Raw genomic sequence first — 72089 nt, 5'->3', positions numbered from 1 at the left:
AAGATTTCAAGCTCGATTGTAAGTCTGTTCTAGCCCGATTTTTAATCTTCTTTACGTTCTCGGAGTCTCGGTAACTTGATTTAGCTTATCCTAGCAATAATTTAACCTAAGGTTCATATTTGGAAAGATACCTGTAATAGGCCAATTTGCCCGGCCTATTTTATTAAACCAAATAAAATAAAATAATGGTCCAAAAACCATAATGTCTAGATTACAAACCAGGTCAAATTAAGTACCCAAACACTAGCCTAGCCCGATATCCCCAACCCAGTCAGCTCAATCATCTAACCCTAAGCCCACTAGCCTTAACCACAAGCAGAAACCCTAGGCATTCATTAGCAGCACCGCCATGCATGACGATCGCCCCTCTCATGCGTGCGCCACCACACCTTCGAGCCACTCCTCACACGCGTCACTGTACGGCCTCCGTACACCTGCAACACACAAAGCAACAAAAGACGGGCAAAAAGAAGAAGCAGAAATCGACAGCAAAAAAGGAAAAATAAGAAAAAAGAGCAAAATACATTTTCTTTTGTAATTTTCATTTTTTTCGGCTATATAAAGCCATTTTTCAGAATCTCTAAGGGCTACGCACACAATATCAATACAAAAAAGTTCAAAAGCAAAGAGGCCGAGTTCTTTTGAAGGTGATTCCCAAAGTTCTCTTTTTATTTTTCTTTTTGATCTGTTTTGATTTTTTTATACAAGAAGAATAAGAAAATACTTACCTTCGTGCAAGCACTGCAGAAACCTCGTTTGCTCCGTTCAAATCAGAGTCTGATGAGGTTTTTGGTTTGAAGGCGGCGGGGAGGACGAGAGATTTACCTTATCGGTGCCGTCGAATCCTCGTCGCTTAGTCACAGTCGAAGGGTGAATGGGGAGTTAGGGCTGGAGAGCGACGCAAGAGGAAAAGGGGGGGCTTTGTTTTTTTTTTTTCCTTCTTTTTTTTTCTCTCTACTAGTTTAAGGGAGGTGGTCAAATATTAGGGATTTTAGGTTTTTTGAGCCACTTACATATCATTCGAAATGGCACCGTTTAGAGCCAGATCAGTGGCTCCAAAACGGTGCTGTATTGGACCAAAACCGATGACCCGACCCAGACACCGATAGATCCGCGTGTTCTGGCATGGAAAGGGATATTTGCGCAAATGGTCCCTTGATTATTATAGCGTATTTAAATAGGTCTTTTTATTTCCTTTAAATTTTGCCCCGCATTTTAGTATTTTTTTAATTAGGTCCGTGCAAAACGCCGTGTTTTGGAAAAGAGGGAATATTTCCCACCTGGCCCCCGTATAATTCGCGCGTTGCAATATAGTTCATCACTTTGTTTTAATTCTATTAATTTCTTGTTAATTTAGATCTAATTGTGATTTAACCATTTTTATTCATTTTTTATTAATTTATTAATTATTTTATTACTATTATTAGTATATATGTATGTTATTTATATTATTATTATTTTCATATATTACTTATCTAGATTATTGTATATAACTTTATGCATTTCGATATAATACTTATTTTTAAATTTATTTAGATACTATTATTTTATGTAGTATTTATTTTAACTATATTTTGATTTATTTCAAAATTTCATATATATATATATTATTTGAAATTCATTTTAATTATAATTTCCTTCTTTCATATTACTTAAGTTATTTTAAAAATTGGTACAATTTCATGTGCGTTAATTTGTTTGGTACCTTGATTGACTTTATATTCATTAACCTTCGAATGCTAGTATAATGTGTAATATAAGATAGTTGCCCTTATGTATGCTAGTATTGTTTATTTGTATTTTATTGATTCTTTGTTGTTCATTAGTTTACACTTAGCTTACGAATTTTTCTTTCGCGATACATATTGTCATTACATTGCGTTTTATTAAAATGAATATACTCTATTTTAAGTATTAAAACCGATATATTCATAAAAGAACGCAATACTCGAAATTTGGAATCCTCGAGAGAATTGAGCCCTAACGTATTGGGTTCCAATTTTCTTCGTTGATTCTAAATAATCGAAAATTTTCTTTAATCAAAACACATAAATAAAAACTCTTTCTTGGGAATTCGGTATGTCGTGTCCTAATGTATTGAATGTGACATGTCGTTTTCTCGAAATGAGGATTTTTAAAAAAAAGGGGGATCAAGGCTATATTCAATGACTAAGAATTTTGAGAAATTGTGCCCTAACGTATTGGGTTTCAATTTTTCATCTGACTTAAGGCAATTGAATATCCCTTTTTAACTTCACCGCAAGAGTTTTGAAAATCAAAAGACAAGCTCGTTCTCGAGTACTAAAAATGTCGTGTCCTAACGTATTGGGTGTGACATTTTATTACTCTGAGACAAGAAGGTCTTTAGCATCCGCTTCGATTTATCCAAGCATCTTTTATAAAATTAACATTGTAAGAGCCCATTTTTGCCTGGGCCCATACCAGCAAAACAAACTCAAATGATAAAAACAAAAACAGTCCATTTATAGAAAATTTAAACCCAAAATTACAATGGCCCGAACGGCCCAATAAAAATTAAAACCCTAAAGCCCGAATGGCCCATAACTTAAACTAGTTTTCAGCCAAGAGCAAACCCTAGCTAGCTGCCGCTCCTGACCTAGCCTCTGTCACCTCCGCACGAGCACGCCTCTGCCCACGTACATGCCACGTCCACACATGCCGCTACATCAGCACCGTACCTGCAACAAACAGAGGCAGACAAAACAACACAAAGAATAGCAAGAAAGGACAGCAAATAATGCGAGATTTTTCTATAATTTTTCCTTTATTTTTATTCTGTTGTTTTTCGGCCATAAAAGGCCATTTTTCAGCATTTGTAAGGACACACAGATTGAATACAAAAAAAAATCAAAGAGGTGATTTCCCGATTTTCTTTTTTTCTCTCTTCGTTCTCTTTTTTCTTTCTTCTTTGCAAAACAAATAGAATAAAGGAGGGAGTATACTTACCTGCGTGGAGACGATGACAAAGCCTTATCTGCTCCGTCCAAGTCGGAGCTAGATGAGGCTTTGAATTTGTTGAGGCGGGGGATGAGAAAGAATGGGGGGCATAGGGTTGCTGATTCTTTTGAAAAGAAAAGAGAAAATGACTTGGTTTTTCTGATTTAGGGTTTAGAATGATGTTTATGGGTATTCCAAACGACACCGTTTGGGGCTAGACTTAGTGGCTCCCAAAACGGTGTCGTACATACCATTGAACCAAGATCCAACCCGATCCGGTCCCAAATCCAACCCGATCCGGTCCCAGATCCGCTCACTCTGATTCATTGGTTTATTTGCGCAGAACGTCCCTCTATATTTTGTGTAGTTTCAATCTGATTTTCTTCATTCTTTTAAATTGTATCGTATATTTGATTCTATTTTCATTTGGATCCAAACCTAAACGGCGCCATCTTCTATGAGTGGTTTTGAATGTTCAGATTTTGCGCTTAATTGCAATTTTAGTCCCTCATTTTTTAAGTCGATTACCAATTTAGTTCACCTTTATTTTTCCTTTTATTTCTATTTGTAGTGTTTTATTTTTATTTTTATTTTTTTTTGAATTTCAATATCATTTTACTCCTATTATTATTATTATTTCTCCTTTATATTTTAAACTATGACTTAACTTTAGCTTGATTTTTTTGATAGTATAATTTTAAATCAATTTAGTACTTATTTCAATATATTTATTTATAACATATTTTAATATTTAGTTTGACATGATTTTCAAACTTATTATTAATATAATTTTAAGATATAATATACTATTATTCTAAATTATTGTCAATATGTTTTAAAATTATCAAACGTTTTTTATAATTCTTTCTTTACATTTTATTCATTTTCTAGTTTTTTATTAAATTGTTTCTAATTTTCCCATTAAAATTTTTATGTATAATTTCGTGTACACATTTTGTTAATTCCACATTTCTTTGATTGTTTTTTAAGTTACATTTTATTTTGCTTCTAGGTTAATAGTCTTAAAATGTTGATATTGATGTATGCATAGTGTTATTGAAATTAGGGTTATTCAACTTGTTTATATTCATTTATTATTCGTTACTCGTTGATGTATATTCGAATTTTGTGTGATATGTTGCCGTTTAACTATACCAGATTTATTTTTTCACTTGTTTCATTAAAAGCATTAAAATCATTTTGTCTTGTAAATTGTCAAAATACTCAGTATTCACATTTCGCGAGAGGATTGTGCCCTAACTTACTGGGTTTCAATTCTTTTCGTTGAATTTAGATAACCAAGTACTTGTTTTGCTATTAAATCATACAAATTTTAAATAAAGCTTTGTCTTTCGAGATTTCAAAATGTTGGATCCTAACTCACCGGATATGACATTTTGAGACCTCGAATTAGGTTTTTTTTAAAAAAATAAAAAAATAAAAAAGGCAATATTTGGTGTTTAGGAATTTCGAGGAAATAAACCCTAACTTACTGGGTTTAATTTATCGTTTGACCCAAATAACCTGATATCCTTCTCAAAAATGCATAAATTTCAAAAGTTAAAAGATAAACTTAATTTTGAGGATTTAAAACGTTACACTCTAACTTACTGAGTGTGACAATTTATTTCTTTAAAATAAGTGAGTCACATCAATCAAATTCATTCTATTCAAATTCTCTTTTCAAAGGATCGTATTTTAAAAATCTTTTCAAATTCTCGATATTAAGACATTAAACAATCAATTCGGTACCAATTTTGGGCGTTACGAGGGTGCTAACCCTTCCTCGTGCGTAACCGACTCCCAAACCTATTTTCTCAAAATTCGTAGACCTAAAATCGTTTTCAAGGTGATCCGATCACACCTCAATAAAAGATCGGTGGTGACTCTTCATTTTCATTTTCAAAGTACATCCTCATTTTTTAAATAAAAAAAGGTGGTTTCGACAAACATTAATAAAAAAGGAAGGATCGTATTTTAAAATCTTTTCAAATTCTCGACACTAAGACATTAAACAATCAATTCAGTACCAATTTTGGGCGTTACGAGGGTACTAACCCTTCTTCGTGCGTAACCGACTCCCGAACCTATTTTCTCAAAATTTGTAGACCTAAAATCGTTTTCAAGGTGATCTGATCACACCTCTTTAAAAGATCGATGGCGACTCTAATTTTTGTCTTTTAAGTCGATAACTACATTTTTTCAAAAAATGGTTTCGACAGCTTGGCGACTCCATTGGGGATGTTTAGAGAGTCAAGCCACAAAATTGATTGTTTTTTTTATTGTCGAAAATTGAAAATTTGATTCGAAAAATTACGATCCTCTCTTTGCATTTGTTTGTATGATTACTGTAAATTGAGTTTTATACCTTGGCATCATATTGCATAAAGACTTTTAGTCTTACCCTCTTAAGTGGGAGTGAGAAGCTACTCCTTCGTGAGGTTTTCACCTTCATGCAGAATAGTGAATCACTTCCGGAATACATCCATACGTATGTCTTCGTGAGATCTTCATCTCCGTGTAGTCATAGGGAAATGTACTCCCCTGAACCGAACTTGGTCTGTATGAGCCTGTAATGGGTGAAGACTGAGGAATCTGTTGGTTCGGGTACCTTGACTTTAAAGCCAAACCGCATATAGAAGACCTAGGAACCCATTCTAGATAGAGCCACTCCAAACCCCTAATGCTTATTCGATTAGGTATTCTTTTTGTTTGCTTTTATATTGTACTAACCCGTTTTGTTGTGTTTGTATTATGATTGCATTGCATTTGTATCTTAGGAAAGAGATATTGATTCAAGTCCGATTACTAAATTAGAAAGCTTATCATGGAATACAAATTTCTTGATAAGGTGGGAAATAATGCAACTGCCTGAATATATTCCGAGAAATACAAGAAAGGTGATGGAAGAGTTCGTGACTTTACTTTACAGCCTGAGGATTCAACATGATTATCTAAGAGCCTTCGACGTTCCAATTCCCTTAAAGAAGCTGACGAGCATTATGAGGATGGGCAAATAATGGATCGTGACCAGAATCAAGAAAAATGAGCTAGTAGTGGCATCTGTTGGAAACTAGCGAGATTTAATGTATGGATGAAGGAAGGGATCGATGTTGTCTCTTGGAATATGAGGGCAAGGTCGTACACATATCCGCTTTATGTAAAGAAATTTGCCTTCTAGTAAAGTTTTCTAAATGTAATTGAATCAGAATCAACGTCTCTTTAGGCATTCATTTCATGCATTTGCATTACATAACATCATATGCATTAAAATCCATTGAAAGAGTCTAATTGAGAAAATTTATTACAGCTAATCTGGAATCCGACAAAAGCTTACCAATTAAGCATCAATACGGTACTCGCCGGAAAACTAAGGAAATGGACCAAATATTAGAGAAATTGGAGCAAATGCAAAAGGATATGCAGGAACGGTTACAAGTACAAATACAAGAGCGGCTAGATAAAATCCAAGAAGACATGATGGAAAAACTGATCAAGGCTCAAAAAGATGCGATGGCTGAATTGACTTATCTACTGACGGGAAGAGTAGATAAGGGAAAGGGCCCTATGGCCAATCCTGGAGAAGGTAATGAGGATCCGTTGTGTTCTCTGGATTTTACTCCACCAAATGTACAAACTCAAGCTGAAATATACCTAAGAAGACCGTCTGTCACAATTAGGTCGCAACAATTACAAACTGGTGTCACAATCCCCACAATTTTCCAAGGAAGATCAAGTTTAAGCCCGTGAGAAAACCCAATTAATCCTATTATTCCCGATTTTGATGAAACAATCGAAGAAGGAAATGCGAACGCGGAATTGCCAAAACAGTGGGAAGATAGGTATAAATAGTTGGAGGAAAAATTCAAAGCCTTGGAAAGTGCTGATAGTAATTAGGGAATTGACACTAAGGATATAAGCTGAGTCCCAGACTTAGTACTTCCTCCCAAATTCAAAATGCCTGAATTTTAAAAATATAATAGAACTAGCTGCCCCGAAGCTCATATCACCATGTTCTGTAGAAGGATGACTGGCTACATTAACAACGATCAGCTACTAATACACTACTTCCAAGACAGTTGGGTAGAGGCAGCGTCCAAATGGTACAATCAATTGAGCCGTACCAAGATTAGTTCATGGAGGGACCTAGCTCAAGCATTCATGAGTCAATACAGTCATGTGACAGATATGGTTCCTGATAGAATCACTTTGTAAAACATGGAAAATAAGTCAAGCGAAAGTTTTAGGCAGTATGCACAGAGGTTGAGGGAGGTTGCAGTCCAGGTTCAGCCACCCCTCTTGGAGAAAGAGACGACAATGCTCTTCATCAATACACTGAAGGCCCCGTTCATCACGCATATGTTAGGAAGTGCAACAAAAATCTTTTCTAACATAGTTATGAATGGTGAAATGATTGAGAATGCTATAAGAACCGGAAAAATTGAGGCGGAAGAGAGTAATAAGAGGTCAGCCCCAAGGAGAAGAGAAAATGAGGTGAACAACATAGGTTACTCTAAATCAGTTACTGTGAGTCAACCAGGAAATGTGGCTGATAATCAACAAAATTCATCAAGGCAAGATACTGGCATGAAGATTGAGAAGTTCCAGTTTATGCCAATCCCAATATCGTATAGGGAACTGTATCAAAATTTGTTTGATGCACATGTTGTCTCCCCTTTTCATGTGAAACCTCTACAACCTCTATACCCCAAATGGTATGATGCGAACGTACAATGTGACTACTATGCGGGAATTACGGGGCACTCAATAGAGAATTGTACTGCCTTCAAAAAGTAAGTTGAAAGACTCATCAACATGGGTATTGTCAAGCTTGATGACTCATCTAGTGCAAAAAGCCCGCTACCCAATCATGATTGATAATGGAGTGAATACAATGTATGAAGAGGTGTCGGGAAATGTTCACATGAATCCCATGCATGAAGACACAACTGAAAAGGGTCATTATTAGATATTCGCCCTTATCAACTTGAAGGTGTTTTAAATAATTGGACTGCAGAAGAACTGCCTATAGTATTTAAAGCTTACTTAGAGTAATATTCAGAACACACTTGTTGCTTTTAGCCTAGAAGCAATAAAAACTTCTTTGTGAAATAGGCTCATGTCTGAACGTTGTTATTTTAATGAAATACATCTTTGCAATCATTTTTGAGCAAATGTTCTTTCATTCCATCTGAATAATTATTTTGATTCCTTCATTCTTTCATTCATAATTATACTACACAAATAAGTATTTATAAATTCATACATTCTTTATTCTTTGGTACCTACAATAGGTCCCTAGGTATCAATGTCATGAATGACACTGCTACAGACTTAGGATTTCCTTTCGAGCAAGACATGTGTTCAGAAGGATCTCATGGCTTTGAAGATGACATAGATTATGGCCTATCTCCAGACTTGTTGAGAATGGTAGAGCAGGAAGGAAAATTTTACCTCATGAGAAGACAAGGGAGATTGTGACCTTGAAGGAGGAAAAAGAACATTCATAGCCAAAGAAACGAAGCGAGACCTTGTTCAGAGATGTCCTTCCATGATCATACCAGTATATGTCTGGGTTAAGTGCTGACATTGAAATTTGCACAACAGCACGATGTCAAATATTTACAGTATGTTCAAGATTAACGTCATGAACGATGCAGTGAGAATTTCTTGCCAAGGCAACGCTTTTCTTTGGCTTATCACGGTTTTTCCATTGAAGTTGAGATCCCTTCTCTCTGAGTGTTGTCAACACTAAATGAGGCAGAATGGATAAGGTTAAACTGGATCGAAGGAAAAAGGCTGAGAGTTATTCATCACGGTCAGATGTACTAGAAACGAATGATGTAAGCCTATTACAACAAGGTTCATCCTAGAGAATTCCACGAAGGTGACCTAATATTGGAAAAGATCCTCTCTCAACAAAAAGATTTTAGACATCAAATTGGGAAGGACCTTATGTTGTAGAGAAAGCCTTTCCAGAAGAGCTTTGACTTTGAGCAAGATGGATGGAAAACCCGCAAAAACCTATAGACTCAGATTTGGTTAAGAAATACTTCACCTGAAAAAAGAGAAGGGATCAAGGTGAAAACCCACAAAGGGCGCTTTGAGTTCGAAAAAAAAAGATCAAAGTGAAAACCCTCAAAGGGCACTTTGAGTCCAAAAAATGAAAAATGAAAAAAATAAAAAGTAAAATGGAGAGGCCAAGGTGAAAACCCGCAAAAGGGCGCCTTAAAACCAAAGGGGATTTGAGTCGAAAACCCAAAAAGGGCGGCTCAAATTTTGGATCAGAATGGGGCACAAGGTGATCAGAACAACTCGAATTTTGACCGAATTGGGGCATGTGGTGATCTTGTTATACCTGAATCAACAGGAAAGAGTAGGCAACATCTTGGGGCATCGACAAAACACTGTAGATCTCCTAAACACATGTCAAACTCATAATAGTCTTCAGAAAGTTTGTACAGAGAAGTTCAAGCTGCGATATCTGGGGCACCCAATTTTCGTACTATTTATATTGAATTTGTTGTTCTTGGAATCATTTATTCTTGTCCAAGATACACATTCCCAATCAATTTTTTTGTTATCCTTCTTTACTATTTTTGGTAATTTATTCCTTTCGAGCTATGCTCAGAACCAACTTTATTTTTATCCATTGTTATGACCTTTTTGAAAGCATGTTACATTGGAATAATGATTAATGGACTCATAAAACTTTCACAAAGGAAGTTTTTCATATTACTCTGAAAAGTTTCTAAATAATATAGGAGCCTGAAATAGGACTATTGTTTAGAACACACCAAATTTAAAGGTTGGAAATTTGAGAAGGAAGAGTCTAAATTTGGACTTTCTCTTTGGATTTTGTTGTCAAGAACATTGATTGAACAAAATGACAAGAAGGTCATGTTGATGACAAAGCTTAAATAAACAAGCAAACAATGATTATCAGGCAATAGGAAGAGGTTTTCTTCAAGAAGAAAGCCTTCATTTGAGTATAAGACTTTGGTACGTCACCCTGGGAATGGTGTAAGGGACCAGAAAGATTTAAATCTGGTATCCTTAAATTATGATAGGAAAGGATTAAGGGAAAGCCACATATTTCTACCCTTGGATTACAGTGGGAGAATGATGATACCAATTTTGCGTCCCGGTGGATTGAACTTTAAAGTTCATGGTAGGGGCAATATGATTAAGTGTTTCTTTGGAGATGCCAGCTGAGCGAAGGCGTTATAGTGCATCAGTGATAAAACCTTAATAAACTTTGAACAATGATAACTTAAACGATAAAGAAAGATCGTTGTCAAAAAATGACATTCTGCATTCACGCAAACATCATTCATACATACCTAGTTAGGAGCATTTGACTCATTCTGATCATGACGTCCTACTCACTAGGCATAATTAGGTTCTTAAAATGAATTATACAGGTCATGTTCCCCAGAGAACAGATCGGTGAAATCACAAGCCCTAGTTCCCTGACCAGCAGTGAAATAGGTGGAAGACAGTAAGCCCTAGTTCCCTGACCAGCAGTGGAATAAGTGGAAGACTGTAAGCCCTAGCTCCCTAACCAGCAGTGGAATAGGTGGAAGAATGTAAGTCTTAGTTCCCTGACCAGCAGTTGGAATAGGTGGAAGACTGTAAGCCCTAGTTCTCTGACCAGCAGTGGAATAGGTGGAAGGCTGTAAGCCCTAGTTCCCTGACCAGCAGTGGAATAAGTGGAAGATTGTAAGTCCTAACTCTCTGACCAGCAATGGAATAGGTGGAAGATTGCATGTCCTAGCTCTCTGAACAGCAGTGAATTAGGTTGAAAATTACAGATCTTATCTCCCTAAGCAGTATTGGAGCAGATCGAAGACCTCAGCCTTGTCTCCCTGAACAGCAGTGGAGTAGGTTGAAAATTACAGATCTTACCTCCCTAAGCAGTAGTGGAGCAGATCGAAGACTCTAATCCTATTTCCCCGATGACGCAGTGGAGCGGATCAAAATGATGGATCTCATCTCTCTGAAGTTGAAGTAGAGCAGATCGCATCAGACTTATCTTTAAAGTAGCAGCAGAACAAGTTAAACCTACAAGTCTTATCTCCTTGAAGTTGCAATAGAGCAGACTAAAGATAGCAAATTTTATTCTTTTGAGGAGCTACAAGGTATAAATCCTCTCCTTAATGTTGTAGTGGAGTGGATCGAAGCACCAATTCCAATACCTCTGAAGATGCAGTAGGATGGAATGAGGCTATGTAAAGAAGAAGAGCACCAAGGTCCAGCACGACCGGGCAAAATTGGCTCTCTTTTAGTCTTTGCTTCATTCCCGTTACACGACAATGAGCCAAGAGGGGCAACTGTAATAGGCCAATTTACCCGGCCTATTTTATTAAACCAAATAAAATAAAATAATGGTCCAAAAACCATAATGTCTAGATTACAAACCAGGTTAAATTAAGTACCCAAACACTAGCCTAGCCCGATATCCCCAACCCAGTCAGCCCAATCATCTAACCCTAAGCCCACTAGCCTTAACCACAAGCAGAAACCCTAGGCATTCAGCCCTAGCACCAGTGCCACAGCCAGTACGCTCCCCTCTCGTGCGTGCGCCACCACACCTTCGAGCCACTCCTCACACGCGTCACCGTACGGCCTCCGTACACCTGCAACAAACAAAGCAACAAAAGACGGACAAAAAGAAGAAGCAGAAATCGACAGTAAAAAAGGAAAAATAAGAAAAAATAGCAAAATACATTTTCTTTTATAATTTTCATTTTTTTCGGCTATATAAAGCCATTTTTCAGAATCTGTAAAGGCTACGCACACAATATCAATACAAAAAAGTTCAAAAACAAAGAGGCCGAGTTTTTTTGAAGGTGATTCCCAAAGTTCTCTTTTTATTTTTCTTTTTGATCTGTTTTGATTTTTTTATACAAGAAGAATAAGAAAATACTTACCTTCGTGCAAGCACCGCAGAAACCTCATTTGCTCCGTTCAAATCAGAGTCTGATGAGGCTTTTGGTTTGAAGGAGGCGGGGAGGATGAGAGATTTACCTTATCGGTGCCGTCGAATCCTTATCGCTTAGTCACAGTCGAAGGGTGAATGGAGATTTAGAGCTGGAGAGCGACGCAAGAGGAAAATGGGGGCTTTGTTTTTTTTTTCTTCTTTTTTTTCTCTCTACTTGTTTAAGGGAGGTGGTCAAATATTAGGGATTTTAGGTTTTTTGAGCCACTTACATATCATTAGAAACGGCACCGTTTAGAGCCATATCAGTGGCTCTAAAACGGTGCCGTGAACCAAAATCGATGACCCGACCTGCACAATCGATAGATCCGCGTGTTCTGGCATGGAGAGGGATATTTGCGCAAATGGTCCCTTGATTATTATAGCGTGTTTAAATAGGTCTTTTTATTTCCTTTAAATTTTGCCCCGCATTTTAGTATTTTGTTTTTAATTAGGTCCGTGCAAAACGCCGTGTTTTGGAAAAGAGGGAATATTTCCCACCTAGCCCCCATATAATTCGCGCGTTGCAATATAGTTCATCACTTTGTTTTAATTCTATTAATTTCTTGTTAATTTAGATCTAATTGTGATTTAACCATTTTTTATTCGTTTTTTATTAATTTATTAATTATTTTATTACTATTATTAGTATATACGTATGTTATTTATATTATTATTATTTTCATATATTACTTATCTAGATTATTGTATATAACTTTATGCATTTCGATATAATACTTATTTTTAAATTTATTTAGATACTATTATTTTATGTAGTATTTATTTTAACTATATTTTGATTTATTTCAAATTTTCATATATATATATATTATTTATTTGAAATTCATTTTAATTATAATTTCCTTCTTTCATATTACTTAAGTTATTTTACAAATTGGTATAATTTCATGTGCTTAATTTGTTTGGTACCTTGATTGACTTTATATTCATTAGCCTTCGAATGCTAGTATAATGTGTAATATAAGATAGTTGCCCTTATGTATGCTAGTATTGTTTATTTGTATTCTATTGATTCTTTGTTGTTCATTAGTTTACACTTAGCTTACGATTTTTTCTTTCGCGATACATATTGTCATTACATTGCATTTTATTAAAATGGCTATACTCTATTTTAAGTATTAAAACCAATATATCCATAAAAGAACGCAATACTCGAAATTTGGAATCCTCGAGAGAATTGAGCCCTAACGTATTGGGTTCCAATTTTCCTCGTTGATTCTAAATAATCAAAAATTTTCTTTAATCAAAACACATAAATAAAAACTCTTTCTTGGGAATTCGGTATGTCGTGTCCTAATGTATTGAATGTGACACGTTGTTTCCTCGAAATGAGGATTTAAAAAAAAAATGGATCAAGGCTATATTCAATGACTAAGAATTTTGAGAAATTGTGCCCTAACATATTGGGTTTCAATTTTTCATCTGACTTAAGGCAATTGAATATCCCTTTTTAACTTTACCGCAAGAGTTTTGAAAATCAAAAGACAAGCTCGGTCTCGAGTACTAAAAATGTCGTGTCCTAACGTATTGAGTGTGACATTTTATTACTCTGAGACAAGAAGGTCTTTAGCATCCGCTTCGATTTATCCAGGCATCTCTTATAAAATTAATATTAATAAAAAAGGAAGGATCGTATTTTTAAATCTTTTCAAATTCTCGACACTAAGACATTTAACTATCAATTCGGTACCAATTTTGGGTGTTACGGGGGTGCTAACCCTTTCTCGTGCGTAACCGACTCCTGAACTTATTTTCTCAAAATTTGTAGACCTAAAATCGTCTTCAAGGTGATCTGATCACACCTCTTTAAAAGATCGGTGGCGACTCTAATTTTCGTCTTTTAAGTCGATGACTACATTTTTGTTTTCAAAAAATGGTTTCGACAATACCCATAGGTGAAATGTGTTTATTTTGATGTTTTATGGTAGAATATGAAGCTTGAAATTATGTTAAACAACTTTTGCTAACTGATTTTAAGTGAAAACGAGTAAAACGACATAATTGGTAAAAATACCTAATGTTCACAAGTAAGTGTTAGAGTGGGAATTTGATGTTGCCATAGAAGGGAAAAATGTTCATCTTGTCATAAAACATAAGAATAAGGGATGAAGTTTAATTCCCGAGCTTTGGAACAAAAGTATAAATATGCAAAAGTTTAGGGGTAAAAATGTAATTTTGTCAAAGTTCGAGTTAAGGACTGTTTTGATGAATGTGAGTATTAAATAAGCTAAATTTTCTATTATAGATCAAGAAGAACAAAATTCGGAGTTAGACCGGGGAAAGAAAAAGGTTGAGGACTAAAGTGCTAGATTTGATCATATTTTGTACCGAAGTAAGTTTACGGTAAATAAATGCAATATTTTGATAATTATTAATGCTGTTATTTTTCAGTAATTATGTATTTATTTCATGAAAATATCTAATGTTAACTCAAGTATGAGATGACAGAGAATCAGTGTTAAAAGGCCCCGTTGAAACATGAGGAATGTATTGGATACAAATGTCATGACATTTAGGTAAAGAGATCCCATGTAAGACCATGTCTGGGACATGGCATTGGCATCATTGAGATTATGAGAGGTCCCATGTAAAACCATGTCTGGGACATGGCTTTGGCAACAAGATGAGAGGTCTCGTGTAAGACCATGTATGGGACATGGCGTTGGCACCGCGATGAGAGGTCCCATGTAAGACCATGTCTGGGACATAGCATTGGCACCAAGATGAGAGGTCCCCCGTAAGACCATGTCATGTAAGACCATATCTGGGTTATGGCATTGGCAGTACAAGAAACATCCCATGTAAGACTATGTATGGGACATAGCTTTGGCATGTTATATTCAGACAGGAGACCGGGTATCCTTAGTATTCCAAGTGATTCAACGGGCTAATAAATATACGATGTTACAAGAAAGTTCACGTAAAAGCCTAATTGACAAGTTCAGGTGAGTTAATAAGATTAAGAGTATCTCAGTTATCAGTTGAGAAAAGAAATTTCAGCAATGAAGGAGTAAGTTAAGCAAGCAAGAAAGTAAACGAGTAAGAGAGTAAGTAAAGAAGAAAGTAAAGATCTTAATGCATAATAAAAATTTATGAATATAATTGTTTATGATAAATGTTGTTATTTATTTACTTGTAAACTTACTAAGCTTTATGCTTATTTCTTTTATTTCTTTTTCTTTCACTACACCAAAACAGGCTTTTAGCGGCGTTTGGATAAAAAACGCCGCTAAAGATTGATCATTAGCGGTGCTTTATGGAAAACGCCGCTAAAAATAAGAATTAGCGGCGTTTTCCAGAAAGCGCCGCAAAAAACCTAAGCCCAACGACGCCGTTTACCCAGCTTCCAGAGATTTAGCGGTGCTTTTAAGAAAGCGCCACAAAAAAACCTAAGCCAAACGACACCGTTTTCTGAGCTTTCGGTGATTTAGCGGCGCTTTCTAAAAAACGCCGCTAACGCTCCGCTAATGCTCAGGGATTTAGCGGCGTTTTTGCTGAAATGCCGCAAAAAAACTAAGCCCAATGGCGCCGTTTTCTGAGCTTTCGTGGATTTAGCGATGTTTTTAAGAAAGCACCGCTAATGCTCAGGGCTTTAGCGGTGTTTTTGGGAAAGCGCCGCAAAAAAAACTAAGCCCAACGACGTAGTTTTCTGAGCTTTTGGGGATTTAGCGGCGTTTTTAAGGAAGCGCCGCTAATGCTCAGGGCTTTAGCGGCGTTTTTGGGAAGCGCCGCAAAAAAAAACTAAGCCCAACGGCGCCGTTTTCTTAGCTTTCGGGGATTTAGCGGCGTTTTTAAGGAAGCGCCGCTAATGCTCAGGGCTTTAGCGGCGTTTTTGGGAAAGCGCCGCAAAAAAAACTAAACACAACGACGCCGTTTTTTGAGCTTTCGGGGATTTAGCGGCGTTTTTAAGAAAGCGCCGCTAATGCTCAGGGCTTTAGCGGCGTTTTTGGGAAAGCGCCGTAAAAAAAAACTAAACTCAACGGCGCCGTTTTTTGAGATTTCGGGGATTTAGCGGCGTTTTTACAAAAGCGCCGCTAATGCTCAGGGATTTAAAATAATTTGAAATATTTGTTAAAAATGGAAAAATTAAAATACTATTATTTAAAATAATTTTAAAGTTTTTTGGATACATTACTGATTTTTTTAGCTTATATATTAAATAATTTCTTATATAATCGTAAAAGAGATAGTATTAATTTAAAAATATTGAATTAATTATCACTATAGTATATGGTTTAGAGTTTAAGGAGTAGGCCGAGTATGGATTTAGGGTTTGTGAATTAAGGTTTAGGGGTTAAGTGTTATGCTTTAGAGGTTAGGGAGATTTATGGGTTAGGGGATTTAGTGGTTAGGGTTTAGGAATTTAGGGTTTAAAGTTTCAACAGTTAGGTTAGGGATTTGGGGTTTAGGGTTTCAACACGTTCCCTAATATCACGCTGACGTGGACGCGATTTCGGAGAAAATGGCCCATTCCGGTAAATAATAAAATACCGGGCCCATTTCGATAAATTTTAAAAATATAGGGCTTTTTTGGTATTTTGCCTGAAAAAGAAAGCATTTTGAATCGTTGTGTAGAGTTGGAGGGATGTCAAATTTTGGGAGGATTAGAGGCGGGATCTGTGAAATCAATTGAAATGGTGCGCGGTGAAATCAATGGAAACGAAACGGTGAGTTTTGAAGTAATAATTCATGAACAGTTTATGTTTTTTAGCTTGGAAAACTTTGAAAGGCCATAACTTTTGGCTCGGTTGTCCAATTGAGACGATTTTTTTTATTTCGAATAACTTTTCGAGATCTACGCGCTGACAAATGGCCGAAGGCGGATTGTTGCAGTTTTCATCAAAAAAGATCCTTTTTTGCCTCTAAATTTTGATTTTTCGGTTTAAAATTGAATTTTGAAACATTCAAATCATTATTTTCCTTATTTATTTGAAGTAAACATCGAATTTTTTTTTACAGAATTGTTGTATTATTTTTCTGATTTGACATGTGTATGGAATAGGTCCGATAAATCATTAGAACGTAAGTAATATAATTAAGATAATAACAGTATTTTTATAACATATTAAGATAATATGTCAATTAAATTTCTTACTTATTATCTCACAAAAACACCTAATTATTAAATAAAATAACAAAATATTTTCTAAATTCCATTGAAATTTCGAAAGTTTAATGTTGAAACAGGATGGTGATTCATTTATATAGACTGAAATTTAACAATTTCAAAAAATATATATATATTTAAAATGTTTAGATAAGATAGATTTTTATTTGAATTTACAAGTAATTTATAATATCAACATTAAATCTACAATTCTTGATTTTCTTTTTTTTTAAATAATTTAAATTTTATTCTTATAGTATTTAAATAATTAGGGATTATGGATTATGAATTATATAATAATTAAATATAAAATTATAAAAAAATCAACCATTAGCGGCGTTTATGAGAAAAATGCCACAAAAGGTAAGCAATAGCGGCGTTTAGACAAAAAAACGCCACAAATATGTATTAAATTTTTTCAAAACGTGCTGTTTCACTACAAAAATTTAATTTTTTTAGCCGCAAAATCCATAATCTATTGTAAGGAAAAGAGGGGAAAGATATTTCAACAAAAATAATTAAAATTAAAACAACGAAAGAAATCCCTAGAAGCCTAAAGAAAAGGGGGAAGAAATCCCTAGAATCTTAGAAGCCGATGGAATTCGTGACGGACCCAGACGACCAGGGTTAAGCCATGGAAGTCGACGATGTTGACACACCGGAGATCTTCGGCGAAGGCGTCATCGTTCCTTTGACATTTAAAATCAATGCTTGGAATTCAATCTTTCTTTCCTGCTTGGAATTTGATATTATTAGTAAGGCAAATGAATAAATAAATATAAAACTTTTGCTCCTAAATCGTCTCTTTTGAATCTGTGCTTCATTTTCGTTGTTTTTCCGTCTGCTTATCCACGTCCGAGAAGTGAGCCACCTGTTCTCTTTCTACAAGATTTCAGTTCCTTTTTCTGTATATATATACATTTTTTTTTCATTTTTTCTGCCATTGAAAAATTTGGCTACCTTAAGTGTATAAATCTGTATCTGGGCTTGTCCAAGTTTCTCCTAGAACCGTTAGTTCTGTTTCAACTATTATTTGAATTTTTATTTTTTGCATTATTTTGCTCATGGGCCTTGTACCTGGATCCGACCTGACCTGGATTGTTCCTTGTGTTCTTTTTCTGCTTTCTCAGCAGGGAGATCCCATTCTGGAGACAAAGAAGAACACAAAAGATCGAAGGTAATTTTATTTCAATTTGATCCGTTTTTCTTGGTTAAATTTTCTGTGTTTTTTTATTTGTAATTTGTTATGTTTTCTGGGTTTTGCTTATAATGTCTGCATTAATATTCATTCCACATTTTTGTTTTTCCCCCTTTGTAAAGATATTTGCTTTTGTTTCTTTTTCCCATCACATTCAAAGTTCTAAACTAATTTTTCCCCTGTAATTTCATTTTTAGATTCAAAGTTTCTTTTTTTTATTTTTTATTAACAGCATTGACTTTTAATATTTATTTTGATGGTTTTTTTGGGCGAGGGGTTGGGGAGGGGGGGCGGGTAAGCACATTTGCTTTTGAACATAAGATTGATTCTGCCTGTGTTATGTATTTGCCAAATTCCAGTTTTGGATTCATAGTTTGTATGTGTTTCTTACCATTTTCTACGAAATAAAAAATATGTTATTAATATTGTCTTTGTTAAGTCTTTTTCACATAATTTTCTTTGAAGTTTGAACATTGTTTTGCTCCTTTTCATTATGGAAAAACAAATCTTTTTCCAATTTAGTCTTTGTTTTTAATTATTTTATATAATTAAATTACTCAAAGTTTATTTCCTTTTTTGATCCAAACTTTTCTTTTGTACAAAATTACTCTCTTTCTTAACTTTTTATATTATATATATGTTTTATAAGATTAGCTTTAGGTCTTAGTTTTCACTTTCACATTGAGTTATTTGAGCATTTTTCATATTTCTTTCTAATGTGGGATAGATTTCATTTTCTTAAAAAGAAAAAATTATATTGTTTTTGTTGCCTCAATCCTCTTTATTTGTCTCTTTAACCTCATTGGATATGGAGTCTATGTTGTCTTTTCTTTTCAGTTTTTCCATTTTAGATTTATAGTTAAACTTCAAAGTGGTTCTGCTTCAAGTTAAAATAGTGGGGTTTTTTACATTGATCATCTTAAGTTTTCAGAAAATATTTTTCCTGTTGATTTGGATTTTTTAAGGTTATTTTTGTTTTTCCTTCCTAAAATGCTTTTTTTTTTGGATGATATAATGAATATGCCAGGATTAAGCTTTAGAAATCCATGATTAACTGAGGACTTTATATTGGTCCTCGGTTCAGTTGTTTAAAATCTATATATTTTTTATAATATGCTATGTTATTCAGACTTGGACATGTCCTTGGAGAATCATATCCCGGTACCTTTGTTTGCATATGTGCTGGACACGGGTGCTTTAAATAAAATGAAGAGTGCTTGCTGTCAACTAGGAGTTTTGATGATTATGATCATCTGTTTCATATATATATATTCACCTATAGTAACATTAATTTTGTAAAGATATTTTCTTCAATTTTGAAACTTCTTTAATATCTCTTATTATCTTAAAAGTTCTATTTATCTTGGTAAACTTAATTTTGCAGCTGCTACTGGATTTTTTGAGCTTCTCTGCTTCTAGCTTTTCATCTATGGCCAGATTCTCAGTTGTGACTGATAAGGTCTCAATGGAGGTTGTTGAAGAATTCATTCTAGAACAGTTGAATCTGACAAAAGGCACAATATCTGAAATTATTGTACCTAATTCTTTTTTTTCCTTCTTAGCCATTAATCATTATTGAGTGTTGACATGGGGGATCTATGCTACTATATCTATGTTACTCTTAACTCATCATTTTTTCTGAAGTGCTCATGTTTGACACTTGTGTTTGATGCATATTTGGACATGGATACATGAACATGATCCTCCAAATATATTAAAATCCTTAAAAAAGTTGAGCATACCTATGTGGGATATATACCTTATCTAAAAATAAAGGTTATGCCTTTTTAAAAACTTGTTTAATACATTATATAAATGTCTTCTTAAAAGTTTGTTAGGGCTGAAGCATGCAGTAGTCTACTATAATTTGCTGCACAAATGGAAATTAGCTAGGTGTCCACTGCACAACCTTCAATTAGACTTTACATAAAAAAATTCATTATTGAAGGCAAACTACCCGGCTTGCTGCAAAATGATTAGTTACAAACTACCTTCATTTCTCCCATAAAGATCTGCCGAAATATGTTTCATCTAACAAGATTTTGATTGACAGCACATTCATTTGACAGGATAATTTGGAAACCCTGTTGCAAAATGACATTCAGGCTGATCTAGTCTGTTGCAGCATTTGCAGGTATTTTGTGTAGTTTAAGTTGTGAACATTGGGTTTTGATTTGTCATGTGAACAAATATGATGAATCTGAAATGCATTTCTATTCTTCTATTTGCAGTTAAGATTTGAAACTAAAGACAAAGCAAGGAGACTTCTAAGTAATGTGTCATTTTTGTTTAAACCAGGGGGTTATTTTTTCGGTATTACTCCTGAAAAAGTGATTGCCAAAAACTGTTGTTTCTGGATTTGTGTATTTTCCTTCTTTTTTTTTCTTGTGGTTACTGTTGCACCTGTGTCTGGGAGTTGATTGTGTAAACATTTTAGTGTGCTTTAGTTACTGTAAAAATATTTTTAACATTGTTAATTTTAATATTATTGTAAGAATATTTTGAATTATAATTCAGTTATCAATTTATATCATATATCTTTCATTGAATTTGAAGTATCATCTAAATTTGCCCTTTTTGGTTGGATTTTATGTTAAAAGGATTTGTATATGGATGAAAATCGGATGTTACAAATTTGCCACAATTAGTGGCGTTTTTTCATGAACGCCGCTAAAGAACGTACTTTTAGCGGCGTTTGCGCGTAAAGCGTCGCTAAAGGTCATGTTCTTTAGCGACGTTTGTGGGTAAAGCGCTGCTACAGATCATGTTCTTTAGCAGCGTTTATGAGTAAAGCGCCGCTAAAGATCATGTTCTTTAGCGGCGTTTGTGGGTAAAGCGCCGCTAAAGATCATGTTCTTTAGCGGCGTTTGTGGGTAAAGCGCCGTTAAAGATCATGTTCTTTAGCATAAACGCCGCAAAAGTTAGCGACGTTATCAATAGTGGCATTTTTGCGACGCTAGTGAAAGCGCCGCAAATACTTTTAACGGTGCTTAAAAGCGGCGCTAAAGGCCTAAAAAAACGCCACTAAAAGCCTGTTTTGGTGTAGTGTTCCATATAGTATTATCAAGCATAGTCGGGATCTTGAAGACATCGGAGAGCGTTTACACTATCAACCACCACAACTTGGTATTTTAAGACGATATATGTTTCGAGCTATGGCATGTATAGGGACTTGGTTATTTCGATTGTATATTCTTAAGATATGACCAAAAGATGATATGTAAATATTTGATGATGAATAGTTATTAAAATGGCTAAGTATGAAGGTGTTTGTTGTTATAAATGTCTAGGTGATAAATTATGCATAGAAATCCTGAAAAAGTAAAAATTGGTAGTGAATCAGTTTTGAGACAACAGTAGTGACGTGATTTTGAAAAATCACCAAGGATAGTAGAAAATGAATTAGAGGGTGGATGAGATATAGAATTAAATCTTATTGAGTCTATTTTCATAGAAAAATAACGGTGCAGACAAAGGAATTATGTATTCTAAGATATTTGCATTTTAGTTAGACAAGGTCAAAGTGGTTTTCGGAATCCCCTATTCTGGATTTGGAAAATCATTAAAAATTTTAAAAAAATATTTATGAGTTATAATTTATATTTCTAGATTCTTTATTGAGTATATTTTCTGTAGAAACAAGTGAGAACACCATATGAAGTCTGTACCATATGAGTATATTTTTAGTGACGAGAAGTCAGGACAGTCGATCAGTGAAACAGGGGAGACTTTAACTAATAAACTGTACTAATTTACTAAACCAAAAATTCTAAAAAATTTATGGTAAAAAGATATATGATTCTAGTTTTAGGGAAAATTTATGGATCTAAATTTTGAGTTTCTTAGCTCGAGTTATAATTGATTTAGTGACTGCTGCGCAGGTGGACAGCCTTATTATGAACAGTGAAATAACTTTTAAAAGTAAATTTTTATGCCCCGAACTTTTAAGTTAAGTCAAGTAATGCCTCATGCTCGAATCCGACAACGGTCTCTGGTAAGAGGTGTTACATCATAGTTTCCAATCATCCAATATATGAACGCAATCGGAAAAAAGAGCTAAGGCAACATTAATCTGGTCAAGGAATTAAGTCGTAATAATCACCTAAATGTATTAACTCGAAATCTTCTTTGCCTTTATACTCGCCGATTTGTAGTTCAACTCCTTGTGCTAATCCCACAGTAGAGACCTCTTTGGAAATAATCATCTTGATCCTCTTAGTCAATCTGCTAACTGAGAGACCAAGTTTGCCCACGGCTTTCTCCGATATAAACTAGCCTAACGCTCTCATATCAACAAGAGCACTCCTCCTTCGGCTTGCGATGTTAATGTCCACAAAAATCAACCCTTCTAGCTTGCAACCCCTTTTCACTTCAGCAAGATTAAGTATCATTGATCCAAGCTTCGATAACCTTTCCTCCTTAGGATCTGCTTCAACTTCTTTACTGATATCAGACAACTTGGATCGCTTTAGACAGTGCCGCATTTTATGCAAACCATTACATAAGAAGCACTCTACTAACTTTTTCTCGCTTTTTTTGCCCTTCTTAGAGTCAACGCCACGCACGATCGAACCAAGCCTCATGGGTGCTTTTTTTGGCTCATCATCCTATTTGATAGCAAAAAATACAGATTGTTTCAAACAATCACTTACTATATGTGGACCACCACATAAGAAGCATTGTATCTCTCTCTTCTTTTCCTTCAAGTTGTTGGGTTTTCCCCTCCCATTTCATGGTTTCTCATTGCCACAATTATTGTTGTACTCAACTTGTCCTTCTTTATCTTCCCCATTATTTCCCTTATCCTTGGGTTAAGAAAACTCTAACTTGTTTTTCCTTGAAACAAGTTCGACCAAGGACTCTACCATGATCATAGCTTTTAAAAGTTTTTGGACCACTCGACATTCTAATTCTTGTTTGACCCATGGCTTCAACTCATCCATGAAATGGAAGAATGCCTCCATCTCATTTAAATCCATGATTTGGAGCATCAGTTCATTGAACTCCTTCACATAGTCTCAACAAGCCTTGTTGCGAGAACCGGCACAACTTAGATCGAGCCTCTTTCTCAACATATTGGGGGTAAAACTGCTCATTGAACTCATTTTGGAACTCCTCCCAAGTTCCAATCACAGCTTGACCACGTTTTTCATTTGTGGACCTACGTTTCCACCAAAGAAGAGCAAAATTAATAAAATATCTAGCAATAGTATTTACCTTAGCATTATCATCCTTGATGTCTTCGACATGAAAGTATTGCTCCATCTTCGACAAAAAGTTGTTCACTTCCCTTGCAAACCTTGCTCTCTTTAGCATCTTCGATTTGGGGATATCTATCTCACAGTTTAGTGTTGCACCCAACACTCATTTACCCACGACGACTCGACACACAACAAGCTCTCCCTAGAGCTATTCAATTCTTGTGCTCAAACCTCTCGTCTTGGCCATTGTTTCCTCTTTCAAAGCTATCACCGTGACCTTAAGAGCATTATCTCCCATTGTCGGCTTATCTGTAATAGAATTGAGCACCCCTAGCATCTCTTCCACATTGGAACCAAGAGACTCCAACACGACTTCCTTGATTTTCTCTTCCATCGTGTCCAACTCTGCAATGCATCCCTCGACTACCTCAAGTGTCTCACTCATATCCCCCATGGATTCATCAAGATTGATCACTCGCCCTTCCAAAGCCAACAACATGTCCATCAATCAACTAGCTTTCCTAGACCTCCCGCGGGTCTCCATTGGCTTAATCTGATCGTTTACTCCTTTCGTCATCTCAATCGGTGCCTTTGAAACCTTAGCTCAGATACCAACTGTCACAGAGTTAGAACTTTAGTCTTACAGTCTGTGCGAGCTTAGGCGATTTCTTAGTTTCAAATTCACCTAAGTCAGCCTAACTCTCGTAAAGTGAGAATTCTCACAAAAATTCTCCAAGATACTGAAAATTAAAGTGGAAGCAACTCAAAATGAAAGAGCAACGAAAGAACATAAAATGCCACAAGAAAGCAATAGCACGCCAAGTGTTTGAGTAAATGCTCTAAAAGTATTCTTATTACTCAAATAAAATACAAAGAATTGGATACAATGGATGATTACAAATGAGGGAGAAGACCTCTATTTACAGTTGAGCTCCCCTAAAGCTGACGGTACAAATTGAGTTACATCAACGGTTGAGATTAAAGCCTATTATCTACAATTGAGAGTCTTAAAAGATTGACTCAATCCTTTAAGATTACAAAATCGAATCTTATCAGATTACAGATCTTCTAAAATTAGTTTCTATATTTACCAAGGTAGCCCTAATTTTTCATAAGTGTTTCACTGGGTCACTAAGGTTTCAAGTAGACGGGTTTCTCTACATGTTCCACAAATCAAGCTAGTTCAAATGAGTCGAATAAACCTCATTTAATCGATTGACCTTCATGGGATGCTCTTTGCACAATTGTTATAGGCTATGATCCGGGGCCCGTGACACTAGAACTCAGCCCAGAAAATGGTTGACAAACCAGCCTAAGCCCTAAAATGGGCCTAATTGCTTGTGCATGCTAAGATCCATTCTTATGGATGAACACAAAAATGAGATTTTGGATTCTGGATTATGCTTTATTGATTGAGGAAGGATCATTGGGGACCTATAAAACCACTTCTTAAATCCCTACAAGCTTATGCTCTTGTGCCCTGCCTGTTTAATGTTTTTTTTGGGGTTGAAATTACCTGTTTAATGTTTTATTGTTTTCTAAAAATATGATTATAGCAATGCCTTTAAATTCAGGTTTGCCAGAAATTTTTAATTTGTTTTCGTATCTCTATTGTTACATGTTGACGGCAGAGGAAATTTGCCCTAATTACCTGGAATATACATGTCAGATACAATTCTTCAAATGTTAAAATTGATGGATATCCATAAACTGACAATATGGAAGACTGTCGATATACAATTCCTAGCAACATATATAAATATATATTGTACGTAATTTATAACCATGATATGGAAAAAAGATACCTTGTCCTAATTCACGAAACTCAATTTACAATCTCGAACTCCATAAATTAAATAAGTTAAAAATCTCCATGTTTAAGAAAACAAAAATCCGGCTTCATTTGGTGAGAGTAATAGTGATTCTATCTTCCTCGCGATAAAGCTTTCTCGGCAGTGTCCATTTCTTCAAGAATCCTAGCCTTTCGCTTTGCAGGGATTGGAGCAGTTGGTCCAAAGCTAATATAATGGCCGGAAATAGCATTCAATGCGGAGTACATATCACGGAAAGAAGCTCTACCCAGCAAAGCTTTCTCTCTTCTGTACTTAGCCACCCAAGAATTGGATGCCTCTCTAAGCTCAGCTACAGCAGAAGCAATGTTGGGATCATTCTTGTCCATATTGATGGTGCTTCTCACTTTGTTGATCACTTCTGCAGTCTCCTTCACGTACTCCTCATCCGAGGCAGCAAATGCTGACTGAACCCCTCCAAGAGCAAGACTTGCTGTGGTGGTGGCGGCAGCAGCAGCAGCAAGACACAAGAATTGACGCCGTAAGGGTTGCTGGTGCGGTGGCGGTGATGGCGGTCTTTGCGTGGCTCTGGCTTTGATGGGAAGAAGGGGTTTGAGCTTGGAAGTTGGGGTTATAAGTGTTGGGGAGGCCATGGTTTTTGGTTGGCAAGGGAACTTGTGTTGGTAGCTTGAGAAATGAAAACAGGAGAGCTTTGGGTTTGTGCTACGTGGGGGCTTATCACCTTATCCAATTTTGGATGCGAATGGACCCAATGATATCTTAGATATATTTCTAAGAACCTCCAAGTGGCAATACATTTGAGGCTTAATTTCATCAATGTGCCCAAGTCTTAGACTTGATTTATATTCAACATAGTCAATATCGATGTACACAGAGTGCTGCTATATATTAATATCAATATCTTTTTAATGAATTTCATAGATATAACTTATTTTTAAACAAATTCAAAATAAACAAGTAAAATATTTCATACATTAAACAATGCTTTCATTTTCAATTAAGGTTTAGTTTAGCATTACTTTTTAAATTTTTTATTTTTTCCTTCTTTTTATGGTCCCAAAATATTTTTGAAAAACTTGAAAACATCTTATTCAGCGATGTTTTTATTTCAAAAGTATTTTTTCTCTCAAAAGTGTTTAACAATACTAAACCAACCCTAAGTATATAATAATCCAGCATTCAACTATTCAAAAATAAATAAAATTTTGTAATGGTCAGTAGGAGCAAAATTACAAAATGAAATTTACTTACACCTAAATTTTATTATTCTAGTTTATTATCGAACGAAATCGCAACCTTGTTTATAACCCAAATGATATAGGTGTTCATAATTGGGTTTTAACCAAATTAATTGATCGAACTAAATTATTTCAATTAATCAACCAACGAATCTAACTCAATCGGATATCGGTTAAGGACTTTTTAAAATTTTAATTAATGGTTAATTCGATTTAAAACCGGATAATTAACCGATCAACCAAAATTATTAAAAATAAAATATTTTAGGCCCAATATATTAGATAAATCCAATATTTTATGTAAGCCCAAATTAAAGAATACAAATTATTATATTGGGCTTAAAATCATATTTTTAAATTAAAAAATTAAAGAAAGTAGCCCTAATATTTTGTCCTCCCATTGTCAAACTCAAAACAAAGTTCGGGTGGGCACCGCTTAACACTAAACCATCTTCTATTCTTCTGGACTTCTTCCATTTTTTTTTTCATTTCATCGCTCAAGTTTCAAATTTTCTTGTTTTCAATACAATGTTTGTTATGATGATTTTAAATTAGTATTGTTTTTGTTTTCTTTTTTGAATTAACAGCAAAGAAAAATAACATTGCAACGGTATTTTTTTCATGCTTCAAATTTATTTGAACAAAAATTTCGGTTAATTTAGTTAACCGCTTGAATAACCGTTCTAACTCCGCATTTTTCTACATGGTTTGGAAACCTAATTTTATTCTCTAAAATCATTTCAAAGTTTAAGTGGGCTTTAAATAAATCCTCCATCATCATCATATCATTGTTATGACGATGATGAACTGTTAGACTTGGCAGTGGTACAGAATAACCCATGGGCCATGGCCCTTTTCCATGATTTTAAAACCGGCATTAATTCCTTGAGACTAGCTTTCTGAACTTTGAAGTCTCCCATTTTCCATTATCAAAGTCTGGTTTCCAAGCCACAAATAAGTTTCCAACATTTATTTATCGATTAAAAGTTTTATATAAAAAATAGTTAGAAAATTTTTAATATATGTCAAATTTGACATGTATAATCTATATGAATAGAATATAAAATTTGACAGTTAGATTATTAAAATATTAATCATACAAAATTATAGGAAAATGTGTAAAACAACTTTAGTTTTACAGTAGGATAAATGTAAGTGTCACGGGTCACGGATCAAAGCTCAAGACGAATGCATACAAACCATTACATGGAAGTCAATTAATTAAATGAAGCTCATTTAACTCACATGGACTAGTCCGATTTGTGGAACACATAGAGAAGTCCATTTACTTGAAACATTGGTGGCCCAGTGAAACAGTTCAGTAAAACTAGAGTTATCATGGTGAATATTGTAAATTCTAAAGGATAAGATTATATAGTGTTTAAATCATTTAGGACTCCCATCTTGTAAATAAGCTTTAATCTTGACTGCCAATGTAGTTTAGATTGTACCGTCGGATTTGAGAGAGCTCAATTATAAATGTAAACATTTCCCTTCATTTGTAATCATTCAATTGTATTTCTTCAAAGTAATATAACACTTTTAAGAGCATTTACTCAAATAATTGATGTGCTTAACTTTCTTATGGCTTTTTCGCTTTTGAGAGTTTGCTTTCGCTTTATTTTGACGTCTTTGAGAATTCTCACCTCCTAAGAGTCAGACTGACTTATACAAATTTGAAACAAAGAAATCACCTAAGACGGCGCAGTTTGCCAAACTAAAGTTCTAGTCTCGTGACATAAGGGTGAAGCCAAAAAATTGCTTTAAAGGACCAAAGATGAATAATAAATTATTGGAGGCCAGTAATTTTACCATTATACTAACATATAATTTCATAAAATTTTAAAGAGATAAATAATAAATCTACCATTTTTGGAGGGCCAAAGCCACTGCCTAGTTCTTTGTTTTTCGTATTATTGAAAACAATTTTATGTTTTTTAATTTTAAAAACGAAATTTATCTCTAAAAATAAAAATATATTTATCTTTCTAAAAAACAAAATGCAAGTTCAACCACATGCATGCATAAAATTATCAATAGACAATTTTCATTTCACTAAATATTTACGCAGGCATTCAATATAGATATAATGATTTTTTGGTTCTCCCAACTTTATAAATAGAAAGTCATTTTAATTTTCTATTAATTTTGGCCTCTTTTTCCTCTAAAATTTGTATTTTTGTCAAATTTTCCTTGATATACATGTGGATTGCCATGTGGACGACATGTCAATATTTAATTAATTTTTAAAAATTTTAAAAATATTTTTATAATTTTTTGAAATTTTAAAATTTAAAATTTTAATTAAATGTTAATGTGTCATTTAAGTGTATATCACATCAGTGAAATTAAATGATGTTAACTTTTCATCTATTTTAAGGTGATTTGACAAAACAATTTAAGGACTAAAATTAAAAACTAAAATAACTTCTTTTTAGAAGTGCCAAAAAATTATTATTCCTTTAATACAAATCCCTTATTGCTCCGTTTTATTTGGTAGCATTTAACATTTTGCAAGTCACTTTTGTGGGACACCATGTTCAAATTTAAATATATATTAAAATTTTATTTTATTTTTATTTTTAAATTTTAATTTCATTACCTTTTATATTTAAAAATACAAGTAAAATTATTAATACCGTTAAATTTTTATTTAATTTAAGTCCATTATAATATTATTTGTTTTTTTACATGACTATTAAATAAGTATTTTTTTATTTCAAAATATTTTAACAACGAATTTAATGTGAAATCTTAACCATGTTAGCAAATGAACATAAGTTTTTTCTTTAATTTGAAAAGTATATAAATTAAATTCCTAAAATATAAATAAAGGAACTAAATTTCAAATTTACAAAAGTATAAATATTTAGAGCATATTTTAACCTATAATAAATTAAGTTTTTTTCTAATGAATTAAATTTTAAAATAATTTGATTGTAATTTAATATGGTATCAAACTTCAGTATTTATTTTCTTCTGTGTTATGTATGCCTATTATTGGTTATCACATAATAAAGCTTCTATGTCAACTATTATCACTCATATGTAAAATATTTTTGCATGATTTTTTATTACATGTTTTCAATTAGCTTAAATTTTGATAAAATTTAATATTTAATCTCAGTATTTAAAAAGTTAAAATATAAGTTCTGCTTTTTATTTAAAAATTTCAGTCTAGTCTTTGAATTTGTGAGTATTTTCTATCAAAATTTTCAATTTGAAATCTTGATTAAACTTTCCTCGTATGATGTAGAATATAATTGACAAAAATAAACATGTTAAATTGACAAATGTTGACAAAAACTACCAACAACAATAATGATTGAACTAGAATTTTATAGAATTGAACAAAGTAAGAGTAATGAATATTTAACTTTTAAACTACAAAAATTAAATCTTAAATTTTATACGATTACACAATTTAACCTTTCAATTAATATTAAGTTGAATTGCTTAATTTCTAGAGCAACAAAAAAGACAATACAAGTTGTGGAGTATGATGATGGAGAAAAGGAAAGGTAAATCTTACATGGCTGCGACATATTCATCTAAATTGTTGGTAGAGTTACAGTGAAAGTGTAATCTTTCCAACTTGGTCTAGACGTTATACCCGAATTCGGAGGACTACATTAGCCACCGAAATAGCCTAGCAGAGATATCAGAGATTATAAAACAGTCATTATTAAAAAAAAAGTTATTTATTTTAGTAAAAACTTAATCTATTTTCAGAAAAGTTCACGAGTTATGAAAAACTTATTTAGATTAACTTTCCTATGTGTCAATGACTAATTTTAAGAAAACTTAGTTAGTTTTCCAATGATCTATTACCACAATTTTAATTACAATCAAACAGCGGAAAAGTGATATTTAACTTAGTTTTTCTTTACTAAAAATTCAGATCTTATGCATAAATAATTAAAAATCATATTTCAACAATCTAAACTCAAATTAAATGTCATGCAAGCTATTTAAAAACCCAAAATCTGAGTCTCATGCCACAAATCAAGAATAAAACAATACAGTCTCTGAATAACAAAAATATCAAATAATAAATCTAAAATATTTTAACAAAATCGAGTCGAGACCCTCTGAATGTTGTGTTTGCGTCTTAACCTGGTGGGTTATCTGTAGAAAATGGAAATAAGAGGGGAGTGAGGAATGAAGCTTAGTGTGAGTTCCATCACAAGAAAACCAGTGCAACCGATTAACATACAAAATCACATCACATAGTATAATTCACAGTAGTATTTTCAGAATATCGATATATCATATCAACGCAACAATGTATATACATATACATATACATATATCATCTCAGAAATATCAAAATTGTATGCACATGCTTTATGAATGCAATACAGATTTGGTTTAACAAAAAAGATTTTACCCCACCGCTACACACCATAGTAGAGTTCCCCAGAACTCATCCACCCCTACACACTGGGTTATGGATAAACGGCAAAAGTTGTAGGTTAATATGCTACCAGATGGTTGTGAATGCACAACATATTTGCATATGAGAGTTTCCAGAATGTGGGTGGATGAACCACCAGTGTTGCAGGTTAATACGCTGTCAGATGGTTCTGAATACACAACATATTTGCATATAAGAGTTACCAGAATATGGGTGGATGAACCACCAGTGTTGCAAGTTAATACGTTGTCAGATGGTTGTGAATGCACAACATATTTGCAGATTAAAGTTTCTAGATAAGTTGTGGATGAATCACCAGAGTTGCAGATTATTAATCTGCCAGAACTTCCTCTTTTCAAAGCGTCCTGCCCTATGATATGTAATATTACATGCTTATAACAAATAAAAATGACAACGAGTAATATGGTTATAACATATCAATATGGCAGCAATAGATATGCTTTTAACTAATCAGTACAGTAGCAAAGAATGTACTTTTCATGGATTTGATTTAACGGTATCATGAGGCATGTTGAACGTACAATCAGAAATATAAATGCAACATACATATATATTATTCACATATCATGCATATATATAATAATTCAGTCAATCATGTAACGACCCAAAATCCGTGGGCACCAGAAAAGTGTGTATTATCGGGCCTCCGTCTTAGTAAACTGAGTCATAAATAATTATTAGAAATACTTACGAGATTAGTTGTGTGTTTAATTAGGTTTTAGATAGGTGAACTTGGCTCAATTAAGAGTAATTAGCAAAAGGGATTAAATTACAATAGAAGTGAAAATCTAATCATAGATTAAAAGAAAGTAAAAAGGGCTAAAATGGCAATTAAGCCATTTAAAATGATTGAGGCGGCATAAAGGAATAAAATTTAAGAATTTATTTGTTTATTATATAATTAATGATATTTATTATTTATTATTAGTTATTAGTTATTATTAAATTAAAAGATATTTAGTAATTAAATAATTAGTATAAGATTTTTGGGTAATAATAAATTATGATTTTGCCAAGTGTGTGGTAAAAATAAAATATAAGTGTATTATATTTATTTATTTACTTGAAAATTTAGTAAAAGATAATTGTTAATTAAATAATAATATTATGAGATTTTTATTTGATAAGTTAGTTAGATTGAAACAAGTGTATGGTAATGATTTAATGCAAGTGTACTAATAAAATACATACATTTGTAATATTTATAATTAATTAATATAATATAAAGTAAATGAAATAAAATGAAATAAAAACAAAGCAAAAGAAAGGAAAGAAACAGAATAGAAGAGACGAAACAGGGGAGAAACAGGGGAGAAAGAAGAAAAAGAAGAAAATAGGGAAAATAGGGTTTTTGAAGCTTGAAATTTAATTTGGTAAGTCAAATTAGCCCTTTTCTCTTAATTCTAATGTTTTAAAAGCTTTAAAACAAAGTTTTGATGGGATTAAGTTGATGTTTTGTAAGTTCATAGGTTTTCAAGTATAGTTTATGTTGAACAAAAGAGATGAATTAGGGATTAAATAGCATGAATTTTAAGTTAGAATTGAAAAAGGATTAAATTGTAAAAGAAACTATAAGTTTTATATTTTAGGGATTAAATTGAAATAAATTCGAAATTATGAAAATATGATAAAAATTAGATAGTTACATATAAGTTTGGCAAGAAATTGAGTAGCAAGAAGGTATGAATTGAGAAAGAAAAATATATAGATTTAGTTAGGATTAAATTGAAATTAAAGTAAAAGTTAGATAAAAATTTCATCAAGTAAATATTGTTGTGCTAATGATTATGAAAATTATCTTAATTTCTTTTCGTAGCTAATATCGCACCCGAGGCATCCACGAGGAAAGGAAAAGAAAAAGTGGACGAGGAATAGACACGGGAATTACGGTTTGTATCACTATAATTCAAACTTTATTATTATTAAGTGTTTAATTTGCTAATTATGTGTGGTAAGTATTTTAAGGTAAATGTTTAATAAATAATAAATTTATAATGTAGTAATGAAATTGAAACGATCTTGAACCGAATTATGGAATCTTGAATATTGTCTTGATTCTTGAGTGAATTGTGAAAATACTGAAATTGTTATGCATAATGCATTGAATTGTGAAATTACTGAAGTAAAGAATTACTGTAATACTGTGAAACCGATTGAATTAAGGAATTATAATTGATACTGAATTAAGATGGAAATTTATACTGAAAAGTGAATTAAATACCCTATTAACTAGTCGGGCTAGTCGGATATAGTTGGCATGCCATAGGATATGGAAGTGTATGGGGTATTTGCCGGCTTACTGATCAGGCACTTATGTGCCGACTCATCGTTATCACATCGATTCGGCACTTTGTGTGTCGAATCTTTATTCTTATCTTATTCAACTTCGGCACTTTGTGTGTCGAATCATTATCTTATTCTTTATTACGGTGTTCAAGACTTTGTGTGTTGAATCTTTATTTATTCGACATCGATATCTTGGTGTGTTGGTTGGAATCCGTGTATCCGCCGAGGCCGAGTCGAGTTAATAGGGGCAAATGAAATAAATTGACTGATAAAATTAAATTTAGTAACATAGTATATGTGAAGAGTGAAATTTGAAATAAAGAAATAAGAATGATAATTATATATTTAATTAATTGATAATATAAAAAGGTTGAATTGTTTATTAGTAGTGATAATTGAATTATAGTGATACCACTGAGTATATGCATACTCAGCGTACGGTTGTTTCCGTGCGCAGGTTGTAGAAGTCAAGTACCGAACCAGCATCCAAAGCCAGACCCGACTTCAGCAAACTTTTGGTGATGTATAATTTTCCTTGGTAATGTGGCATGTACATAGGACATGTATAAAGGTTACTATGTTTTTAATATAAATGGTTGAAAATGTTAGTATTATAAGTTTATGAATTATAATGAAAGAAGTTTATCTATATTTATTTAATTTAGTATATTGTTAAATTTAAATTGATATTATGTTGATTAAGTTGATTAGAAAGTATTTGGAATAGAAATTGAGAATGTGAAATGAATTGGTTGTGATTTGAAAATGAAATGGTTTTAATTGCAGGGGGTTTTATGTAAAAACAAGCAGAAATGCTGCCGAAATTTTTTAAAAAAAAGAATGAAGTCAATTACTAAAATATTTTATGATTTTATGATTTTATCTTAATGTGTTTAATATTTAATTAAGAATTATCGTAAATTACCTGATATGTCCGGTAATGCCTCGTAACTCTATTCCGGCGACGGTTTGGGGTTAGGGGGTGTTACAAATCAAATCATGGATTCTAACATTATTTATATTTTTAGGGGATCAATTGAATAAAATAAGACACTAAAAATAGTTTCAGGAGTATTCAAGGACTAAATTGCATATAACATAAATTTTTGGGCAAAACTATAAACAGAGGACACACGGCCATGTGGTCAGGCCGTGTGAGGTGCTATAAGCCGTGTGGAAGGGTTACACAACCATGTGGCCAAGCCGTGTAACAAACTATCACCATGACATTTGCAAAAAATTACCTATAGGGTAGACATGGACGTGCGGAGGGTTCTTGGCTGTGTAAGATTTGAACTATCCTAGAGTTTCAGAGGCATATGGCAGTGTGAGGGGCCGTGTGGTCCACACGCTCGTGTGACCCTAATGTTAAGCACGGTTTGACCCAATTCGCTTGTAAAAGCACACACACCTTTCACCGGGAGTCTGATCGATGTTCCTTATGCCTGATTCTGATCTGATTCACCAGAACATGATCCTTTAAATGACATTTGCACATGAATTAATGATTGATTTCAAGATTCGACAAGACTATCGAAAGGTTTGACAAGAACCGAAAAAAGATTGTTTAATCAAATGTAAGATTAGCGTTGGATACAAATACTACAAAAATTCAAGATCTAAACATCGAAAACGAGATGTACTTACCGATTCTTGGTAGGGATGCTATTGATGACAATTACAAAACCGATAGAAAGAACGATTGAATGGAAGATTATTTGATTCGGGAAAGCAAAATAATTATCAACAATTAGGATGAAAATATGATGTATAGAAAAGGAAAATAAAATAAAAAGAGCATAAATAGAAAGATGGAGAGAAAATTCTATTAGGATTTGAAAAGGGGCAATATGAAAATCTAACTAGGAAAAGAAGAAAAAGATGGTGGAATTCTAATTCTATTAGAATTTTAAGGAAGAGCAAGATATGAATTCTAATTAGGAAAGAATTGGTTAAACTCCTAGGGTTTGTGAACCCTAGGGGTTGCACTTGCAATTTTCCTAATATTTTTCTGAAATTTGAAATTAAACTGAAAGGGGAGGAGGAGGAGGCTCAAACTTGGGTTATCAAGGGGGAAACCAACTCTTTAACCATTAAGCCTCAGACCTATTTCTTACTTAATTTAGACACTTAATTGTAAGTATTGCTTTCTTTTTGGAGATTGGCCGAATTCCTAAAATAGAAGGGGAAGAAGGGGTTCAAACCTGAAATCACAAGAGAGGGAAGCTAACTCTTAACCATTAAAGCTAAAGCCTATTTCTTATTTAATCTCATATCTTAACTATATATTTATTTATTTCAAGGTGTGACTTTTTCCTAGTTTGTCTAAAATAATAAAATGGGAGGAAGGGACTCAACTTACATTTTATTTATTAGCTTACACATTTATCACATATAACACCATAACTTTAACACTTCTTCACTTAAACCCTCTTTATACTTTATACAATGTCATGACATACTTTATTAACTTTATGATTTAGTCATTTTCCCACTATTATTGTAAATTACTTAAATTTCATAACATAAAATAAAATTTGAATCATACTCATTAGTATTCACTAATAATTTCTACATATAACATTAACAGATTAGTAATTAAACAATTTCATTATCATAATTTATAACTGATTTGGAATTAAATAAGGTAAAAATTCTTGATGTACTTACTCTAGGAATATAGGATGAGGTTTAGGTTAGGAGAGGGAAGAAGACGGAAATTTCTAGTGGAAGACTAATTTCCCAAAAATTGAGCAATTTGCCCTTTTTGGTCACTCCTTGTTTCACCCATTTTCCAATTAGATCCTAACTCAATTAAAACACACTATTTTCAAATTAAACCTCGTAATCAAGTTTCGTTTTAGATTAATTAATATAATAAAACCTTATTATAATATTTTAATACTTTAACTAATTATTATAACCCTAATTTTGGTCTCCATTTCAAACCCTCTATTTATAAATGCACAAAGATAACCTTATAAATCAAGGCGTATCCACTCTCGGTTTTCACAAACCCAATTCTTCTAACCTAGTTTTTGGGGCATGATAGAAAGAATAGAATTAGTCAAAATATAGCATTAAACAAAATGTAAATGTAAATTTAAATTGAACGTTTATAGCACACATACATATAGCCTTTTAAGAGAAAAATCTCATAACTCACCGAAAAACCTCACCTACAATGGCAAACCCTAAGCCACCTAACCTACCCATGCAATTCATGCTACATTATTGCATGCTTTGGTTCTGTTTTTATGGAATGTCTCCTTCAATTGGTGCTTTCAAAATGGAATGCTCTTTTTAACTCACCGCCAATGGATCAATCAACTCACTTGGACCTTCTCTATAAGAATCGTTATTTAATCCCTTCTCTCCATCATACCAGGACCAATCCTAGCTCTCACTCTTACTTACTCTGATAATGGCTTGCAAAATTAGTTCCTTGCTTCTTGCTCATGTTTTCATCCTCAGCATTCTGTTTGCTATTGCCGGGCAAGCCATTGCAGCACGTGACATCTCGAAGAATGATATAAAATGAAACAACCTGAATATCTAAAACATGACCGTAGCGTGCTCATTCCAGGCCTTGGACGAGTGTTGTTGCCACCAGTTTTCAAACATCACAATTCACACACTATCGGAACTGGCACCCACATCGGCAGCAGTGGCGGCCACTTTGGGAGCACAATTGGTGGAAATCGCCAGATTCCAGGTAGTGATGACACATTCGTTCCAAACCCTGGTTTTGAGGTGCCAATTCCAACAGGTGGTGGTGCTGGCATTGCAAGAACAAACCCACGTCCTTGAACATGCTTGGCTATGAAACTTTCAATCAATTAGAGAATAAAGGGAATCACTTATCTACATTGAGTCTTTCGGGGTCCCATTGTAATATATCGTAGTCATTCACATAATTAAAATTATATGAATTCGAGTTTGTCATTTTAAAGTCTAGAGCCTACTCCTAGTCCTGTATGCATTTTCTAGTCGCAAACTATTTCTTGCCAAGTCATCATGCATCTGAATTTCCAAATTAGTTATCAATTGTGGTCTATTATACTTATTAATGATTTCCTATATGATCATTTTAGATCCTACTAAAAGTTCCTGCCTTAAACAGATTTGGTAATTTGAAACTAATATTAGGGAGCATTAGACTATATAAAATGGGCACTTAGCAATACCCTAGAGGAGCGTCACTGTACGTGTCTATGAATTTGAAAAAGAGAACTTGCACATTGTCCAAAAAAAAGTGTCCAAAAAAAAGTATGCTACTCTGTTCATTAACTACAATGACATGGCAAAATGGTGGTATTAACAAAAATCACAGCCTTAAAACATTCTTTTCTATGTCAATTATTGAAATGCTGGAATGCTTTCACATTTAAGATGAGGGGACCCAATTTCAGTAATGAGGGAAAATACAACAAAGTCATGCCAAAGGTGACAGCTGAAGAGAATGCAGATTGGCTAAGACCCATTTGAGGCCATTTATTTTTATCAAAAAGGTAATATATGATTAAGGAAAATACCATATTAACAGATCACTCATAATTGGCTCCTTTTACTAGTTCTGTTTGTTCTGTCTCCCCGTGAAACTGTAGAACCTCCCCGAGTTTCTTCACTTTTAGCTACCATTTCATGATGGAAACCCCTTCCCAGCTTCTTGGAGTCGGTTTTAGCTACGAATCTGTTCTCCTTTTCCCCATTCTCTGATCAATCTTCCTCCTGTCCCCATTTCCTTCTCACTCCCAATTTGGTCCTATCGTATGATTAAGCTTTGTTAACCATGTATCTGTCCCCCTTCGCCTCGGTTTTGTGCTGGTTGGACTTGGATTTTAATTGCATTGAAGGATTTTCGACTCGTGATGATAAAATATTGGACCAAACCCTGCATGACTTGAACCCCAAATAACTTCATATTGCTCGAGCAAATTGGCACCAAAGAAATAAATGTTCCATGTCCTATGTTTGGCAATTTGTGATATTAACCCTTTTTAAAACCACATTTATAAAAAAAAATTTAAAACCTCGACTTAATGGCCTTGCTGACTAATAAAATGTCTTAATAAATACATTTTTAGCAGAACTACTCATAAGATTTTCTTATTTCTCCAAAACAAGTACAAGCTTCTTCTTTTTTGTCGAAAAGCATAATATTTTTATTAGCCTTTTGAAATTTTGTATCTTGAATGATAAAAATCCATGATTTGACATTTCTTTCTTTTGCAACTTCAAACTGTTAAATACTACCAAATATCTACTACCCAACAGATTAAGCAAACACACTGCACACTGCAAAATTTGTAATGTTTTAATAAGTTTGACAGTTTTCTATGATTTTAGTATTTTTTTAAATTATTATTTTTCTCATGTTTCTATTATAGGAAATAAATATGAATCGTATTTTTATATTACTGAAAAATTTTCTTTTTACCGAAGATGTTTTTTAATTTTAAAATAAAAATACCAGTTTTAAAATAAAAAGGAGCCTTAGTTTTTTTAAATGTAAAAATGCAAGTTAAATAAGCATTGCTTTAATATCAATAGACAATTCTCATTTCACCCATATTTATACACACATTAAATATATCCATGTGAGCAAAATGGTTTACACCTCTAGGCTTTATGCATCAAATCCTTTATTGCTCCGTTTTATTTGGTAGCAATCAACATTTTGCAAGTCACTATTTGTGGGTCATCATATTCAAATTTAAATTTAAATATGTGTTATATATATTTTTCATATAATTTAATCTTTCAATTTTTTTAAAAATTTAGTATCTTTATTTTTTGAATTTAAAAATACAAGTTTAATTGTTAAATTTAATCCTATTATAATATCATTTGTTTTTGTTACATAACTATCAAGTGAGTTTTTAAAAAATATTTTATTAATGAATTTAATTAAAAATTTTAACTGGGTTAATAATTGAACTTAAATTTTTAAATTCAAAAATACGTGTAATAAATTAGTAGAAATATAAGTAGAGGAACTAAATTCCAAAGTGTAAAAAGTATAAGTGCTTAGACCATATTCTCACCAATAATAAATTATGTTTTTCTAGTCAATTTAATTTTTTTTGTTTTAAATAATTTTATATCTATTTTAATATGGTATCAAAGTTTTTTTTTACTAAAATGTTTATGTACATTTTTTCATTGTATGTTATACATGCCTATTATTCATTGAATTTACAACATAACAAAGCTTTTGTGTCAACTATTATCACTCCTATGTCAAATATTTTTGTTTACATGTTTTCAATTAATATTAAGTTGAATGGCTTAAATCCTAAACCGACAAAAGAAAAGATAATTACAAGTTGTGGATCTTCCATGACAGATACATATTCATCTGAGTTTCCAATAGAGTTGTGGTGAAAGAATGAATTAGTCAAAATTTAGTATAAAAACATAATGTAAATATAATTTAAGCGTTTTTAGTATAGATACACGTAGCCTTTGAAGAGAAAACTCTCATAACTTACCCAAAAACCTCACCCAACATGGCAAACCCTAAGCCACCTAACCTACCCATGCAATTCATGCTAATTATTGCATGCTTTACTTTTGTTTTTTATGGGACGTCTCCTTCAATGGTGCTTTTAAAATGGAATGCTCTTTCTAACTCACCGCCAATGGATCAACCAACTCACTTAGACCTTCTCTATAAGAAGCATTATTTAATCCCTTCTCCCCATCATATCAGAACCAATCCTAGCTCTCACTCTTACTTACTCTGATAATGGCTTGCACAATTAGTTCCTTGCTTACTCACGTTTTCATGCTCAGCATTCTGTTTGTTATTGCTGGGCAAGCCATTGCAGCACGTGACATCTCGAAGAATGATGATCAAATGAAACAGCCTGAATTTCTAAAACATGACCGTAGTGTGCTCATTCCAGGCCTTGGACGAGTGTTGCTGCCACCAGTTTTCAAACATCACAATCCACACACTATCGGCACTAGCACCCACACCGGCAGCAGTGGCCGCCATGTTGGCAGCACAATTGGTGGAAATCGCCAGCTTCCAGGTGGTGATGACACATTCGTTCCAAACCCTGGTTTTGAGGTGCCAATTCCAGCAGGTCGTGGTGCTGGCATTGCAGGAACAAACCCACGTCCTTGAACATGCTTGGCTATGAAACTTTCAATAAATCTAAGAATAAAGGGAATCAATTATCTGCATTGAGTCTTTAGGGGTTCCATTGTAGTCTATAGTATTCATTCACATAACTAAAGTGATATGAATTCGAGTTTGTCATTTTAGTGAAGTCTAGAGTCTACTCCTGTATGCATTTTCCAGTTGGAATCTATTTCTTGTCAAGTAATCATGTATCTCAATTTCCACATTAGTTATAAATTATGACCTATCATGCTTATCCATGCTTTCTTATATGATCATTTTAGATCCTACGTACTGAAAGTTCCTAGGTTAAGCAGATTTGGTAATTTGAAACTAATGCTGGGGAATATTAGACTATAAATTGGGCACCAGCACTACCATAGATTAGCATCATTGTATGTGTCTATAAATTTGAAAAAGCACCTTGTCCAAAAAAAAAGTATGCTACCCTGTTCATTAATCGCAATGCATGGCAAAATGGTGGTATTAACAAAAATCACAGTCCTAAAACATTCTTTTCTATGTCAATAATTGAAATGCTGGAATGCTTTCACATTTAAGATGAGGGGACCCAATTCCAGTAAGGAGGAAAAATACAACCAAGTCATGTCAAAAGAGAGAGTTGAAGCGAATGCAAAAAGACTAATCATTTAGACCCATTTGAAGCCTTTTATTTTTAACAAAAAAAACTAATATACGATTAAGAAAAATACCATATTAACAGACCGCTCATAATTGGCGCCTTTCACTTCTGTATTTGTATTGTTTTAATAATTTTTACCATTTTTTTTGTATTTTTTATATTTTTTAAATACCTTTTTTACTTTCTTTTATAATTTTAATTTAGTGATTTTGTCATGTCATCAATGACGCACGTTATCACTAGTCAATTTTTAAGTACTAAAAAGGATAACGGAGCAAAGTTCAAATGCCAAAACAGAGCAAAAACAAATTTAAATATAGAAGTGAGAATAGGGATGTAGTTTCTAAGCCAAATAATGAATAAAGCTTTTTATAATTAAATTTTTTTTTGGAGTGATGGAAGTGTTGTTAAACATACCATTTTATCTATTTCCACATTCAAAATGGTTGTATTCTCGTTTGTTAGTGGTGAAAGTAACAAAGTGCAAACAATGGTAGATCTGGAAATGATGGTAAGGACTCATACTGGGTTGAAATGAAATTTGACTTTGGTAAAAAAGGGAGACCGCAAGTGTTGAATCTTCATCACTAAGGATAGTGGCTCATGGACTCTATATTGAAAATAAAGTAAGATGAAATGGAGCCAAATTTGGTGTCACGTAATAGAACCATTTTCGTTTTTCTTGAATAAGAAATACTGAAAAATGATTAGTTAAAATTTTTTAAAATAAAAATAAATATACTTTAAATTTAATTATTAAATTGGTACTCATTCAAATACAAAAAAGAAAATGCAAATTAAATAAACATACATCAAAATACAAAATTGAGTTATTGAATAAATTGGTTTAAAACTCTTGGCTTGATTGCTCCGTTTTCTTTGGTAGCATTTAACATTTAAATATAATAAAGTTTTCCAAATATTTAGTGTGGGAAGCGAAAATGCTAATTAATCAAACGCATACCTATTGCAATAGAATGAGGAAATGGTGTAAAGCTAGATTAGTGTGTCCATTCACAGTAATCATCCAATTAATCCAAATAACCAACCTCACTTCACTTTAATTTATTGCTTTTCATCTTTATAATCCTAAAAAATAAATGATTTTGCCGAAACCTTTTTTTTGAAAAACAAAAATTTTAGGTTGTCGACTTTAAAAACAAAAAATTGGGAGTCGCCACCAATCTTTTATTGAGGTGTGATTGGATCACCTAAAAAATAGCTTTGGTCTACAAGTTTTAGAAAAATGGATCCGGGAGTCGGTTATGTACGAGGAAGGGTTAGCATCCCCGTAACGCCCAAAATTTGGTACCAAATTCATTAATTAATGTCTTGAAGTCGAGAATTAAAGAATGCGATCCTTAATTAAATTAAATTATTTATTAAGACCTTCTCATTTTGAAAAGAAAAACATCACACCCAATGCGTTAGGGCACAACATTTTATTCTCTTCACAATGAGTTAGTCAAAAATTCGTGTAATAGAATTTAAGAAAATATCTAATTGTTTAAAATTTATGAAGAAATAGTGGCCCAATACGTTAGGGCACAATTCCTTAAAATCCCAAACATTCAATATTTCTTTTATTTTTTAAAAATCTTTATCTCGAGAAATCAACGTGTCACATCCAATACGTTAGGACACAACACATTGAATTTCCAATGATAAGTTTTATTTTATTTGATTTAAAGAGCAATCCTCAATTGTTAGATTTTGAAAAAAAAAATCGGAACCCAATACGTTAGGGCTCAATTTTCTTGAGAAATCCTAAATAAGAGTATTATCTCTATTTTGAAACGTTTTATTATAAAATATTGCGAAAAATAGTGTAATGTTATGTTGAATGTGTGAATAGATGCCCTTTAAATAAATATCAATAATAAATACAACAATTTCATAGAAATGATATGAATAAATAAATAAGATAATGACATGCAAAATATCAAATAAATGGGCAAGATAATAATAAAAATATGCAAACATAAATTAATAAACAAATGATTGAAATAAACAAAAAAGATGTATACATGTACACATAAAATATATAAGTTTGAAATAATTAAAATGATATCAAAATTAATTAAATAAATAAAACATGTGTATATATATAAATATACTAAAATATTAGTTTTTTGGGTATAAATACATACATAAAATAAATATACATGTATAGATAAAATAATAATCATTACATATGAAAATTATAAAATAAAAAAACAATTACATTCTCAAAATTAATTGATTTTAAGAAAAATATAAAAAAGACTAAATTGGATTGCAAGTAAAAAAATATGGGGTAAATCCACAAATAAATAAAGTCTGGAGGACTAAATTGAACGCGTGAATTACATAGAGGGGCTGGAAGGGCAATTTTCCCTTCTCCTCTAAAACGGCGCCTTTCAAAAGGATTAAATTGAAATTTAAAATAAATTAAAGGCCAAATTTAAAAAAACAAAAAAACCTAATTGGAAATATATTAAAAGGCAGAGAGGCCAAAAGCGCAATTTGCCCCTCCGCATGAAAAACACGCGGATCCTGGGTCCGGGTCGGGTCGACGCGTGGATCCTCCCTTCAAAACGGCGCAGTTTTCAATCGGCTATTTAAGCCAAAAATATAAAAAAAATTTCATTTCTTCATTCCTTCAAAAAAAAACCGAAAATCAATTAAAAAAAAGCTCTCAACCTCCGGGCACCGGCCTCTGGTTTGGTCGTCGGCCACCATGCCGGCCGCCGATCTCTAGCACCGGCACCACCGTCTGTGATGGTCGGAAAAGGGGAAAATCCCCGGTTTGACCTTCTCGACCCCCTAAGCCTAAATCTGGGCTCAAATCTCTCAAAATATCAACAAAAGTGCCCCTAAAAGCAGAGAAACCCTTCGGCTTTCGGTCATCTGTCATCGGAGACGACACCCTCGGCCATCCACGGCAATCTGGGCACCCCTAAAGGTGACTTCTTTCCTTTTTATTATATGTTTTAGAAAAATATAAATAAAAATACAAACACACAAAAAAAAGTAAACAAAGTAAGTGAAAAAAAAATGAAATATAGACCTTTGAACTAATTTTTTCGCTTTCTCAATATTGAGCCCTCTGTTTGTGTTGTAAAAAATCATGCTTTTTTATTGATTTCTCCTTCCCCTCTTATTACAGTATTACAGTGGCTATTTTATAGCCAAATGAAATAAAACAACAAAAAAACAAGAAATCTGCTTGATTTGATTTGATTCGATTTGATTTTCTTTCCTTTTTTGTGTTTGCAGGTGAAAATTGTGAAGATCCGGAGGGCTGCGGTGCGAGACGTTGCTGTTGCTAGGGTTTCAGAAACTGTTCTCGCCTATTTGGGCTAAACTGTAATTGGGCTTTAAGTTTGGGTCGTTTATTTTAGGCCTATTTTGTTGTAATTGGGTTTGTTTTGTTTGGGCCTTTTTTTACCCGGGCCAAAATCGGGTATTACAAATTTTTTATAATTCTTTTAAAAAATCGCATCTAGGATAAACCTAAGCAAATAATTTTTTGAATAATTGTAAAAAAAATAATATATATAATTTATTTAAATATTATTAAGAATTATAAATAATAATTAATTTTCTAAAAAATTATATACATATAACATGTTTAAGGAATTAAACCATACACATATGTATCTTCTTAATTGAGTTGATATATTTAGCTAATCAAGTTGATGAGTCCTATTTTATTAATTTATTAACTTTCTTTATATTTTTATTAGTTTCTTATAATTCAAATATATACACATATAATAGTAACATTTCATAATAATTTATTATTATCATTTAAAATATTTAATAATTATTTAAGAAACCACTCCAAAATAAATCTGAAAAATCATTTGTCCAAGTTCATTATCGGCATTATTTTAAATATTTTTAATAATTTCAGTATTTTTATATTTTTAAATAATTTTCTATAAATTTTTTTGTCTAAGTTCATCTTGTACATGATTTTTAAAATAATTATAAAAAATATTTGTTTTGAGATTTTTTTAATTTTTAAATATTTACTAACATTGCAAAATGCCAAATCAACATGAGGTACATGTGGCACACCATTGTCACTATCTAATTTCTCCGTCATCCATGTTATCACTTACTCGTAGAAATTGATAATTTTTTTAGCAAAAAAGTCAATTTACTCTTTAATCTAATGTACAAAAGCTAATTTGTCCATTTTTTAGTAGAGAGGACAAAATACAATTTAACTCCTAATACAAGTGCTTCCATGATATTATTACCTAATCTTACTCATCCTTTAATACCACACCACTTGCATAAAAATTTTGAAAAACATCAAATGATTACTAATAAAATTTTAAACGGAAGAGCCAATTTGCACTTTTTTAAATATTCAGAGGTTAATTTGTCGATTTCTTAAGTATAAAGTGAAAAATGCAATTTACCTTTTAATACAAATGTCTCCATTATACTTTTGCCTACTATTTTTCTTCATTACAAATGTCTTCAATTTACACGCATATATATATATATAACTTTTTACTTTGCAGTCGGAAGTGGTCAACTGAGTTGATAGTTGAGGCTTGATTTGTTAGAAGTCAGGTTATTGAGTGAAGGTGGAAGAAGGATAGGGTTAAGCTGAGTACATCTATCGAGGGAAAGATGGGGACGAGAGGCACCTAATCTTGGTTATCATCTTCCTACGATGATGAAGAAAATGAAGGTGGAGAGTTTCCAAAAAAGAAGCTTATACTTTTTGGGTAATCATAGACAGACCACCACTGATATTAGGAATCTCTTTTATTCCTGAATTCGTCACAAAGACAAAAACCTTAGCAAGAAAGGGCACGGTGTTTCTAGCGTGTCTGTTTCACCAGCAGCAGCACAAGTTTGATCCTAGTTTAACTACTCTCCCTAATCTTGTATTTTTAACTCTGCACACCAACTGGGCTTTACTCAAAAGATAGATACCACTTTTAAGTAGTAGCAATAAACTTAGTACCGCCACAAAGAAACCAAATAGCAGAGAAGAGAAATGGGAATATGGACCAAACAACAATGCTGAGATCTAAATATAAATTAATTTGAAGTTTTTAAACCAGATAACGACACCATGAGTGCTGAACTCAGGGACTGGCAATTAATGGTAATGAAAGACAATGTCTTCAAGGAACCAGAGCTACAAAAAGGAATCCCCACCCTTAAAATAACTCAAGCTTCGGCATTCCTAATGAAGTCAATGCAAGTTTGGCAACTGCAATCAGTGAACCGACAGATTTCACACCCAAAACACACACAGGAAGTGCAACCCTTGCACGCTGGAGAACGGGAGCAACCCCTGTATACTCTGCGACTTGCTCTCTCTTCATCATCGTCACATGTTATTCTGAAACATTGAATATAAGTTAATTCTGAGCCAAAGTGTATTCTACATAACATATAGCAAATTATGAGTGTATACTACCTTCACATGCAAACAAATTCAGCATAGCATCACTTATAAACACTTGAAAGTCCTCTCTCAGCATTTGCATTCATAATATTACTAACAACAAATCAGAGGAAAAACTGCATGTTCTGGTAAATTATGTAATTTTCGTGAACTTGCCAACTAAAAGCATTTTCCAAACCCCAAAAGCAACAATCAAACAGACAGGTAAGCAAGAACAGTAGAACTTTACAATATGCAAGGAAAACGAGCTGGTTACTATAGAGCTATTTTCTAATAGCACAAGTAAATCATCTTTTGGTGCCAAAAATTTATGGAATATGATCAAGAATACCTGGCAGCTTTTCTAAGATACAACCAATGAAACATATCTGGCATATCAGGATAAGAATCGATATGTAAAATAGGACATCTAGATTCCTTCCTTGAGAAAGAGAAAGACCTAACTATCTCACAATCCCCCCTTTCATGACTTTGAAAAATAAACCCGTCACCATTTCATATTATGGACCCCAAATAGCGCTTGACTGTAAATTTCCTCCAATTTGAAGGACACTCAACAGCCAAACTCATTTCTTGTAGCCTCCTTATCAGGTAATTCTAATACGAGCATATAGGAAAGCAATTACATTGTGGTCCAATAGATGAAACGGTAAGATCTTATGCTTCTCATTATGGTTTCCAGCTTTACGCAAAGATCAAATGTAGCATGGTTGATAAATTTCTTAAAAGTGAATAATCCAGAACTGCACTAGGTCCAAAACTATGTGCTTTATGTTCAGTACTAGGTTCTTCAACCAAATTTACTTTTTACGTTTCTCAACATCCAATCTAACTGATTTTAGGTGAAGATCATGTGCAATACAGGTGCTTGTTTCATTGGCAAAGAATATTGATAACTTTTAGAAGCTATGAACCCATAGGTATTTATGAGATGTAAAAGCTGCTACCCATTTTGATAAACTAAATACACATTATGCAAAAGAATCAACTCCATATGCAAGGCCAAATTATGCAAATATGTAAGAAAAAAGGTTAGCAAAGCAAACTAAAAGAGGAATAAAAATGACTGATCATTAGTTCCTGTAGCCATCTATGAAGCAAGACACATGCAGAATACAATTTACCGCATGGCATGACATGACATGAACATAAAAACATGACATTTTTTAGAAAAACAAGACATGCCTTTTCTGGGAAAAGGACAAAACATGACAGTTGTTTTTTTTTTTTTAAATAAGACACAGCATGATAAAGATAAAACAATTAAAAACATATTTTAATTAATTCAATTCCATGTTTAAATGTTTTTATTATTATTTTCTATAAGAAAACCTTCTATCTCAAGACATAAAGGCCATAAAATTGTCATTAGGCAAAAACCAAAGTCATCTTCTTTAGTTTTTGGGCCTTAATAAGACTAAGTGAAATGTCAATTTGGGCTTGACCATCAGCTCATTGACAAGCCCAATTTATAACTAGACAAAAATCCCAAGTTTCTTTATTCTCTCTGCTTAATACGAGCAGTGCAAGGTAGATGTCTTTTTCTTCACCTTCTTCAGCCACCATTGCTTCACCAAAGCAATGGCTTTTTCTTCTTTTCTAGGCAATGTTTTGATTTTTTAATGTCTATATCAGACTCCGTTTAGAAATAATATTATTTTATATTTTTTGTATCCGACTCAGTCTGATACATATTCTGGTATGTCCAAAAACATGTCCGTGTCCATGCCTCCTAGGTAGTCATATATTGAGCTACAGCGCATGAAATGCCTTCATGATAGAGAAGCAAAAGATGAAACGGATCATGAAATAATCTTATGGATTTTGAAAAGTCGTACTCCAATATACATATTAAATTGGAGATAAATAAGTGTCTTGTTACTACAAGCATTATCTACATATTACATTTTAATTCTTACAACATTGATTTAGAAGTATGTTTAAGAATTACTAATGCCTTAATGCGCATGAGGCAACAGGCTTGAACATGATAAATGCAATTTATCATATAAGAACATAATCAATAATGGGAAGACAAACCTGTCATATAGAATATCAGAACATTTCCAGTTCACATCTGCTAAAGCATCATGGTGAATCCTACATTCCTCTTTTGTCCGCAATCGAAATCTTCTCTCCTTCTTACACCTGCTACAGCGAACAAACTCATCACGATGACAAACTCTTCCACTATGCGCTTTGTGAATACCATTGCCATTTTTCGATGCTTGATTGTAGTATTTTAGAAATGCAGTCTTTGATAGTGGAACCTTCTCCCCTTTAACTATCAGCCAAACATTATTTTTCCATTTCCTAGCTGTCTCTCTTCCAGAATGCTTCTCAAATGCAGCAGGAGTCAACTTGTCTGGTCATTTTAATGAACATTCACACGATTAGAAAAGGAAAAAAGAAGAATAAAATTAAAAAAGAAAAGAAAGCTTCAACATTTTTTACGGAAGTAAAAATTAACTAGAACTATAAGAATAAGGAGAAAGATAATGTCATATGCACCTAAATTGAAAGGCTCTATAAAGCGGTAAAGGCAGAGATAAAAGTACAGACAGCTTAAGCCAGTTTTAGTTATATTTAGTTGTAAGGACTGGTGCTGAAAAAAAATGGACAAGTTGGCCAGAACCATGACCTGTCTGATCGGTTCTTTGCAAATAGTTAGAATTGAAATTGAACCCGTGCATTTATGTTAAAACTTTCATTAGCTCAATGGTATGTTTTTCTTAACCATATACCACATTCAATACTCTTTTAATAATAATAATAATAATAATAATAATAATAAAACCAAAATTTTTAAGTTTCCATTAATCGATCCTTGAATCAAACGAATGGGATGAACCGAGGAGTTCCACAACTCCAAAATGACCAATGGTACAAAGAAAATATTTACCTAACCTGGGGCTAAAAGTTGTGGTGGATCAGCGAGATGAAGATTTATCTTTTAAGGCTTGAAGTATTTGAACCTCCAAGCCATGTTCACAATACTTTTCACATGGTAGCATCATGTAAAGAAAGACATGCAAACAGAAAGAACACATAAAAGAAGACGTTCATCCCCTGGAAACATAGCTATGCTTATCACCAAGCATGGACATGCTCAAAAGCATCCCTCACTGGCCATATACTTAACAATGGCATACCATCAGAGCAGGTAGAAGTAAAACATAAATATATAAATGATATATATTATGTATGAAGAATCCATTTTAAATGTTTCTTGCAAAAAAAAAAAAATACTCTGTCCAGCCAGAAGCAGAAGAAATGGAACTTCGCAAAACCAGATTCTGAAAAGACTGAATCGAAGACCATAGAATACCAAGAGTAAAAAAAAAACACACACAATGGGGACGATGCAAACTCAGAGCTAGCATTTTTTGAAGAAGACACCAAAGGAGAGCCCGAAAATATGCATGGACATCTTGTTGTTGTACAACCAAGGAAAACCAATTCAGTGAGACAAAACAACATACACAAACTGTGTAAAAACAGAAACCAAAACGAAAGGACTCTAAATTCTCCATCATTCATTTCTCACTATTACATAAGAGAAAGCGACACCCATCAACGTCAAATGCACCATAACTTGAACAAATTACGCATTATAGAGATCAAAACCCATTTTCCAGTAGCATCAAAGGAAAATAAAAAAAGTAAGGAGAAAAAGAAAGAAACAAAGGATGAAAAAGAGGCTTAGAGAGAGAAAAAAGAGAGACCTTCATTGCAACCAGGGGTGCATTCACATGTGATTTCAAGGTTGCCATTAGAGAAAACCCTAAGCTTGCCAACAGCGTCACCATACCTATGGCTAGTACACCCGCATGTCACTTCTACAAAATCCCCTCCTTTCTTCAATCCACTTACCTCTATCAACTCCTCTTCACTAAACAACATCGACCCACTTACTTTGTCAATCCCATTTTCCATTTTCTCGCTCTAACAAAGATTCTGACACACAGAGTCTCTTAAAGAACACAGAAACTTAAAAGAAGAGAAAAATCGAATCGACAAGATAAAAGGATCATACGAATAACGTAGAAAAGTGAAGGGTGTTGACTGAGGAGATTTTATAAGAGGTGTAAACAAAAGAGAAGGCAGGAATAACACGCCCCTTTATGGGGATTACTGGTGGAGAATAAGTAGAGAGAGAGAGAGAGAGAGAGAGAGAGAGAGTTGGCGAAGGAAACAAATACCGTGGGGGTGAAGGGGGATGTAAGGGAAGTTGAAGTGTTACTTGCATGACATGACATGGGAAAGAGAGAGACCTTGGCTTTGGCTTTGGCTTTGGCTTTGGCTTTGGCTTTGGCTTTGGGGTAAGGGCATTTTGGATTTTGGAAAAAAAATCCTATCATATCAAGACCATGGGAAGGAGCAAAGGCTTTCTGAAACTAGTATCGGGGACTTGTTGCGATGCCAAATGCAAATACGAAGCATTGTTTGACATTGAGGTAACTCCTTCAAATTCAGTTCTGCTGCTTTTTGCCCACCTCTGAATTTCAGCATTGCGTCCTACTCCTCCTAAAAGTTAACCATTTCCTTTATTATCCACTCTACTTTACTAGACCATAATTGTGCTAGGACGGTGTATCTATCTATCCTATGTTAAAAGATGATTAAATTGCTATACTGAGTAACTTTTATATTATTTCAACTTACAATAATAAAATAAAAGGTATTTAATTAACAAAATATAATTAAAGATTATTATTCATCCTGTCGAGTGAAATTTTTTTATTTAGTCAAATTAATAAATTTGATGTTTCAATTTATAAATTTTATAAATTAAGTTAAATACCAACTTTCTCAAAATTAAATTAACTATTTTTAAACAAATCGATTTAAAATTATTTTTTTACAATCTCCTTAAATTCTAAGTTATAAGACATAAATTGAGGTCACGTTTGGTTCACTATATTGGAATAGAGGCGTAATAGCAATTCAATTGTTTGGTTGAATGTAATGGAATAGAGGCGTAATAGTATTCTTGTGTTTGGTTGAATGGAATGGAAGTGTAATAACATAAGGGAAAAAACTAAAATGACTAGAATACCCTTAGCAGAAATTTGTTTAGGTAAATGATTATTATTATTATTGTTATTAAATTTTAATAAGATTATTAATATCAATAATAAATAATTTAATCATATTTTAACATAATTATTATTAAATATATTTCAATTAAAATATATAATTTAATAAAATTCTTAATATTAAATATTCTTATATGAATTTACTAAAATCATAATATATAATACTATAAAATATAATTTAAAATAATTATTATTAAATATAATTTATTAAAAATATATAATTTAATAAAATTCTTAATATTAAATATTCTTATATGAATTTACTAAAATCATAATATATAATACTATAAAATATAATTTAAAATAATTATTATTAAATATAATTTAATAAAATATATAATTCCCCACTTTATTTGAAGATGATACGAAAGCTAATTAATTGTTTGACTAATCAAGGGACTGATTTTGTTTAGCATATTTATGTAATAAGAGTTTTTCATTTACATCCGAGTAAAGTTATTTTAATTTTATATTTCAACTAACTTAACATTTTATCTCCTATATTCTTTTGGAATATTAATTTTATATCAATCTTATACCATTCTTCTATTATCATTTTGATTAAATTTAAGCTTAAATCTTATAAAAATAACATGTTTTAATAATAAATAAAACAAACTTATTTTATTAAATTCCATAAGTTCAACTTAGTAAATTGTGCTTCTTTTAAAACGAAAAAGGAAAGTAGGTTATGATATAATTTGGTAAATTAAAATTAGTTAATATCCAAACTTTACAATTTTATCATTTGTGTCCTATACTTTTAAGCAAATATTCTCTCCATTGAAGGTGTAGTAGATCACTTCATGCAAGACAACAAATCAAAAAGCAATTATATAAAGTACAAGCTTATCAACATAAGGCCAAGATAAGGAGTCAATTTCTATTTTTCCTTCATTAAGCTTATCAGTATATGGATCCATCAATCCACAAACACTTATACAACCAAAAGTCCCATATAGGAAATGACACCTTTTTCCCTTGAACTAAAAGTAGCTACTAATGCTCAAGCACACAAGAATACACAAGCTATTACTTTAGTGCATGCGCACAGTCACACCCCCTTGGGTACATTCACATTTAAGAGGATAATATATACTAATAAACCAATAACAAATAAAAATTTACAATAAATTCATGCCAATTTCCCCTTCAAGAACTTAACAACAGTAAAACACAATAGCTCTAACAAACAAGTTCCAAGAAGAACACAACAATTATCTCATCAAATATACCTCTGAATTGGAGATATACTCTCTGATAATATACCAAAGCTGAGCATTTGTATCCATCAACTGCAAATTACACAGATGAGAAGTAATTTTAGGTGACAGACAACCAGAAAAGAGGCAAAAGGGCCATGAGTTTCATGATGCACACCAAGAATTGGAAACCACTCTCAGTTAATCTTGGAGCTTCTTTATCTCTGTAGAAATAAACATAAATACATCATGACACCAATCGTGAGATATAGAACCCTCAATATCTATTGCATAAAAGAAATGAAGCTAAAGTTCATGGCATAATATAGCACCTCTGACGCAAAAGACCATGCTGAAAAATTCTCATCATGGAAGAGCTGAAGCTCGTTGATTTTTCAGCTTGTCCTGAACTTATAAGTTGCAGCAAGAAACACTGCTTAACAAAGCTGAAGTAAGAAGCAACTCAAACATAAAAACTAAACAGTTGAGCAAATTCAAAACTAATTGCATAATTCTGCATCACATACACTACCATTAAGAACATAAATTATGCCAATGACAGTTCTAACTTTTTCCCTATATGTTAGTAAACTGTGATTGAAAAAGTAATTGAAAAAGTATTCAAGTTCAGTTGTTCATTCTCACCTCCAACACATTGTAGATCATATAGAGTTTAATTGTTCCTTGACCACGAACCATGTGATATATTAGACTGATATCTGGGAAGACAAAAACTAAAATTAGAGAATAAAACCACCTATGGAAACAGTATTACTTGTTAAACTCTCTCAGTCCATTAGTGGTAGAGCACTAATTAAGCCTCAAAATCTTAATAAGCACCAATGATATGGATATTTTTAATGATCGTCTATTACAAACATACAGGCAGTGATATGTCCTGCCATACCTGTTTGGCTCAGGAGAATGACTCCACATGCTAGAACAAGAAAGCAGCCAAAATCACACAGCTCTGCTGCAGAAAGCCTCTTGAATTGCCTGCCACAAACATGGTTAGGTTATTTTGCAATCATTGCAAGACACAATAACTGTAGTATGTGCCAAAAAAGAATAATATGATGATTTCATATATGGCCTAAAAGAAACAAATGTTGTTAAAACAAAAGAAGCATAAGGAGAAATAATATTTTCTTGTGCACGAACTCTAAAAATGATGCCAGCCATTATGCCAGCCTTATTGAAACTTCCAAAAGAAAGCATGAGCCATAATTCTAATAGAATCCTTTTACTACTTCAACGAAAAACTTAAAAGAGAAAAGGCAGAATTGTTTCGACATAAATTCGCCACAAGCATGAGGATGCAAATCATATGAACCAAAGTATGTATAAATCTGAGTGTGTGAGTGTGTGTGTGTATACAATATATTATAATAGCTAACCTTGCAGTCAGGAACCTCCAAAGCTTAATCAGAATCCTTGTTAGCATGATAGTTAACAAGGATAGAAACACATCAAAGCAGACAAAGAATCCAACATCTATAAGCTAAAATAAGATTGCCGCACTTGATAATGTTTCAAAAAGAAAAACAATGTTACAACAAAACAAATCAATTTGATTAAGCAATCCACAAGAAATAGAACAATAATTCAGCATTTTAACAAAAATAGAGTAGACATAGCTACCAGATGAGGCAAAAAGAAAATTCCAAGAAACAATGAATATAGTCAGTGCACGCAAACTTGTTACTGATAATGTGATGAGGTACAGGTGGAGATTACCAACAAATCCATCTTTTCTTTTTCTTTTTGACTCTCATATTTTATCCACATCAAAGAAGGGAAAGCTAATATTACCACTTCACATCTACATGGCAAGCGGAAGATAGTATCATACACTCGCTCTCGTTCTTTCTCACTACCAAGTGTTGTGGTCCTCCGCAATGAATTTCCACTATACATTTCATCCAAAAAGTACTTCGCCAGTGATTTGTGCACTGCATAAAGATCTGTCCAAATCAAATCAAATACACAGAATCAATACTTTATCACTCTGTCCTTAACATTAACAAAATATAAACAGATAAAAGAGTGCCGAAAAAGAGAGAAAGAGGTGAAAGCAGCCATAGATTTGAGAGAAACAAAACAGCAGCCCTGAGAAGAGAAGATATGCGACGGACAAAGCTAAGGAAAATTGGAAATAAAAGATGAAGAACGGAAGAAGTAGAAGGAGGAAAGTTACCTGGATGAAGAAGGAGAAGAAGATGAAGAACGGAAGAAGGAGAATGAGGAAAAAATAAAAATTGCCTTAAATATCTAGGTCTCCTCTGCAATCAATGGAAAAAAAGGGAAACGTAGAGATGGTTGGAAAGAAAGTTACAGAAGCAGAAGATGAAGCTGAGGGCAAAAATTGAAAAAGAAAATCAGAACAGAGAAGTAATAGCTAATCTTTGCTTTTGGAAGGGATTAGAAATCGGCGCTGAAGCAAAGAAAATGTCGAATCCGTCCGCAACGTAATAGGCCCGTCTTAAGTCAATACAGCGAACCAAACGACTATTGAGTGGGGCCACGGAATATGGGTGTAATGGCTAATCCATTACACCCAACCAAACATGGTGTGAGAGAAAAGTTTGAAAACTTCGTACAAGATAAGAGAAAAACAATATTTTTCTAGAATTTTGTTAATATTAGTTTTATAACTTTCTATAAATTTTATCAATTCTGGAGATTATTTTATATTTTTTGTAATTTTACGAGACTTTAGAATTGTTTTTTTACATGAGCTTTTAAAATATTTTCTTAATTTTATTATTTTTGAAATTTAAGAAATTATTTAAAGATTAGATAAAAATTTAATGTTCAATTTTTGAACAATTCATTCTAGCATTTTAAACAATTTGTGTTAATAGTAAAATTATAAAATATTCAGAACGATGGGAAATCGGAGCAAATAATTCAACTACTCGAAAACTTATTATGAACGAAGAAGAAGAAAATTGCTTTAAAGATAAAAAAATTAGTGGAAGAAAACTCTAAATCTCTATTTGTGATTATTGATACATGTATAAATGCAAATCATTAATGTTTTGAAGATAAACATATTCCTATTTTGGAATCTAACTAAATGAATATCTCTTTTAAAAGGTAAGTATTTTGATTCAGTTATTATTAATTTAATTATTATAATAAAAATGATAATTTAAATTCATATTTGACGCAAGGTTTTAACTAAAACGACAAGATTGATTGATTTTAATTTTCCAGAAGACCTCAATGGTCATGGCATTGCATGTGCTTCGATTGCCATAGGAACTTTAACAGAATTAAAATGGCCCAAAGATGCTTATGAAATTTTCGATTATAAAATATAAGGGGGAAACCCATTTGCTAGAATAACATTCTACAAGTTTTCCGGTGATAAGGTGACAATTGATAAAATTGTTGAAGTTTTAAAAAAAATTATTTGCTTAATACTATAGGGAAAATAATTTTGAACAATGTGGATGTAATAATGGTATCTTTGAGAACAGATTTTTTGTCAAACATTTCTTTGTACCCCTGTGATCCAATTAATATGAGAGGATATTTGGCCATTAAATAAAATATAATTGTTTGTATATCTTTTGATAATCGTGCTGATTTTTTTTACACTCTATCGGGATGGCTAATACCTTTAGTTATTGAGGTCGGATCATGCAGTTCTGGTGGAAGATTCATAACACAAGTTTAGAATACAAATCAAGGTACATGATCATTCTCTAAGTAAATTATTAGCTCAATGATAAGTTACTAACTTATTAATATATTTTTAATTTAGGGGTTCAATTCATTTATGAATAAAGATGAAGATTATTGTAAACTAATTAATTAGTCCGAGTATGTAGTCAATAAATTTCTATTTAGATTATATTGTAATATTAATATTGATATATAAAATTATACTAACAAAATATTTGTTTATATGTTAAAACGAGTTGTTGAAGTTGTAGGAACAAGAAAAGGAAAATAAGTTGAATCCAAAGTCGAAACATCTCAACTACAAAAGAAAAATGTAAAGATTAAGAAAGATATGAAAGGGAAAATTGTGCAAATTATGTGAAGGTGAAAATTGTGAAAATTTTGAAGGAGAAGATTTTTTATGATGGAGAAGAAAGATGAATAATAAAAGAGCTTTTAAAAGAAAATGTTGTTGGAATATTGTGCTCATATTTGATAAATTAATTTCGATCATATAAGCTTTTAAATGCATGTTCAAATTTGAAAATTTATTATGGATGAAGAAGAAAAATTTGCTTTAAAGACAAAAAAATTCAGTGGAAGAAAAGTCGAAATCACTAATTGTGATTATCGATACATGAATAAATACTGAATCATGAATGTTTTGAAGATAAAAATATTTCTATTTTGGAATCTAACCAATTAAATATAAAGGTATGTGTTTTGATTCAGTTATTACTAATTTAATTTTTATAATAAAAATGATGATTTAAATTTATATTTAATGTAGAAAAATTGTGGAAATTGAAAATTACACCAAAGGAATGGTTTTAACTAAAGCGACAGGATTGATTAATTTTTAATTTTTTTCGAATGACCTCAATAGTCATGGCACTACATGTGCTTTGATTGCCGTCGAGACTTTAACAAATTTCAAATGGCTCAAAGATGCTTCTGAAATTTTTTATTCTAAAATATAAGGGGGAAACCCGTTTGCTAGAATAACATCTTACAAAGTTTCTGGTGATAAATGTGACAATCGATAAAAGTGTTGAAGTTTTAAAAAAATTCTTTGTTTGATGCTATGGGAAAAATAATTTTGGACAAGGTAAATGTAATATTAGTATCTTTGAGAATAGATACTTTGTCAAATTTTTCTTTGTATCTCTATGATCCAATTAATATGAGAGGAAAATTGGCAATGAAAAAAAAATTTGTTTGTACATCTTTGGGTTATTGTGTTGATTCTTTTACACTCTATCGAGATGATTAACTCATTGGGTTATTAAGGTCGGATCATGTAATTTTGTGGAAGATTCATAACACAAGTTTAGATAGGAGGTAGAAACAAATCAAGGTATATGACCATTCTCTAATTAAATTATTAGCTCAATGGTAAGGTACTAACTTATTAATATATTTTTTAATTTAGGGGTTCAATTCATTTATGGATAAAGATGGAGATTGTTGTAAACTAAATAATCGGACCAAGTATGTACTCAATAAATTTCTATTTAAATTATATTGTAATCTTAATAATGATATAAAGAAATTGTATTAATAGAATATTTATTTACATGTTAAAACGAGATGTTGAGATTGTAGGAACAAGGAAAGGAAAAGAAGTTGAATCCAAAGTTCAATCATCTCAGCAATAAAAGAAAAATAAGATGATATAGAAAGATGTGAATGGGAAAATTGTGCAAATGATCTGACGGGGAAAACTGTGAAAATTGTGAAGGGAAAGATTTTTTATGATTGTGAAGTAAGATAAATAATAAAAAAGCATTTAAATGCAAATGTTGCTGGAATATTGGGCTTATCTTTGATAAATGAATTTCGATCATATGAGCTTTTAAATGCATGTTCAAATTCCGAAAATTTATTATTGGCGAAGAAGAAAAAAATTCCTTTGAAGGCAAAAAAATTTCAAAGGAAGAAAAGTCCAAATCACTAATTGCGATTATTGATACATGTATAAATATGAATTATGAATGTTTTGAAGATAAACATATACCTATTTTAGAATCTAACCAATTGAATATCCATTTTGAAAGGTATGTGTTTTGATTCAATTATTATTAATTTAATTATTATAATAAAAATGACGATTTAAATTCATATTTAATGTAGAAAGATTGTGACCATGGAAAATTATACCAAAGGAAAGGTTTTAACTAAAGCGACAAGATTTATTGGTTTTTTATTTTCTCGGAAGACCTCAATGGTCATGGCACTGGATATGCTTTGATTGCCATCGGAACTTTAACAAAATTCAAATGGCTCAAAGATGCTTCTGGAATTTTAGATTCTAAAATATAAGGGTGAAACCCATCTGCTAGAATAACATCTTACAAAGTTTCCGGTGATAATGTGACAATTGATAAAAGTGTAGAAGTTTTAAAAAAACTATTTGCTTGATGCTATAGGAAAAATAATTTTGGATAAGGTGAATAAAATAATGGTATCTTTGAGAACAGATAAATTATCAAACCTTTCTTTGTATCTATGTGATCCAGTTAACATAGGAGGATATTTGGCAATGAAAGAAAATATAGTTGTCTGTACATCTTTGGCTAATAGTGTCGATTCTTTTTACACTATATCGGGATGGTTAGCTCATTTGGTTATTGAGGTCGTATCATGTGGTTCTAGTGGAAGATTCATAACACAAGTTGGGATATGAGATACAATACAAATTAAGGTACATGATCATTCTCTAATTAAATTTTTAGCTCAATAATAAGATACTAACTTATTAATATTTTTTAATTTAGGGATGCGATTCATTTATGGATAAAGATTGAGATTATTGTAAACTAATTAATTGGTCAGAGTATGTACTTTATAAATTTCTATTTAGATTTTATTGTAATCTTAATATTGATTTATAAAAATTATACTAATAAAATATTTGTTTATATATTAAAAGGAGTTGTTGAGGTTGTGGGGACAAGGAAAGGAAAAGAAGTTGAACAGAAATCTAAAACATCTCAACTACAAAAGGAAAATATGAAGATTCAAAAGATGTGAATGGAAAAATTGTGCAAGTGTTGTGCAAATGATGTGGAGGGAAAATTTCTGAAAATTTTGAGGGGGGAAGATTTTTTATGATGGAAAAGAAAGATAAATAATAAAAGAGCTTTTAAATGAAAATGTTGCTGGAATATTGTGCTCATCTTTAATAAATGAATTTCTATCATACGAGCTTTTAAATGCATGTTCAAATTTCAAAAAATTATTATTGACGAAGAAGAAAATAATTGGTTTGAAGACAAAAAAAATTTCAATGGAAGGAAAGTCGAAATCACTATTTGCGATTATTGATACCTGTATAAATGTGAATCATGAATGTTTTGAAGATAAACATATTCCTATTTTGGAATCTAACCACTTCAATATTTATTTTAAAATGTAAGTATTTTGATTCAGTTATAACTAATTTAATTTTATAATAAAAATGACAATTTAAATTTATATTTATTGTAGAAAGATTGCAGCCATTGAAAATTACACTAAAGGAAATGTTTTAACTATAGTGACAAGATTGATTTTAATTTTCCAAAAGACCTCAATGGTCATGGCATTGCATGTGCTTTGATTGCGTTCAGAACTTTAACAGTATTAAAATGGCTCAAAGATTATTCTGGAATTTTCGATTCTAAAATATAAGGGTGAAACCTGTTTGCTAGATTAGCACCCTACAAAGTTTCCGGTGATAGGGTGTCAATTGATAAAAGTGTTGAATTTAAAAAAAAAAATCTTTACTTGATGCTATGGGGAAAATAATTTTGGAGAAGGTGAATGTAATAATTGTATATTTTAGAAAAGATATTTTATATAACCTCTCTTTGTATCTCTGTGATCCAGTTAATATTTTAGAAAATATAGTTGTTTGTACATCTTTAGGTTATCTTGATGATTCTTTTTACACTCTATCAAGGTGGTTAACTCTTTTGGTTATTGAGGTCGAATAATGTAGTTCGGTGGAAGATTTATAACACAAGTTGAGATAAGAGGTAGAAAACAAATCAAGGTACATGTTCATTCTCTAATTAAAATTTTAGCTCAATGATAAGATACTAACTTATTAATCTTTTTTAATTTAGGGATACGATTCATTTATAGATAAAGATTGAAATTATTGTAAACTAATTAATTGGTCGAGTATGTACTTTATAAATTTCTATTTAGATTTTACTGTAATCTTAATATTGATATGTAAAAATTATACTAACAAAATATTTGTTTATATGTTAGAAGGAGTTGTTAAGGTTGTGCAAATAAGGATAGGAAAAGAAATTGAATCGAAAGTTAAAACATATCAGGTACAAAAGGAAAACGTGCAAATGTTGTGCAAATGATGTTTAGGGAAAATTTGTAAAAATTTTGAATGGAATGATTTTTTATGATGGAGAAGAAAGATGAATAATAAAAGAGTTTTTAAATGCAAATGTTGCTGGAAGATTATTCTCATTTTCGATAAATAAATTTCGATTATATCTTTTAAATACATGTTCAATTTCCGAAAACTTATTATCGATTTAAGAAGAAAGTAATTGCTTTGAAGACAAAAAAAATTCAATGGAAGAAAAGTCAAAATCTCTAATTGAGATTATTGATACCATATAAAAGTGAATCATGAATGTTTTAAAGATAAACATATTCTTAATTTTGGAATCTAACCACTTGACTATTAATCTTAAAATGTAAGTATTTTACCTCAGTTCTAACTAATTTAATTTTATAATAAAAATGACGATTTAAATTTATATTTACTGTAGAAAGATTGCAACCATTAAAAATTACACCAAAGAAAAGGTTTTAACTATAGCGACAAGATTGATTGATTTTAATTTTCCAGAAGACCTCAATGGTCATGGCATTTCATGTGCTTTGATTGACGTTGGAACTTTAACAATATTAAAACGGCTCAAAGATTATTCTAGAATTTTTTATTCTAAAATACAAGGGGAAGCTCGTTTGCTAGATTAGCGTCCTACAAAGTTTCCGGTGATAAAGTGACAATTGATAAAAGTGTTGAATTTTTTTTAAAAAAAATTCTTTACTTGATACTATGGGGAAAATAATTTTGGAGAAAGTGAATGTAATAATGGTATATTTGAGAACATATACTTTGTCAAACCTTTCTTTATATCTCTGTGATCCAGTTAATATGGGAAGATATTTGGCAATGAAAGAAAATATAGTTGTTTGTACATTTTTGGGTTATCTTGCTTATTCTTTTTACACTCTATCAGGATGGTTAGCTCCGTGGGTTATTGAAGTCAGATAATATAGTTCTGGTGGAATATTCATAACACAAGTTGAGATAGGAGGTAGAAAACAAATCAAGGTACATGATCATTTTCTAATTAAATTTTTAGCTCAATGATAAGATACTAACTTATTAATATTTTTTAATTTAGGGGTGCGGTTCTGTAACACCCAAACTCGACCTAAACGTTATGGTCGAATCTTGAAATGCTACATAGAAAAATTATAAAACTGACTTTTTCTTTCTGAAAACACCGTGTCTTTGTTACTAAAAGAGTCTACTTATTTAAAAGAGCGTGTTGTTACACTTATTAGTTAAAAAAAGGTCAATTGTTTATGTTTTCAAAATAAATCAAATAATTTGCAGTGAAAATTCTTAAAATGTTATATTTTGGTAAATTGGGTTTGTTTCCTTGAAAATAGTTAATTTCATAAAAAAACGATCATTTTCGTAAAAACCATTTTATCAATCATCATGCTAAAAACCAAAATAAAAATTCGAAACCATAAACAATCCCAAAAGTCTAGATAGTCCAAATTGTAAAATAGTCTCAAAACAGAAATTTAAATAAGCCGAATTTAAGTAAATAAAGTTTTACAGCAATGCAGACACAACCAAGCTCCCGTTGCACCAACCCATCTAAGTCTAAAGGTTACCTAAAATGATCAGACGTAAAAAGAGTGAGTTTTCTTTTTAAACTCAGTGTGTAACCCAAACATATACAGAAATTCAGATTTGATCACATGGCAGAACAGATACAAACATACATTTAATACAGAATCATATCAGACTAGTACAGATGCATATATATAAATCCTACACCCATCCTCTACACATCAACTCCAACCATCCCAACACACCACGTGAGGTATAAAACACCCACCCAACCCTACACACCACATAGTATCCTTACAACACTTTCCAAAATAATTGCAGCAGTGCTACCAGTATAATAGCTAGTTAACACTTTAAACAAAACACTTCCTCCATATAATACATAACCCGCCCCGTAGTCAGATACAAACGGAATACTAGATTAAACAAAATAATAGATACCAGAATATATAAATCATGCATGCTCGTAAAACAGATATTGAACATGCTTATACATAACAGATCAAACATATAGCATCACATTACATGCATTTAAGCATTATTTACGTCGAATTCATACTAACAGAATAACAGATTTCATGCTTTACGGCTTATATAACATATACTGACCCCACGGAAGGCCCATAGTCGATCGAGGCGACATGTACAACCCTAAGGAAAAATTCTAAAATTTGAGCCCATATGCTCGTATGACCCACACAGCCCAAAATGGCCATGCCTGTGGTCCACATGCCCCACACATACCCATGTAGCCCAAACGACCGAAAATGGCCTAGACCGTGTATCACACACAGCCTTACACACGGCCTACCACACGACCGTGTGGCGTCGAAAAGCCACAATTTTAGCTTTTTTCGTTCACTATTTTTCAGGTTTCTCGTTACATACCTTATTCGACTTCAATACCTAAGTAAACACGGAACCCTCAGTACCTAAACATGGGGTTCAAAACATTAACCTAGTGACGTTTCACGACACTAATTCACAGATAAGTATAGCACACAATGCCCTTAAACAACTCCAAGTACAATTAAACCATTGCCCAAGGACGGATTGCCACCATGCGATTCAAGTTGCTGGGGAAACGCTAATCATCTCGCAATTCTCCCCTAATAAAAAATCAAAGCGATTAACTAGGAGAAAAACGCACCACACACACCTAACTTAACCAAAGTCAATGAATGGAACAGTCCTCACAACAAACAAAAGAAAGAAGAAAAGGATAAAAACAATTACCGACACAGAACGGTGCAGCAGCAAACCAATACACAACCTTCACAAAAATCGCAAAACACAGAAGACAAAAACTTAAGAGAAAACAAGAAGTTTGAAGTAAATGGATGAAAAGAATAAAGTCAAGTCTTGAAATCTCTCCCACTTAAAAACCAATTGAAAAGGTGAGCGAATGAAATTTTAGAAAAAAATAATGGCAGAAATCTTGGGATATTTTCTCTCTTTTAAAAAAAAGAAATAACAGACAAATCAAATAAAAAAAATTAACTTTTAAGATAATTGAAAAAAATCAAGGATTTACTTAACAACCCAATCAACTCAAACCACTAATCCCATTAACAACCTGATAAGAACTAAAAACCTTTACCTACATTGACACCACTCAACCACTACGACAACTACTCATTGACACCACTTAACCACTACGACAACTACTCATTTACAACAAAATTTGTAAAAAAACAATTTAATAAGTCAGGGCGTTACATATTCATTTATGAATAAAGATTAAGATTATTGTAAACTAATTAATTGGTCAAAGCATGTACTTTATAAATTTCTATTTAGATTTTATTGTAATATTAATATTGATATACAAAAATTATATTAACAAAATATTTTTTATATGTTAAAAGGAGTTGTTAAGGTTGTAGGAAAAAGGAAACGAAAAGAAGTTGAAACGAAATCTGAAACATATCCGCTACAAAAGGAAAAATTGAAGATTTAGAAAGATGGGAAAAGGAAAATTGTGCAAATGATGTGAATGAGAAATTTTTGAAAATTTTGAAGAGGAAGATATTTTATTATGGAGAAGAAAAATAAATAATAAAACAGCTTTTAAATGCAAATGTTGTTGGAATATTGTTCTCATCTTCGATAAATGAATTCCGATCATATAAGCTTGTAAATGCATGTTCAAATTCTGAAAAATTATTGCCGACGAAGAAGAAAGTAATTGCTTTAAAGGCAAAAAAAAATTCAACGGAAGAAAAGTCGAAATCACTAATTGCGATTATTGATACATGTATAAATGTGAATCATGAATGTTTTGAAGATAAACATATTCCTATTTTGGAATCTAACCACTTGAATATTCATTTTAAAATGTAAGTATTTTGATTCAGTTATTACTAATTTAATTTTATAATAAAAGTGACAATTTAAATTTATATTTAATGTAGAAAGATTGCGGCCATTGAAAATTACACCAAAGGAAAGGTTTTAAGTATAGCGACGACAAGATTGATCGATTTTAATTTTCTAGAAGACTTCAATGGTCATGGCATTGCATGTGCTTTGATTGCCGTCGGAACTTTAACAGAATTTAAATGGCTCAAAGATTATTCTGAAATTTTTTATTCTAAAATACAATGGGGAAACCCGTTTGCTAGAATAACATCCTACAAAGTTTCCGGTGATAATGTGACAATGATAAAAGTGTTGAAGTTTTAAAAAAGAATTATTTGCTTGATGCTATTGGGAAAATAATTCTGGATGAGGTGAGTGTAATAATGGTATTTTTGAGAACAGATACTTTGTCAAACCTTTCTTTGTATCTCTGTGATCCAGTTAATATGGGAGGATATTTGGCAATGAAAGAAAATATAGTTGTTTGTACATCTTTTTGTACATCTTTTGGTTATCTTGCTGATTCTTTTTACATTCTATCGGGATGGTTAGCTCCTTTGGTTATTGAGGTCGGATCATGTTGTTCTGGTGAAAGATTCATAACACAAGTTGATATAGGGGGTAGAAAACAAATCAAGGTACATGATCATTCTCTAATTAAATTTTTAGCTCAATGATAAGATAGTAACTTATTAATATTTGTTAATTTAGGGGGTGCAATTTATTTATGGTAAAATATTTAGATTATTGTAAACTAATTAATTGGTCAAAGTATGTACTGTATAAATTTTATTTAGATTTTATTGTAATCTTAATATTGATATTCAAAAATTATACTAACAAAATATTTGTTTATATGTTAAAATGAGCTGTTGAGGTTGTGGGAACAATGAAAGGAAAAGAAGTTGAATCAAAAGATGAAACATCTCAGCTACAAAAGGAAAAATGGGAAGATTCAGAAAGATGTGAAGGGGAAATTTGTGCAAATATTGTGCAAATGATGTGAAGGAGAAATTTGTGAAAATTTCGAAAGGGAAGATTTTTTACTATGGAAAAGAAAGATGAATAATAAAAAAGCTTTGAAATGCAAATGTTGCTGGAATATTGTTCTCATTTTTGATAAATAAACTTCGATCATATGAGCTTGTAAATGCATGTTCAAATTTCGAAAATTTATTATCAACGAAGAAGAAAGTAATTGTTTTGAAGACAAAAAAAATTCAATGGAAGAAAAGTCTAAATCACTAATTGCGATTATTGATACATGTATAAATGTGAATCATGAATGTTTTGAAGATAAATATATTCCTATTTTGGAAGCTAAACACTTGAATATTCATTTTAAATGTAACACCCCTAACCCGTATCCATTGTCGAAACAGGGTTTCAGAGCATTACCAGAATTTACAGATTAATTAACGATATTTCATATCATCTAGCATTCATATTAGAAACCAATCAAAATCAATTATATTGTCCCTTATGCGAGCCCTCGAGGCTCAAAATATACATTGAAAATAAGTCGGGACTAAATCGGTTACTCAAAGAATTTTTCAGAAAACATCAAAATTTTTCAAAGGTGCAAGGGACACACGCCCGTGTGGCCAGGCCATGTGTCTCACACGCCCGTGTACTAGGCCGTGTGAGCATTCTGTTTTGTGCAAATTTAAGATACAGGGGACACACAGCCGTGTCACCTGGTCATGTGTCACACACGGCTAAGACACACGCCCATGTCTCTGCCCGTGTCTCTTCCAATGTAGACAAAAATAGGTCATTTTTCTAGCCATATTTCTCATCCAATTTTATCATCAACCTAATTCAACATTTTTGGACTTCAACAAGCCATAACAAGACATTCAATTCAAGCCAAAATCAATACTTAAACATGTAATACTATCACATACCAACAATATGCCCTTAGGTTCTTTAAATGAAAACATAACTCATATAAACCAAATAACCAATTTCACCTACATGACCAAATACATATATGCATGATTTACCAAATATACCAATTCAACTCAACCATCAATATACTCATAAGATTTCCATCATTCAACTATTTCAAACACACATCAAATATAATAAGACCACTTATATATACACATCAAAATATATCTATCACAAGCCATTCAAATGGCTAATTCCAACAAAACATTTATATGCCCTCAATGGCCAAATTAACCTATACATGCCATTATAACCAAAATTAATTTTCTAATTATACCGAAAAGGCCGATGGATAGTGTGAAGTTGCTCCGACCAGCTTCCAACCAAAATGAGCTTCCGAATTACTATAAAACATGGAAAATAACACAGAGTAAGCATTTAAGCTTAGTAGGTTCATATAACATGGAAATTAGCTTACCATTTAATCATATTTAAGGTAAGCATGCTAATATAACCAAACAAATTTGGCCAAAAGCCTAAACACATATCCTCAACATGTTAGCCATGTAACACTTTCAATAACCAATAAACATGGATGTACATAATCACTAGGAAAGATTCACATATATGTATCATCCATCTCATATTTCAATATATCATGTAATATTATTTCCATGTAATTCAAGTATATACCTGTAATTGTTCATTTTGGACTCATATTGTTTCATATAAGAACTTTACTTGTTGAACCATTTAAAATATCGTTTGATACACAGGTAGTACATACGAAGTATACAAATCTATAATTCGTCAATTCATGTACTTGTATGCTTATACAAGTATGTAAGCGGAAAGCGCTTTCGAGCCATATAACGGAAAGCTCATGTGAGTTGTATATCAGGAAGCTCTTGCAAGCCAAATATTGGGAAGCTCAAGAGAACTGTTAATCTGGAAGCTCATGAGAGCCAAGTATCGGGAAGCTCAAGAGAGCTGTGGTGTGTCCGCAACACATGCAGGATCACAACCAAATCGGGAACCCAAATGACATGTCATTCGTATCCTTCGAATTTCTAAGGTACAAACGGGACTCAGTATTTATCAGATATGTGATTAATAATTATACATAGCAATTTGTACAAATCACACACAACAACATTCAATTTAAAACATTTAAATATACAATTTAGTTACACAAACTTACCTCGATAAGTTTTCGTAGATACGAGGGCTACTAATTCGATACTTTTTCTTTGCCTTGATCTAACTCCGTGTTAGGTCTATCTGGATCTATACGAATGAATTTAACTCAGTTTAATATAATTCATTTTCAATTTAATCCAACACACATTTTTGGAAAAATTACTATTTTTCCCTATTCTTTTAATTAATTACAATTTAGTCCCTAGGCTTGAAAAATGAAATTCATACAATTTAATCATTATTCAAGCCTAGCCGATTTTCATACATATCAATAGCAGCCCATGTCTTTCACAACATTCAGAATTTTTCCATAAATTTTTCATCTTTTCAATTTAGTCCCTAATTAATAATTTCATCCAAATTCTCTTTACAAAAGTTGTTTATCTAACAACAACCTTTCATTTTCTATCATAAAACTTCATAATTCAACTATACTCATCTATGGAAAAGCCCTGATACTTTAACAATTTTGCAAATTAATCCCCGAGATAGCTAGATTAAGCATTACGATCTCAAAAACATAAAAATCATCAAAAACGGCACAAGAATACATATCTAATTGAACAAAGTAAGCTTGCTAACATCTCAAGCTTCCATGGCTAGGGTTTCTTTTTTCTTTTTTTATGTTTGGTGGATGATGATGATAATATCTTTTTTTATTTCATTTAATATAACTTTATTCTTTAATTTCCAAAATTAACCCTAATGTTTCATGAAATTTTCAATGATGACTATTCATGCTTATCCACTAAGCATTTTAATGGTCTAATTACCATATAAGGACTTCAAATTTCAAATTCTATAGCTATTTAATACCAATAACTATTAGAACTCAACTTTTGCAATCGAATGCAATTTAGTCCTTTTCATCAAATTAGGTATAAACAAGTAAAATTTCTTAACGAAATTTTTATACTGTATTTTATCATACATTGGACCATAAAATAATATTAAAATAAATTTTCTTATGACTTGGATTTGTGGCCCCGAAACTACTATTTCGATTTCACTGAAAACGAGATGTTACATTAAAATGTAAGTATTTTGGTTCAGTTATTACTAATTTAATTTTATAATAAAAGTGACGATTTAAATTTATATTTAATGAAAAAAGATTACGGCTATTGAAAATTACACCAAAGGAAAGGTTTTAACTAAAGTGATATGATTGATTGATTTTAATTTTCCAGAAGACCTCAATGGTCATGGCATTGCCTGTGCTTCGATTGTCGTTGGAACTTTAACAGAATTAAAATGGCTCAAAGATTATTTTGAAATTTTCGATTCTAAAATACAATGGAGAAATTCATTTGCTGAAATAGCATCCTACAAGGTTGCCGGTGATAAGATGACTATTGATAAAAGGGTTGAAGTTTTAAAAAATTCTTTACTTGATTGTAACAACCCATTTTTTAGCGGTAGTGGAAATGGCTGTTTTAGAACTTTGTTTTCCGATGATCGAGTCAGTAAATATTATTTAATATTATTTACGAGTTTATTATAATTTTTTATTGAATTTTGATATGATAATTTTTGTTAATTGGTAATTAGTTAAGGTACAAGTGGTGTGTAACAGAAGTTATTGGTTTTGAAAAATGAGGTATCGAGACCTCGTTTTCATAAACTGAGCTCGTAAATATTAATGTTGAATGTCTATGGAGCTATTATATAAGTGGATTAAAATTTAGTTCAGTAATTTTGAAGTTGGATACTAAATTAAGGAAAAAAGAACTAAATCGTAAAACTTGTAAAAATAAATCGATATTGTTTTTATTAAATAAAATGCATGGTTAATGTTTGTTAAAGGATTTGAATGGTAAATTGACCATTTAGTTAATATGGGACGGTTGGTGGACATTTTGGTTGTATTTTATATATTATTAAAGTTAATAAAATAATATAAATAAAATAATTAAAAATATTTATATTATATCATATTATTTTAATATTTAATAATTTTATACATTTTTTTATTTATTGAAATTTTTTATATAGTAATCTTAATATTATTTTAATGTTTACATTAGTATAGTATTATATATTTAGTATGCGTTTATTTTTTCAATGCGTTCTAAATTACATAATATTTAAAAATAGCATAATATAAAGTATTATAAACTTAAAAATAGGTTGGGTTGGGTCGGACCTTAAATATTCAAACTTGAGTCTAGCCCATATTTTAAACGTGCCTAATTTTTTTTGCCGAAGTCCATTTTTCGGGCCTAATATTTTTACCCAAACCCTCTCAAATTTCGAGCGGATAACTGGACCCATGAACAAGTGTAGTGTGGACTGGATGATATGGATGAAAGCCTTTGAATCTACAATTAAGCTTTAAGGTTTTTTTTATACAATATTAGGGGTGGAGATAAGATAACACGGTTCGAACTTGTGCCAAATGTAAAAGTTTTAATCATCGCTCCATTTAAGTCAAGATAAAGTATTGGTAATATTTTTACTTTGGTCACGCAATCAGGATAATCAAATGATATTATAGTGGACTCATATTTCTTATGATTAAAAGGTGATTCATTTAAGTTATATACATATTTTTGTATAAAAGCTGCTTCAGTTTAAAAAATAAATAAAAATTGTAAATGTTTAGATTTATTGAATATAATCTATTAAATATAATTATATGAATTAATTAAAATAAATTAGTATTTATAATATTTTAATATTAAGTGTGTGTAAGATTGGGACCAAATGGACAGCGTAAAAGCCACCATATAAGAGAAGTATTCCATATCACAATGAACAAAAGCAGTCCAACATTCAATCATGGATATCAATTCCATGTCTACAAGGTAGGATAAAAAATCCCGTTTATAAATCTAATATCTGAATCCGTGCATATTTAAATTTAAAGAAAATCATATCATGTCAATGAGAGCAGCACAAGGAGATTCTCTTGATCAATACAGGAGTATATATCAATTGGAAAATCACTTCTTATGTTCCAGTATGATAGAAAGTATGATCCTCGTATATATACATAATATTGGATCCTAAATCTGGAAATTATAGGGTAACTAGTTGCTTCAACTTCGCTACTGATTTTTATTCAATATTTCTGCTTTGAAACCCAATAATAATTTGTGTTGGTATAAGTCATATCTTTGCATAATTTGCGGTACTTAAAATCGACACATATCTTGTGCCTGTGGAGGGTCAGATTTTGTACTATAAATCAGTCCATTTCATGACAAAAATGTTAGGTTGATTACAAAGAAGTTAACAGAAAATGCTATTATTGTCGAATGAAAACAATGGATTAAGAGGTTAGAGGGGTCTGCATCCACTGAACCAGAGCTGCCTAACTTGGACTGAATCGTTATGCCACGTCCAAACAAAGCGTTCCCAGTAGCATGCATGGCTAATGCAGCGGTACTCCACACAACATTGAAATTCGGAGACATGACTCAACTGTCCCTGTCCCACCTTCAACCATACGCCATAAACCAGTCAGCGGTTCCATGAATGATTTGCTACATGCACTGAAAAAGGGTTTTGCCCCGTCAACCAATTATTCAAAAAAAAAAAAGTTAAATCATATGGCGTCTCTCAAAATAATGCATATGAAAACATTTGATAGGTCCTTATCACTTTACAAATATACTACATCATGTTGTTGGTTACAATGATTGCAAACTTTATTTATTCTTTTAGGACATCCAAGCCATACGAAATCGGCGCCGCTGGAAAAAGAAAACCAAAGTTTTAGCACACTCTGTCGAAGATTTTTGGCACATGGCGAAATGCAGCGGTGGTCGACACAGCTACAGCATTCGCTTGCAGACGTTCAAAGAGCTAGCTAGCTTCGGCTTGATATTGGGATGTGCTAAAATTAACGTTGATTATAGCAATATAGAATGATTACAAAACAAAAAAAAAATTTGGGAAAAAACCACTCGCAAAGGAGGAGAAATTCATTAATGTTGAAAACCGAACTATACAAGAGTAGTTTTGATTACATCTATTTAAAGGTTGAAAAACTTTATTCTAATTAATGTCAAATAAAATAAATATAATTCTATATAGATTCTAATTGTGCCACATGGTTCGTACCAGCCAAGGATGTGTTAGGCTACGGCCTCGGGACAACTCCAGCAGGATGTGACTATGAGGACCACTTCAATTTTTATCTTCGATAGTTGGCCTACCATTTTGAAATACCCACACTCTAGCTCTCCACAGCCATATTCTTTTGACATTTCTTTGGCGAATGTTTGGTTGCCTTGTCACCGGCCTAAGGCTTTTGTCTTCAAGTCATGAGCTCACTTTTTTGGTAGAATCCAATTTGAGAAGGTTGACTGTTGAAGAGGCGCATGAAG

The 72089-nt window shown here is 32.2% G+C and overlaps 5 protein-coding genes, 1 long non-coding RNA gene and 1 pseudogene across 15 annotated transcripts; 4 read left to right on the top strand and 3 right to left on the bottom strand.

Annotated features, from left to right (window-relative positions):
- Positions 1-17522: 17522 nt before the first annotated feature.
- On the top strand, positions 17523-20813 carry LOC105764193 (uncharacterized). Of its 8 annotated transcripts, none has more exons than XR_008192176.1 (5): positions 17532-17821; positions 18197-18243; positions 19649-19735; positions 20318-20398; positions 20496-20813. XR_008192176.1 is itself a non-coding variant. In XM_052625872.1 (5 exons), the coding sequence occupies exons 1-4, from the start codon at positions 17701-17703 to the stop codon at positions 20377-20379; spliced, it is 360 nt and encodes a 119-aa protein (XP_052481832.1). In that variant the 5' UTR covers positions 17532-17700; the 3' UTR covers positions 20380-20398; positions 20496-20813. The 8 variants fall into 8 exon arrangements, 2 of the variants coding, with proteins under 2 accessions (XP_052481832.1, XP_052481833.1); XM_052625872.1 differs by having other exon boundaries at positions 19649-19778; XR_001124553.2 differs by having other exon boundaries at positions 17533-17821; positions 19649-19778; positions 20334-20398.
- A 4336-nt stretch (positions 20814-25149) lies between these two features.
- LOC105764192 (photosystem II repair protein PSB27-H1, chloroplastic) lies at positions 25150-26016 on the bottom strand. The gene has a single exon (XM_012582703.2). It carries the CDS (start codon positions 25906-25908, stop codon positions 25390-25392), a length of 519 nt encoding a protein of 172 aa, XP_012438157.1. The 5' UTR covers positions 25909-26016; the 3' UTR covers positions 25150-25389.
- A 6751-nt stretch (positions 26017-32767) lies between these two features.
- LOC128035391 (uncharacterized) lies at positions 32768-34026 on the top strand. The gene is made up of 2 exons (XR_008191838.1): positions 32768-32841; positions 33696-34026. It is a non-coding gene; the product is annotated as an uncharacterized LOC128035391 (long non-coding RNA).
- A 2392-nt stretch (positions 34027-36418) lies between these two features.
- On the top strand, positions 36419-38228 carry LOC105764194 (putative cell wall protein; annotated as a pseudogene).
- Positions 38229-39924: 1696 nt separating this feature from the next.
- LOC105762184 (putative cell wall protein) lies at positions 39925-40626 on the top strand. The gene has a single exon (XM_012580079.2). It carries the CDS (start codon positions 39990-39992, stop codon positions 40371-40373), a length of 384 nt encoding a protein of 127 aa, XP_012435533.1. The 5' UTR covers positions 39925-39989; the 3' UTR covers positions 40374-40626.
- A 5401-nt stretch (positions 40627-46027) lies between these two features.
- LOC105764190 (protein ULTRAPETALA 1) lies at positions 46028-50926 on the bottom strand. Its single transcript, XM_012582701.2, has 3 exons — positions 50161-50926; positions 48476-48800; positions 46028-46369 (listed from the first exon to the last, which is right to left on the bottom strand). Exons 1-3 carry the CDS (start codon positions 50369-50371, stop codon positions 46195-46197), a joined length of 711 nt encoding a protein of 236 aa, XP_012438155.1. The 5' UTR covers positions 50372-50926; the 3' UTR covers positions 46028-46194.
- A 1477-nt stretch (positions 50927-52403) lies between these two features.
- Positions 52404-55348, bottom strand: LOC105764191 (protein POLLEN DEFECTIVE IN GUIDANCE 1-like). Of its 3 annotated transcripts, none has more exons than XM_052624833.1 (8): positions 54999-55348; positions 54549-54700; positions 54134-54237; positions 53644-53732; positions 53382-53455; positions 53069-53169; positions 52915-52960; positions 52404-52829 (listed from the first exon to the last, which is right to left on the bottom strand). In XM_052624833.1, the coding sequence occupies exons 2-8, from the start codon at positions 54651-54653 to the stop codon at positions 52752-52754; spliced, it is 597 nt and encodes a 198-aa protein (XP_052480793.1). In that variant the 5' UTR covers positions 54654-54700; positions 54999-55348; the 3' UTR covers positions 52404-52751. The 3 variants fall into 3 exon arrangements, with proteins under 3 accessions (XP_052480793.1, XP_052480792.1, XP_052480794.1); XM_052624832.1 differs by having other exon boundaries at positions 54934-55345; XM_052624834.1 differs by lacking the exons at positions 54134-54237; positions 54999-55348 and having other exon boundaries at positions 54549-54692.
- Positions 55349-72089: the final 16741 nt, after the last annotated feature.

This window comes from Gossypium raimondii, chromosome 12, assembly GCF_025698545.1.
Source record: "Gossypium raimondii isolate GPD5lz chromosome 12, ASM2569854v1, whole genome shotgun sequence".
In the NCBI taxonomy this organism is placed as follows: domain Eukaryota; kingdom Viridiplantae; phylum Streptophyta; class Magnoliopsida; order Malvales; family Malvaceae; genus Gossypium; species Gossypium raimondii.
This window is presented reverse-complemented; position numbering and strand designations above follow the sequence as displayed.

Bases quoted from the DNA above. Each gene is read 5' to 3' on its own strand.
- LOC105764193 (XM_052625872.1), top strand. From the start codon at position 17,701: ATGGAAGTCGACGATGTTGACACACCGGAGATCTTCGGCGAAGGCGTC. The intron at 18,244-19,648 runs GTAATTTTATTT...TTAATTTTGCAG, and splicing joins AAGAACACAAAAGATCGAAG to CTGCTACTGGATTTTTTGAG. The intron at 19,779-20,317 runs GCACAATATCTG...TTTGATTGACAG, and splicing joins ACAGTTGAATCTGACAAAAG to CACATTCATTTGACAGGATA.
- LOC105764192 (XM_012582703.2), bottom strand. From the start codon at position 25,908: ATGGCCTCCCCAACACTTATAACCCCAACTTCCAAGCTCAAACCCCTT.
- LOC105762184 (XM_012580079.2), top strand. From the start codon at position 39,990: ATGGCTTGCACAATTAGTTCCTTGCTTACTCACGTTTTCATGCTCAGC.
- LOC105764190 (XM_012582701.2), bottom strand. From the start codon at position 50,371: ATGGAAAATGGGATTGACAAAGTAAGTGGGTCGATGTTGTTTAGTGAA. The intron at 48,801-50,160 runs GTCTCTCTTTTT...TAAAATGACCAG, and splicing joins CACCCCTGGTTGCAATGAAG to ACAAGTTGACTCCTGCTGCA. The intron at 46,370-48,475 runs GTTTGTCTTCCC...TCAATGTTTCAG, and splicing joins TCTGATATTCTATATGACAG to AATAACATGTGACGATGATG.
- LOC105764191 (XM_052624833.1), bottom strand. From the start codon at position 54,653: ATGTATAGTGGAAATTCATTGCGGAGGACCACAACACTTGGTAGTGAG. The intron at 54,238-54,548 runs GTAATATTAGCT...ATCTTATTTTAG, and splicing joins TGCCATGTAGATGTGAAGTG to CTTATAGATGTTGGATTCTT. The intron at 52,961-53,068 runs GTGCTATATTAT...TTATTTCTACAG, and splicing joins CATGGTCTTTTGCGTCAGAG to AGATAAAGAAGCTCCAAGAT.